Below are 72089 nucleotides of genomic sequence, written 5' to 3'. Positions count from 1 at the left end.
TAACCTTTATTTAGGGGGGAATGTTATTAAAAATAACTTTTTGGGGCTCTATCGGGTGTGTAATTGTGATTTTTGTGACATAAACTTTTTCCAATAGGAATGCATTGGACAGCGCTGATTGGCCAGAGTACGGAACTCGACCAATCAGCGCTGGCTCTGCTGGAGAAGGCAAAGTCTAAGATCGCTCCACACCAGTCTCCATTCAGGTCCGACCTTAGACTCCGCCTCCTCCGGCAGAGCCAGCGCTGATTGGCCGAAGGCTGGCCAATGCATTCCTATGCGAATGCAGAGACTTAGCAGTGCTGAGCCAGTTCTGCTCAACTACACATCTGATGCACACTCGGCTCTGCTACATCTGATGCACACTCGGCTCTGCAACATCTGATGCAGCAGAGCCGAGTGTGCACACTCGGCTCTACTGCATCAGATGTAGCAGAGCCGAGTGTGCACACTGCTACATCTGATGCACACATGATGCTACATCTGATGCACACTCGGCTCTGCTACATCTGATGTAGCAGAGCCGAGTGTGCATCAGATGTAGCAGAGCCGAGTGTGCACATTCGGCTCTGTACATCTGATGTAGCAGAGCCGAGGGTGCACTAGAACCCCTGTCCAAACTCAGCTCACGCTAATAGAATGCATTGGCCAGCGCTGATTGGCCAATGCATTCTATTAGCCCGATGAAGTAGAGCTGAATGTGTGTGCTAAGCACACACATTCAGCTCTACTTCATTGGGCTAATAGAATGCATTGGCCAGCGCTGATTGGCCAGAGTACGGAATTCGACCAATCAGCGCTGGCTCTGCTGGAGGAGGTGGAGTCTAAGATCGCTCCACACCAGTCTCCATTCAGGTCCGAGCTTAGACTCTGCCTCCTCCGGCAGAGCCAGCGCTGATTGGCCGAAGACTGGCCAATGCATTCCTATGCGAATGCAGAGACTTAGCAGTGCTGAGCCAGTTCTGCTCAACTACACATCTGATGCACACTCGGCTCTGCTACATCTGATGTAGCATCTGATGTAGCATCTGATGTAGCAGAGCCGAGGGTGCACTAGAACCCCTGTGCAAACTCAGCTCACGCTAATAGAATGCATTGGCCAGCACTGATTGGCCAATGCATTCTATTAGCCCGATGAAGTAGAGCTGAATGTGTGTGCTAAGCACACACATTCAGCTCTACTTCATCGGGCTAATAGAATGCATTGGCCAGCGCTGATTGGCCAGAGTATGGAATTCGACCAATCAGTGCTGGCCAATGCATTCTATTAGCGTGAGCTGAGTTTGCACAGGGGTTCTAGTGCACCCTCGGCTCTGCTACATCAGATGCTACATCAGATGCTACATCAGATGTAGCAGAGCCGAGTGTGCATCAGATGTGTAGTTGAGCAGAACTGGTTCAGCACTGCTAAGTCTCTGCATTCTCATAGGAATGCATTGGCCAGCCTTCGGCCAATCAGCGCTGGCTCTGCCAGAGGAGGCGGAGTCTAAGGTCGGACCTGAATGGAGACTGGTGTGGAGCGATCTTAGACTCCGCCTCCTCCAGCAGAGCCAGCGCTGATTGGTCGAATTCCGTACTCTGGCCAATCAGCGCTGGCCAATGCATTTCTATGGGGAAAAGTTAGCTTGCGAAAATCGCAAGCTGACAGGGATTTCCATGAAATAAAGTGACTTTTATGCCCCCAGACATGCTTCCCCTGCTGTCCCAGTGTCATTCCAGGGTGTTGGTATCATTTCCTGGGGTGTCATAGTGGACTTGGTGACACTCCAGACACGGATTTGGGTTTCCCCCTTAACGAGTATATGTTCCCCATAGACTATAATGGGGTTCGAAACCCGTTCGAACACTCGAACAGTGAGCGGCTGTTCGAATCGAATTTCGAACCTCGAACATTTTAGTGTTCGCTCATCTCTACATAGGACCGAAGTAAATTTCTGCGGCCAAACCATGAAAATGGTAGGGAGTTGTAGGAGTTAAGTTTCATGCGTATTACTCCCAGAAGAGAGTGAAAGTTTTCTACGTAAAGATTGTGGGGGTTGGCTGTAAGTTTGATGCCTAGGTATGTAATAGATGTAGAAGACCATTTGAAGGGGAGAGTCGTGGAAAGGTGGTCACGGACGTGAGAGGGTATAGTTACATTGAGGATTACTGACTTATCGTAGTTGATTTTATAGTCGGACATGTACCCATAGTTATTCAAAACATCCATAATTACTGGGAGGCCTTTGCTAGGGTTGGTGATGAGGAAGAGAACATCGTCTGCGAAAGCAGCCGAATGAAGGGTGTGAGTACCGATTTTAAGACCATGTACATCTGGGTGTAAGCGCACCGCCTGAAGAAGTGGTTCCAGCACGAGGACGAACAGTGACGGGGATAAGGGGCAACCCTGCCTGGTCCCATTGTGTATATGAAATCTCTCTGTGAGTGTGTCATTAATTTTTAAGCGTGCATGTGGCTTATCATATAACGAGAGAACTGCAGCGACAAATTGAGGGGGGAAACCAAATTTACGCAGGGTAGCTGTCATGAAGGACCAATTAATTCTATCATAAGCCTTCTCAGCGTCGAGGCTTAAGAGGGCGAGATGAGTGCGAGAGAGGCGAGCATGGGTAATGGCGTAAAGAAGTCTGTGGGAGTTATCTTTCCCCTCTCGTCCATTGACAAAACCTACTTGCTCAGGATGGAGAAGAGATGGGAGTGTTTGATTCGAAGAGCAAGAATTTTAGCCCATATTTTAAGGTCTAAATTTAAAAGAGAGAAGGGGCGGTAGCTACCACATAACGAAGGGTCTTTACCATCTTTGGGAAGCAGTGTAATGTGGGCCTCTTGAGCACCAAGGGGGAGAGGGGTACCTTGTAGGAGGGAATTGCAAGAGCGGGAGAGGTGGGGAAGAAGTTCAGATTGACAGGTTTTGTAATAATGAAGCGGGAGGCCATGTGGGCCCGGGCTTTTACCAGGGGGGAAGCTGAGAAGCACTTTCCTAATCTCGTCGTGCGATATCGGGTCAGTTAAGGTCGCAGCATCTTCTTCTGAAATGGTGGGAAGTGGGACCGAAGCCAGGAACTCTTTGGCCTTGGTTTCCTTGTCTAAGGTGTCAGAAGTGGAGTCGTCACGGTTTAGATGGTAAAGTTTAGAGTAGAAAGAAAGAAAAGCATCGGAGATTTTATCAGTGGAATGACATGATTTCCCTTCGGCATCTTTAATGTTATTAATAAAACATTTGACTTTCCTCTTGCGTATCATGGAGGTCATTAATTTGCCACATTTGTCGCCATGGGCATAGAGGTTATGTTGGTGGTGAAGATAATGTTTTGCTGTGCGCGCATTAATGACATCTCGACGCTTTTCTCTCAATGAGTTCAGTTCTGTTTGCATTGTTATTTGTTTGCTTCTTTTTCTGATACGTTCTATGGAGGCAATATCAGTCACAAGTCTATCTAGAGCGGTCTGAGACTTCTTTTTAAGATGTGATGCAAGGGAAATTAAGACCCCCCTGATGACCGATTTATGCGCTTCCCAAGTTACCGTGGGACAGATTTCGGGTATAGCGTTCAATTGAAAGTATGTATTAAGACTGTCCTTGACTGTCTGTACCACATCATCATGGTCTAACAGAGATTTGTTGAGTCTCCAGCACCAGTCTTTTTTCGGTATTTGACGAAAGGTCAGGGATGCCCAGACCGGGGCGTGATCGGAGACAGTAATGCTTTCAATTCTGGATTTAGAGACTGACTGCAGTAGATTGTTAGAAAGGAATAAATAATCTAATCTCTGATATGAGCGCCGGGGGTTTGAGTAAAAGGAAAAGTCTTTAGTTGTGGGGTGTTGGGCTCTCCAGATATCGACCAGATTCATATCGTGGAAGGCCTGACAGATTTTGCCCAGTGACTTTTGCGGGGTAGCTGCGGTGCCCGTTGATGTATCTAAGAGTGGGTTTAGGGGGACATTGAGATCGCCTCCTAAAATTATCGACCCTTCAGCGAAAAGTTCTAGGGTGTGTAAAGCCTGTATTATCCAGGCTGCTTGACCACGATTCGGAACATAGAAATTGGCGAATGTGTACTGGTGTGAGGCTATTGAACCTTTAACTAACAGTAACCTACCCTCTGAGTCAGAGTATGTTTTATTGCAGATGAACGGGACAGAGTGATGAAAGAGAATAGAAACCCCAAGAGTTGATTTCAGGGGGTTAGTGGAGTGAAAGGATAGGGGGTATGTGGAGGAGGGGAGTCTAGGGATTTTGCCTGTTTTAAAGTGGGTTTCTTGCAGGAGTACCACTTTTGAATTCAGTTTCTTAAGGATTGTATATATTTGGGATCTTTTAGTAGGGGAGTTTAGACCATGTGCATTGAGAGACACAAGAGTAATATCCGCCATGACGTAGAAGACACAAAAGGAAAGGTGGGGTTAGAATGACGAGGACAGAACAAGAGAGCAGAAATAGAGAGGTGGGGTGCAAGAGAGAGGCGGGGGAGGAGAGGGAGGGAGGGAGGGGGGGGAGTAAAGAAATGGGCGTGTTTTAGAAAGTGCAAGTTAGGAGGAAACAGGGGAAGGGAACAATAGAAAGCACAAGAAGGAGCAAGACGTAGCGAGTAAAGTGGGTATGTATGAACAATGTGTCTCCGCAAACCAACAACCAGTACCGGTAGTAGTGCAGTAACCAGCTGAGTAACGGATAGACAAGAGGCGACAGAGCCTGAATGTCGCCGTATGATAAGGATGACCTTATGGGTCAAAAGGAGAAGACGAAGGTATTCCTGATCGGGAATAACCAGAACAACAGCTTCAATATGGAGTACAAATATAATGAGCCACCAAGAACAAAAAAATAAAAAATGAAGACTTAAAATTATAAACAACCACGGGAGGGAGAGGTAAGAAGGGAATACCATGGGGAGGGGGAGAAGAGGCGGGGGGGTGGAGGTGGAGGGAGGGAAGAGGTGAGAGGGGAAGAGGCAGGAGAGGGTGGTAGGGAAAAGAAGAGGGGGAGGGGAAGAAAGGTGGTGGGGGGGATGTGGAGGGAGGGAAGAGGGAGGGAAGGTGGAAGGAGGAGGGGAAGGGAGGAAAGGAAATGGGGAAGGAAGGGGAGAGGTGAAGGGGAGAGGTGGGGGGAGGGAAGGTCTTGCGAGTCCAACGAAGAGTCGGTCCCCTCAACCCGCGGGATAATCCCAGGGACTGAGGGAAGTGCCTCCGTCTACAGTGTACATCATATAACATCAGGGCGGCAGAACAACAGAACGACCAGAGCAGAATTTAAAATGCGACATCAATAAAATAAATGAGTCATGCCATCTGCTTAACTATAACTAGACAAACTATGGATTGAGTAGGTAAATCCCATAGAACCTGCACGGCGGGGCAAATGACGTAACCATGCGCGTGGGTTAGGTAGGTTAAGCTAGTGATATCCATAAGTCAGATGAAGGGCACAAGTCGCGCATGTGCATTACCATAGAGACTGTGTACTAAAGCTTAATCAACAATAAGAGAGCAGTCTATTTCCATTGTGAACATTTCAGGAGAACATGAGAAAAAGAAAACCTAGCCAACATGGCCAACGGGGGTCACGGTCATAGTTAGAGTGGCCGGACAATGAGAGCTTCAGGTGGTGAATAAAGATAGAGCTCATGTGATAAATGTCCATAGAAGCCAGTCCTCATTTGCGTATGACAGTAAGATAAAAGCTTGGATCAATAGCGAACACACGTGAATGAATAGCATACATATCCATATGTTGTGACTGAGAACCAGGGTGTAGAATGTCCATAGACTTGAACAGTTCAATCTAAGATATTATAAATCCCGCGAAAAGGGAGTTTAAACGATTCATAGATAGGCCAGGGGAGGGGGGGGGGGGGAGAGTAGGAAGGGAGAGATAGACATGGAAGAAGCAAAAAGAAGGAGAGGAGCAGCACTGTAAAGCATGAATGGGGGGGGAAAGAGGCAAGAGAGAAATCATCCATGGAGAGTAAGAATATCACAATGACTCACGCGGGAAGCTAGAAGACATCAAAATAAAAAGTAGACCTTGTCAAGCGGAGTCATGCAGGAGTTGTTTCCCGGGTGTGCGCCTCCCATATGGAGATCTCGGTGGGCGCTGTTGTAACGGCTTTCCCCTACTGATGCCACGAGGAACGACCGGTAACTCCGTAATATCCTCCGGGAGGGGAAGCCAAGATGGTACAGCAATCGGTGAGATACCCAGGGTGGACCACGCGTGGTTTAGGTCTTCCGGTGTACGGATGGTAATGCTTCGGCCCTGATGCTGGACAGATAATCCGAAAGGATACAGCCACGCGTATGACAGGCCTTCTTCTTTCAGCGCATCTAAGAGAGGCCGCAGGATCCTTCGTTTGGCTAAGGTTGTAGGCAAGATGTCTTGATACAGTTAGGGCCAGAAATATTTGGACAGTGACACAAGTTTTGTTATTTTAGCTGTTTACTAAAACATGTTCAGAAATACAATTATATATATAATATGGGCTGAAAGTGCACACTCCCAGCTGCAATATGAGAGTTTCCACATCCAAATCGGAGATAGGGTTTAGGAATCATAGCTCTGTGATGCATAGCCTCCTCTTTTTCAAGGGACCAAAAGTAATTGGACAATGGACTCTAAGGGCTGCAATTAACTCTGAAGGCGTCTCCCTCATAAACCTGTAATCAATGAAGTAGTTAAAAGGTCTGGGGTTGATTCCAGGTGTGTGGTTTTGCATTTGGAAGCTGTTGCTGTGACCAGACAACATACGGTCAAAGGAACTCTCAATTGAGGTGAAGCAGAACATCCTGAGGCTGAAAAAAAAAGAAAAAATCCATCAGAGAGATAGCAGACATGCTTGGAGTAGCAAAATCAACAGTCGGGTACATTCTAAGAAAAAAGGAATTGACTGGTGAGCTTGGGAACTCAAAAAGGCCTGGGCGTCCACAGATGACAACAGTGGTGGATGATCGCCGCATACTTTCTTTGGTCAAGAAGAACCCGTTCACAACATCAACTGAAGTCCAGAACACTCTCAGTGAAGTAGGTGTATCTGTCTCTAAGTCAACAGTAAAGAGAAGACTCCATGAAAGTAAATACAAAGGGTTCACATCTAGATGCAAACCATTCATCAATTCCAAAAATAGACAGGCCAGAGTTAAATTTGCTGAAAAACACCTCAAGAAGCCAGCTCAGTTCTGGAAAAGTATTCTATGGACAGATGAGACAAAGATCAACCTGTACCAGAATGATGGGAAGAAAAAAGTTTGGAGAAGAAAGGGAACGGCACATGATCCAAGGCACACCACATCCTCTGTAAAACATGGTGGAGGCAACGTGATGGCATGGGCATGCATGGCTTTCAATGGCACTGGGTCACTTGTGTTTATTGATGACATAACAGCAGACAAGAGTAGCCGGATGAATTCTGAAGTGTACCGGGATATACTTTCAGCCCAGATTCAGCCAAATGCTGCCAAGTTGATCGGACGGCGCTTCATAGTACAGATGGACAATGACCCCAAGCATACAGCCAAAGCTACCCAGGAGTTCATGAGTGCAAAAAAGTGGAACATTCTGCAATGGCCAAGTCAATCACCAGATCTTAACCCAATTGAGCATGCATTTCACTTGCTCAAATTCAGACTTAAGGCGGAAAGACCCACAAACAAGCAAGACCTGAAGGCTGTGGCTGTAAAGGCCTGGCAAAGCATTAAGAAGGAGGAAACCCAGCGTTTGGTGATGTCCATGGGTTCCAGACTTAAGGCAGTGATTGCCTCCAAAGGATTCGCAACAAAATATTGAAAAAAAAAAATATTTTGTTTGGGTTATGTTTATTTGTCCAATTACTTTTGAGCTCCTAAAATGTGGAGTGTTTGTAAAGAAATGTGTACAGTTCCTACATTTTCTATCAGATATTTTTGTTCAACCCTTCAAATTAAACGTTACAATCTGCACTTGAATTCTGTTGTAGAGGTTTCATTTCAAAACCAATGTGGTGGCATGCAGAGCCCAACTCGTGAAAATTGTGTCACTGTCCAAATATTTCTGGCCCTAATTGTATAACTGGATCTCGTGGTGTTCAAAAAGTAAAGGACGGTTCTCCCCAGCAGCTGCGAGGATGGCGGTAGTATCCACGGAGGTAAGTAGGCCGCAGATTATGTCACGCAGAGGATCGTCGTGGCGAGGTTTAGCTCTCAGTGCCCGGTGTATTCTCCTAATTTGGATCGATGCTCCTCTTTCAGGGCCCAAGAGCATGGAGAAGATAGAGCAGGCCGTTTCCCGGAGAGAGTCGGGTTCGTAGGACTCAGGTAAGTTCTTGATGCGGATGTTCTGCCTCCTGTTTCTATTTTCCAAATCTTCAAGCATGTCGTAGGTGCGATTTAGGTGATTATGGTGTAGAGTAAGATGGTTAGCGGAGGCTGTCGTATAATCCGATACCGCTTCATATGAGGCCTCTAGGGTCTCGACTCTCCGGTCCATATTCTGGAGATCTGCTCTCATCTCAGCAATTTCGGCCAAGACCGGGGCAATAGTCTGGTCTAGTGCCTTCCTAAGAAACGATCTAGTGATTGAGGACGAAATTAATGCTGCTCTATCTGTCCTCTCAGTGCTGGCGGTGCTATCAGCATCTGAATCTTCCATCATCTCTGTGGGCGCCATCTTGCGCGCCATAGAGGGAGATTGAGTTATCTTCTTTTTGAAAAGTTTATGAGCCTCCGCAGCGACATTTTTGCCCGAAGGGGTGCCAGGGGGGTCCCCACTCCGCTCCCTGTTGTTTTTACCCATTTTTAGGCGGCGGGTAATAAGATGAAGCTGGATTCTGGTTAAGATGCGCCGGAGCTACAGGCTCAAGCTTCCATGCACCTTGACGGTCAGGCTCCGCCCCCGTCATTCTTACTTAATCATGACAGATTGATCTCCAGCCCTGTCCTCATCAACACCCACACCTGTGTTAATGGAGCAATCACTGAAACGATGTTAGCTGGTCCTTTTAAGGCAGGGCTGCAATGATGTTGAAATGTGTTTTGGGGGATAAAGTTCATTTTCTAGGCAAATATTGACTTTGCAAGTAATTGCTGTTAAGCTGATCACTCTTTATAACATTCTGGAGTATATGCAAATTGCCATTAGGAAAACTGAAGCAGTAGACTTTGTAAAAATTAATATTTGTATCATTCTCAAAACTTTTGGCCATGACTGTAGAGAGAGTTCTCTGGCAGCATTGGGGACGTCCCCAGTGCTGTTTGAGCACTGGGGCCCACCCCCGTGCTGCGAGAGAACTCATTTGCATACTGGTGAAAACCAGTATTTCTACAGAACAGCGGCTCGGAGAAGACATCTAAAGGTAGGAGACGAATATCCTTTATTAAGGCTATTCCGATGTGTTAGGGAGAAAAAATACCTTCTGAATGATAGGCTCCCTTTAAGCCTTGCCTTTGTTGGGTGTTAGGGGGCATTCACACTACCGTCGGTGTCCGACAGCTAGTGTCCGCTGCTAATGTCCGTGCAAAATCTTGTGCAGACATTAGCAGCACACACTAGCTGTGTCCGTGACATTTTGCATTGATTTAAATGGACATCAGGTGCGTTCTTTTACTATCCGTGGGTGTCCTTGGGTGTCCTGACAATAAAGCGCATAAGATCATATATGCAGAGCAATGATGCCCACGGTCTACATGATCTCCGTTACCTTAAATAAGGCAAAAAATAAAACATGATAATCACTCCCTGAAGATTAACAAAATAGAGGAATTGTTCAGTCTAATGTGGGTGCGATCAAACTGGCAAACCCATCCGTGACGTAAAAAACGTCATGTCATTGGGGGCATAATGGCACTGTCTCCTAACAACATCTCAAGCGTCTTTCATAACTGCCAGACCACACACCGTGGAATGCTATGTGAACAAAAACCTCCCGAACCCACAAGGTAAGTAGGATGTATAAACAAAAAGTCTTTTATGGAGACAGGCCAATCCCACACTCACATCTGTAGAACCACCAGAAGGCATAGGTATGACTAGTGTAGGCAAGTGGAGGGAAAGGTGGTGGAAGGAAGGTATATCCCATTGAGATGGCTCCTCTCCACTAGGTAATGATGAATCCAGTTCTGGGTGTTGGGTGTAATCATAGACTAGGGTTCAAAGCTCTGGCCCTGAGTTTGGTTCCAAGAGCAGTGGAGCCTTAACCATCTCCAGACAGTTGGGTGTGTCTGTCTTCCTTTGCTGCTGCTATGGAGAGCTGAGGACTCAAACATTCGGTTTGTGTGGAGAACTACAAGTGCCAGCCTGTGGAGCTTCTCAACTGTCTGATTTTAAAGACCTTACATAGTTCCTTCATGACCTTAGACATAAAAGGTGTACCTTGGTCTGTCAAGATTTCCTTGGGAATTCCCACCCTCGTGCACATATGAAACAGCTCCCTGGCTATGCACTTGGCTGTAGGTTTTCTCAAAGGGACCGCCTCTGGATACTTGGTAGCATAGTCCAGTATCACCAAAATGTATTGATGCCCTCTGCCTGACTTCACCAAGGGCTCTACAATATCCAAAGCAATCCGTTCAAACGGAACCTCAATGACAGGCAAGGGTATCAAGGGACTCCTGAAATGTGCGACAGGAGCATTTACCTGGCAGGTTGGGCAAGACTTACAATAGTTTTCTATTTCTTTATAGCACCCTGGCCAATAGAACCTTTGAAAAATTCGTTCCCTGGTCTTGTCTGCTGCTAAGTAACCCCCTAATACATGTGAATGGGCCATATCCAACACCATTTTCCTGTATGGTTTAGGAACCAGTAGCTGTTCTAGAATTTCATCATTAACCCTTGTCACACGGTATAACAAGTTATTTTGCACCTCAAAATAAGGATATCGCAGTTCAGCCCCTGGTTCCTGGGGTACGCCATTTAGGACTGTCACATTTTCAAAGACGGTTTTTAGGGTGGGATCTTGTAGTTGTGCAGTCCCAAAGTTAACCCTTGATACTTCAAGGTCTGGGAGTACTGACTCAGTATCTGTGGACTCATCCTCATCCCCTAATACCACCGCCAGAGGAAAATTATCTGTCACTTGAGCGTTTTCTTCATGCCCTGAAGACACCCTGTTATCTGCAACAGACTTTTTTACATCAAAAGGTGACAATTTATCCCATGATTCCCAAAATAAAGGAAAATCCTGCCCTAATATCATTTCATACAGCAGGTTTTTAACCACACCTACTTTATGGGTGACACTCCCACACAGTCTCAATATGTACTTGGGCTACCGGATAGTTCTTTGTGTCCCTATGTATGCACACAACTCCCATAACTTGTCCTGGGTCACACAAAACAGGGAACAGTTTATCTCTGACCAGAGTTACCAGACTCCCTGAGTCCAGTAGTGCCATGACTTTGGTGCCATTAATAGTAAGCTGACACTTTTGGGGTCTGTCCAGGTCAATGGTTATGGTGCTGCATACTGGGTGGGCAAACATAGAGCAGTGTTGTGCTAAGTTGCAGTCTATAGGTTCCTGCTCTGCAGGACAGTGTACAGCAATATGTCCAGTAGTGTGACACCTCCAGCATACTATGTGGCAAGTCTGTGCTTTGGAACTGGCTCCTCAGCCCACTGCTCCTTAGGCAGCTTTTTTCTGTATGCAGTGCGTTCAAATATAGTCAGATATGCCTTCACATTGTCCTCAGCAGACATTTTCTGTAGTGAGGCATGTATCTTTTCCCAGACATCATGGACAGGAGCGGCTACAGGTACACTTCTCTTTGCTTCCACCATTTTCAGGAGAGCTGCCATTTGCTCCATCAGCAAGTGATTCATCTTCTGCTGTTGCACAGTAGAGCGCACCAACTGCTGGACCAACTCCTCCATAACTCTGGTATTGTCCTTTGGCGCTGTGGCGGCCTCCACCCAAGACATACACAGCTGAAACTGCTAGCTTCAATGGCTTGTTGCGCCAAGCTGATCGACTGTACTGCCTTGTGGCTGAAGTAAGCCATTTGTTTTATGTTTCCTTTTGCTGGAGAAAGCTATTTATGTTGAAGTTTGTGAACTGCACCTAATAAACGGCACCAGTTGACCTTGAAGAGACCACTCTCCATGTGTGTTTACTTGCCTGACAACTAGCCCCAAGGTCCCGCAGCTACACTAGCAATAATTGATCATAGCAATAACAAAGCGCCTAAGATTGTATGTATGGAGCAAAGATGCCCCGTGCCTACATGATCTCCATTATCTTATTGGGATCAAAGACATGGTACCAAATAACCAAAGAGATAGCACTATATATAGAGCTGCACATATATATCCTTTGCGCAGACCCCCAAAGATTAACAAATAGAGGGTTTATTAAATCACATTATGTGATGTGATGATGCAGCGTGAACACCACATTAGAGGAAGGAGGCATAAGATATATAGATATATATTCATTCAATCCCCTCGGGTGGACTGTATCAAATAAAAATATCCACCGGGTCTCACGTTGGATCACTTTCTTATCAAAGTCTCCTCCTCTCGGGGATTTAAATACTTTTTCTTTTTTTTTTTTTTTTCTAGTCTTCGTCTTGTGTTTGTTTGTTTGTTTCTTGTCTATTCCTTTTCCCTTTTTCCCTTTCTCGTTGGGCTATATTTGATTTGTGCGGAGGGGGGTCTTTTTGGCCTCCCTGTCCGCGGACTGTTATGTTTTTTCATTATTGCTCGACTTCATGTTTGTTGTTCGTTCTGTATTATTTTGAAAAATCTTTAATAAAACCCGTTTAAGCATAAATACTTTTTCGATCCCTTGAAATACAAGATGTCCACTGTCACCATCATGTTTTTCGCTAATATGACGAGAGATAGGGGTAGGTTCCTCTCTTTGGATGTCAGTGATGTGCTCTCTAATCCTCCTGCGGAACTCCCGTGTCGTCTTACCGACATATTGGAGTCCGCAGGAGCAGGTCACCAGATACACCACTCCTGTGGTTTTGCAATTTCCGAAGCTATGAATTTTATAGCTCTGTTTCGTGTTTGTGGATGTTACATTCTTGCCTTTCTTGATGAAGGAACAGGCCCTACAGTTACCATACGAAAAAGTCCCCACTAAATCTCTACTAATGTTAGATAACCATGTCTCTGATCCACTCCTGGGGGCCAGATGACTTTGCACCAGTTTGTCTTTAAGATTAAGGCCTCGGCGGTAAGTAATACTAGGCTTAGTGTCAATAAACGAACTTATGATGGAATCAGTTTTTAAAATACTCCATGAATCATTTAAGATTTTTCTCACAGAGTCAGCAGCCCCATCAAAAGTCGCTATAATGCGAACCGTGTCCTCTTGTGTTGCACGCTTATATGGATTTAATAACTGCATGCAATCTTTACTAAAAGCATGTTAGTATGACTCTCTCAGAATTTTTTCGGGGTATCCTCTCCTAGAGAAACGCCCCTTAAGATCATTTGCCATCATTTTAAAATCTGAGAGATTGGAGCAGTTCCTTCTAACCCTCAAGTACTGGCCCTTGGGAATCCTAGCCTTCAAGGGTTTGGGGTGCCAGCTATCCCACTGGAGCAAGGAGTTAGTAGATGTACTCTTACGATGGACCACTGTACGAAGGCGCCCCGAGGGTTCTTTTGAAATGACCAGATCTAAGAAGACCATTTTCTCCTGTTGAATGTCAGATGTTAAAAACAGGCCAAGATCGTTCTGATTGAGTGTCTGCACAAAGATGTTATAATCACCCCTGGGTCCGTCCCACAGGATAAAAACATCGTCTATGAAACGGACCCAGAGTAATATATCGCTCTACCGTTCCATAGAATCGCAGAACACCTTGTCCCTCTCCCACCAGCCCAGGAAGAGATTAGCATACGATGGGGCACGTGGGCTCTCCATCGCAACTCCCCTGAGCTGGTGGAAGAGGCGGCCATCAAAAGTGAATGTATTGTGCTCCAATACAAATTTGAGTAATTCAAGGACAAACTGATTATGTGGGACACAGAATTCGTCCCTGGTGACCAAGAAGGCCCCGACAGCTCCACACCCCTTATCATGGGGTATGGAGCTGTACAGGGCCTCCACATCAAGACTGGCCAAGAGCACATCAGAGGACACTTGCACATCCTCCAGTCTACGTAGGATGTCAACTGTGTCCCTAAGATAGCACGGAAGACCGGTAACAAAGGGTCTAAGGATATCATCAATGTAGAGGCTAGCATTTTGTGTCAGGGATCCGATACCTGCTAGAATCGGTCGCCCTTTTAAAGGGCTAACCCCTTTATGCAGCTTAGGCAGGGCATAAAAAGTAGCGAGGACAGGATATTTGGCCACCGAAAATTCCTGCTCCTTCTTGCTAATTAAATTCAAATCTCGTGCTTTATTGACAATATTAATCAGTTCACTGTGGTACCCCGCTATTGTCTCTTTTTGTATTATCTCATAACAATTAGGGTCCAACAGTATGTCATTGCACATTTTGACATAGACTTCCCTGTCTAGAATCACTAGATTGCCCCCCTTGTCTGATGCCTTCAGCGTAATTGTCCTATCGTTTTCCAAATTTTGAAGTGCCCTAGTTTCGTCTGTTGACAAATTCTGCGGTCTAAAGTGCTGACCCACAGTATGACCCAATTCCAGTAACCTCTGTGTAGTGACTCTCAAGAAAATTTCAATTGCTCCCTCCTCCCCTATAGGTGGAAACATGGTGGAAGGCAAATGTCGATTTGTGAATGGCCCTTCCCCAACTGGTCTCTGCCCCTCCTCCAGAAGATCCCCCAGCACTTCCAGGACTGGTATATCATACTCTGTAATACCTAGTTCATTACATTTGCGAGTGTCTGAGAGTTTAAAATATTTCTTTCACTGTAATTTGCGACAAAACAGCTGAAGATCTTTCACCCAGGAGAAGGGGTCAAATCACGGTGTAGGAACAAACGATAGACCTCTTTTAAAGAGGACCTTTCATCAGATTGGGCACAGGCAGTTCTATATACTGCTGGAAAGCTGACAGTGCGCTGAATTCAGTGCACTGTCGGCTTTCCCGATCTGTGCCCGGTGTAAAGCGCTATCGGTCCCGGTACCGTAGCGCTTTATAGTCAGAAGGGCGTTTCTGACAGTTAGCCAGGGACGCCCTTCTGCCCAGCAGCGCCTATCGCACTGTACTGTGGAGCGGGGAGGAACGCCCCCTCCCTCTCCTGATAATACTTGTCTATGGACGAGCTGTGTGAGCAGAGGGAGAGGGCGTTCCTCCCCGCTCCACAGTACAGCGCGATAGGCGCTGCTGGGCAGAAGGGCGTCCCTGGCTAAGTGTCAGAAACGCCCTTCTGACTGTAAAGCGCTACGGTACCGGGACCGATAGCGCTTTACCCGGGGCACAGATCGGGAAAGCCGACAGTGCGCTGAATTCAGCTCTCCAGCAGTATATAGAACTGCCTGTGCCCAATCTGATGAAAGGTCCTGTTTAAGTAATTTTTGCTCATCTACTGTCAAGATACGGCGAGACAAGTTAACAATTTGTAGGTCATCATTTTGTGTGGCTACTTCTGATTTCTGAGGAAATAGTCCGCAATTGGGGGAAGGTTTTGAGATCAAAAACCTCTTTTATTGCGTGGGTTGTGCTCTCTTTTATTACGGTATCTGTTTTTTGGGGGGCTTTCACCCATATTATCTGATCGATATCCTAAATCCTCATTTCGCTCCCTTCTGGGTTGAGGGCCTCGCCGAGAATCTGTGTCAGAACCCTCGTATTCTGAAGATGATATATCTGTGTCTAGTTGTTTTCTATTATGTGCTCGATTGTTATCACTGTATTACTTACTGAGATGGTCAAAAACACGGCCTTCCTTAAAGAGGACCTTTCACCATATCTGGGCACATGCAGTGTTATATACTGCCAGAAAGCTGACAGTGCGCTGAATTCAGCGCACTGTCGGCTTTCCCGATCCGTGCCCGGTGTAAAGCGCTATCGGTCCCGGTACCGTAGCGCTTTACAGTCAGAAGGGCGTTTCTGACCATTAGCCAGAGACGTCCTTCTGCCTCGCGGCGCCAATCGCGCTGTGCTGTGGAGCCGGGAGGAACTCCCCCTCCCTCTCCTGCTAATGCTCGTCTACGGACAAGCTGTGTGAGCAGAGGGAGGGGGGAGTTCCTCCCTGCTCCACAGCACAGCGCGATAGGCGCCGCGAGGCAGAAGGACGTCTCTGGCTAATGGTCAGAAACGCCCTTCTGACCATAGAAGAGCTACGGTACCGGGCCGTAAGCTCTTCACACCGGGCACAGATCGGGAAAGCCGACAGTGCGCTGAATTCAGCGCACTGTCAGCTTTCTGGCAGTATATAACACTGCCTGTGTCCGGATATGGTGAAAGGTCCTCTTTAAAGTCTTGTAAATCCCGTTTGAATTGGAAGTGCTTTCTTTCTTTCGTATATGCAAAAACTTTTCTATGGTCTGCTGAAGTACCAATTCCTTACGTTCAAATTCTGGGTTTGAACTATATTTTTTAACCATCTCAATGTTCTCCTGAAGAGATTTGGAAGTAATAGTGAAGAGATTTTTTTTCCTCTTCCAATAAAATAGACATGAAGCGTAGGGATGACTCTATTGATTCCTGTTCCTATTTTTTAATAAGTTCTGGGGTCCTGACCCTAGGTGATGGAACTAGGGCCAATCAGCAGCCTCAGGAAAAGACCCATCATGTCACAGGGAGTTACATGGCAAGCCCTTCGCTAATTGGCCTCTGCGGTCACAAGACTGCTGAGGCCAATTAGCGTAATCTGGAAGAGACCTGTTCAGAAGGACAGGACTGCATCGGGAGGACACCGGAGTATCGGGGACAGGTGAATATGCATTTTTTTAAAAAATTTTCACTCCCCCCGGCTGATTTGAAAGTTAAACAAGTTGTCCAATTTTGCCTGGACAACCCCTTTAAAACCATGTCTCTGTATGCACGATTGTTTTAGCATTTGGCACACCTCTGTAGAACTATGTTAAACCCCCATCATTCACTTTGTAAAATTCCCCCTGAAAGTATGTCATCACTTCTAATTTAATAATTTTATTTGCTTTCATTTTATTATACCTTCCGCCAATTGATATTTTAGTAAAACACTCCTTAAAAATTCTCATTACAATCCTAGATGAATATTTAGAAGGGTACTACACTAGATGAAGTGTCTATCTCACACTAGTTGCAAAACTGTGAATCAGAAATCTTCCTTGCAGGCTTTGTCCTACTACAGCAAAGTTGGATCTACAGTGTGTGTTTCTAGCGCCGATGAGAGTCATGCCCGAGATGGGCGGGCAGGAGAGGCATGTTTCACCTGGAGGGAGTGTGGTTTTGCTGACGTGTGGCGTGGGACCACTCCTCCCAGAGTGATGTGATTATATGGGCGGGACCTTGGACTATTTAATTCAGGCCGCGCCGAGCGCTCGCTGCGGCCATACATCACGGCTGACCAGGCATGCAAATATGCTGCTCGTTATAGTACTCTAAATGCTCTAATCTTCTAAGACTATCTGTGTGTTTGTCTGCCTCTGATGAGCTGCGACACGCAGCAGAAACGCATCAGGCAGTTGTGTGGTATGATTGATGGTGCTAACAGAATCATTAGACTAGCCAATGCCCCTAATATCTGATAATACCCGAGATTAGTGTCAGTGGTAGTGTGCTAACTACCTTGTATGATTGAAAATTGGTGAGCGTGCGAGCGTTGACAATTGCTCAGCATTGGGGAAGGGTGGAAAAGGGAGGTCTTCAGTGCGGCTGTAATTCTGAAAATCGAAAGTCAGTCCTTTTAGTACAATTTGACCCCATTAGTTCTACCTTTTACCCCCTAGCGCTCTACCAATTTATAGTGGTTAATTCGCCAATCCTATTACAAACCGACACAAAAGGGTGTTTTAAAGGTGATAGGTTGGGTTGTTACTAATACTGGCAAAACTTTGGCTAGTTAACCCTTGAAAATATATACCTACCTATTAATATCTAGTGGTTGGGTATTTGGCTGCCTGATTTCTTAGACACCACATGCACAATTAATGAGTCAATATTCAGAGCAAATTCGTTTATTGCATCAATACTTTTAACATATCAATAAAAGTTAAATTTTAGTGTATCTTATTCATGTTCTTTCAATTTTGACTTATAGATACATATACTTCTTGAACCTTCCTGTTTTAGCTAAATTATTTACGGTGAGTAATCCCTATATTTTATAGGATGATACTTTTTTAACATTTCTAGCTTCAAAGCAGATTTTTGTTCCTTCTGGTTTTGGTGATTTTCTGAAGACACGTGAATGCTGGTGTAGGCCATAGTGATATGAACTCTGCACATGTTGAACTCTTATTTTAGGAGGTTTTTTGCATTTAATTTATTGATTGGTTTCCACTTTTAACAACTAATATATTTATTTGCATTTTTTCGTAAAACATTCACTTTAAATCAAAATTGCATGAAGGTGCCTGTTCGTATACAGTACCAAGTGGCATTGAGACAATGCTGCAGGTGTCTACTTTAAGAAAATATATATGTAGGGGGGTGGATGCTTTTTTAATGTTGCAATTTAGCTTTGATTTATCCATCTCAAAACTGTGAAAATTGCTCTGGCTACTGGAGGTGCAAAATTTTCTAGAGACCCTTGGCAGTGAAAGGGTTAAACTGCCAGTGTCAGAATATTTTCTGAATTTGGTAGCTAGGCCTGGGCTCTGGCTGTGTAATAAAACTGACACTCATAAGTCTGCGGCATGACTGGAACATTAGTTATATTCTCATCACTACAGTATGGCGCTGAGCAGCAAAGGGTTAAAGGGATAGTCCAGTTCATACTGTAGGGCACGTTCACACGGAAAAAACCTTTTCTGTCGCATGGATGCCGATGCAGTGTATCTGATTAGGCCCAGATGAATGTGCCTAAGCAGGAGGGTGTCTCCAGCTGTGGAATCCGCATGAAGATAGGGCATATCGCCATTTTTTTCCAGTAGCTGAAAAAAATCAATAGCAGAAAAAAACTGCAAGTGACTCATTGAAATGAATGGGAGGTATTTTTGCAGGCAGATTCCATGTCAAAAACCACCTGCAAAAAACTCCATGTTAACATACCCTAGTTATTTTATATTGCTGCTACTGGAGAAATGAACATAATAGATATTCGCTTTTCCTCATGCCTCCATTCCCAGTACTGGTAGCTCCATTCATCTGCATTCCAGTTCCCTGGCTCATGTCCCATTTGTGTGAGGAACCGCTGCAGCCAATCACAGGCCTCAGTGTTGACCTATTGACAAATGTCATGTGACAAGCAGAAGTGGCCGCTGTGATTGGCTGAAGCAATCACCTGCCATAAACAGCCAGGGGTCCTGTATATAGACCAACAAAACTGCCGCCATGGCAAACGCAGGGCCGCAGAGAGGTGAGAAGGCCTTGCGTATGTTTATTTACCATGTACAAACACCATTGAATAATACTATGAACTGGACAAGCCCTTTAAACACTACAATTTGTTTCACAAAAACAAGTCCTCATGTCCTTGACAGAAAAATAAAGTTATGGCCCTTGGTGAAAAAAAGCAAAAAAAAAAAAAAAAGTTTGTTTTTCAGGAGGTAAAACAGGCCAGTTATTGTCCCGTGTACATGTGAGGGCTCAGCAAAGGTGCAGAGTACAAGCATCAGTCAGTATGGTGACAAACTACAGGAAAGTTGTGAGGGAACGTGTAATGGCTGCCAGCTGCTGTCCCTCACCACACAGCTCCGCCTGACACACTACTCACGACTGCTATTAAGAAGCTATGAGTAACAAAATGACTTCTTTTTTTTTTTTACCCCAGCCATTTGTGTGACAGGAGTAAGAGGCTCCTCGGACAAGTGACACTACTTCTATTTAGGGCTGGGATGGCAGAGGGCTATATATAGAAAGTAACACATGCAGGGGACTTTATGGGGACAAGCTTCCCGCCTCCGTAGTCCATGTTGGGCAGGACACAGGACCCTCCTCCATTGCAGGGCCTCCTGTTACTCGCAGCATCCGGCGTCACCTCGCTGCCTCAATCTTTCCCGCCATTCCAATGAGCTGCCCCTCAGCTCTCAGCCCTCTCCTCATAACGTAGATCAGCAGACACCGCTACTCTCCCAGATTTCTCCTCCCCTTCCTCTCCCTTTCTCCTCCCCCAGATTCTCTCCCTCCCTCCTTGGGTGACGCAGAAACTTTCTAGAAATCCTTCCCATCGCCCTTTGCGTTTCCAACATGGAGGACCTGACGGTGGAAGTGCGCGGCTCTAACGGAGCTTTCTATAAGGTAACCCGAATATACAGGCCGATTAGCAGAATGGCGGGAGCAGGGGTCTGGCTCTGGTTCGGCACGCCTCGGTATAGGAAAGAACCGAGGGCTATGGGTGTGCTATGGGCTCTGTGCAGGGATGGCGCCCGGAGGAGGCCGCGCCGACTGCTCTGCAATGTAGTGGGGGCATTGTCGTGCAGAGGTCGGGGGGCATCTCTCCGAGGTGAGAGGGGAGTACCAGCCGGGCGCCAGGGTCGTGATACACGGGGATTGGGCCTATGATGATATGATGGGCTATCAGCTGAGCAGATAACTGGAAAAGCATCATGGGTACCACAGCCTGCAACACTACAGGCATATGGCTGTACATGGACCGGACACTAGGCACACCTCATGGCGTGATAACACACAGCTATAGCAGAGCCCAGGCTGCCGTGTACCTGTGCCATGTACATACGGGGATGCTCATTTACAATGGTCGTCTGCAGGCATTTGTAGAACAACATTGGAGTGTGTGTTGTGCCATATGACAAACTCAACTCTGTTCCTGTGTGATCTGCTCACCAAGTACATACAAATAATTTTCTATATGTGTCTGTTTTTCCTATTTTTATTGTTGGGTATGATTGCTGCCAATAGTAATGACAAACTTTGGTCATATATTGACCTGCCATGCTGAGTAGCTGTGTTGTAGTATTTATTCTGTTCATATGATGCATTTATTACACCCATACCATTAGTTACATACATGATTTACATACATTCGCCCTTTGTCTGCTGTTAGTTGCTGTGGCTTTGCTAGGAAACCATTTAATGTTTGTATACTATAACTTTTACCCTTCCTTGTGCTTTACATGTAACTACTCAAGTAGCATTCCTAAGGGTAGAGTGCTGGCCATTGTCTTCAGTTTCACAAGCACCATGGTCGGGGGTTATAGAGAGTGACTTGCATATGCAGAGTATTCCATAGAGTTCCTCTATAGAGATCACACGTTTCACTGTATGTTACATGTATGTTCTCTGTGATCAGTGGTCATGCTACCAACATACAGTGCCTCTGTATGCTAGATTTAAAGGGATTGTCCCACAAAGTAAAGTGAGAAGCTCCTTTCTTGGGTTCCACATTCAGTCTGACTTCAATGGGAGGACTGGAGATAGCTGAAGTAAAGCACGTGGCTATCTCTGATGCTTCCATGGAAGTTAATGGGAGCGTGACAGTCGCCAATCCCACCTACCTTGAGCCTGGTTGTGGTCAGACTGAATGTGGAGCGCTAGAAAGTTCCTTTTCACTTTACTTCAAGGAACAACCCCTTTAAACTTGCAGAAAAATTAATTCCTTTTTGTTTGCTTTTTTTTTATAATGGTTTTATATTATGTATTTCTGTATAATAATATTTTTCCAATCTGTTAAATATTTCTTTGTAATGTGAAACTTGCCTTCCATAGCAGATGTGATTCATTACCATTGATCTGTCATATTATGTATTTGCTTAATGTTGCCTATTTTTTGACACTATTCAAACTTTTTTTGAAACTATTTACAGTCTGCTTCCTCTATAGACTTCTAAAGTGTTTCTGCTGCCCCTATAGACATACATAGTGACATATCTCATATACAGTGTGCGGACAAGACCCCACTTTAAATAAGAAAATCCTTTCAACGCTCGCCTTCCATCAACAAAACGGCAGTGCGGGAAAGGGATGCTTCTGCTCTAGGGGATGGACAGTATTACTGGCTTCCTGTGTGAGACCCGTGCCTTAATGGATGTGTGCGACAGCATGGTCACAGGGACAATCTGTATACCTGGACTGTTATACTTACCATAGCACTCATATTTGTATAGCAATCTCTTTTTAGTTTTGTTTTCCATGCATGATCCTTTCAGTATGGCTTATTGGAAGGCCATCTATACATTAAAGGGCTTTTTCCCACAAACACCATATTCCCTATTTACAGGATTACAGAAATGTCTTGATAGCTGATGGTGTCAGTGACTACAACAATGGGGGTCCCTTGTCTCCTATTTAAGTGACTCACCCGTGACACATGTCCATTTTGTTGACCAGGCGTATACTTTATCTCCATAAGTCCCATACAGAATTGAGCAGGTGACATACCCAACCACCTCTCCCATTACACTAGACATAGGACCTCTGTTCTACTCATCAGACACCTATTCCTGACCACTTTGTAGATAAAGCACATACTTATTTAGTGGTAAGTCATGCTATTTGTGGTCATGGGATACATGTATGTTTACTGTAAGTTATTTTCTAATTGTTTTTGGCTTTTACTTTGACATAACCTCTTAATGCCACACAGATTTGAAACTGTAGAATAATGTGGAAGACGTCACTGCTTCTATGTAGCAGGACAGACACCTAAAGTATGTTGTCAGGGAGGTGAGAGTTTCAGTACAAAGTATTTCAGCTGTTCCTGCCACTCAGCCATCCTGAGGCACATTGTCAGCTATTTGAAGTGCGCTGGACTTTCTATTTATAAGCCGGCTTCCCTCAGTGTAGGGTTTTACATTATTAGATGCATTTCCACGTTTCTGTTAACTTGATAGTACACGTTACTAAAGAGGATGTCCACTTAGGGCAGCACCATTACATTTTTCCTACTGGATCATTCAGAGTTGGGTACTCCTTTTAAGGCCGGGTTCACACAGGGTTTTTTGGCCCGGATTTTGACGTGGAATCCGTGTCATAATCAGGCTCAAAAAAACTTCCTTCCATTGAATCCAATGGGTTCCTTTTCCCGCAAGCGGTTTGTTCCTGTGGGGGGGGGGGAAGCAACATGGCTGATTCTGCCACGGACGTCCGCGGCACGACACTTCCTCCCGACTGGCCCATTCATTTAGGCCTAATCTGGAGCAGAATGCTGTGACTGGATGCCAGTGCCAGCGGCATCCAGTTGCAGCTAGATTCTGAGGCGGCCTCTGCGTCAAAATCCAATCCACACACACACACACACACACACACACACACCCCACCCCACCCCATGTGGACCCGGCCTAATAGTCATTGAAGAGCTGCTACAGACAGCAGCCATGAAAATGTATCAAACAAATGTACACAGACTTCAGTGGCTTGTATGTACTTACATAAACACGACATGTTTGCACCATATGCCTGGTACTGTATTTTCTGGCGTATAAGTCGACTGAACCATCTTTTATGTAAAGGAGGGTTCACACTACCGCCACTGTCCGCCCTGGGATTTCTGTCCTAAACCCCCGGAGAAACTGGACAGGCGGCGGTGGCTTGCCAGCGGTCTGCTTTAGGGTGCCTTCACACGGAGTTTATGCTCCGTGTATTCTGTCGATTTTACACGTGTAAAAATACATGTGTAAAATGTAGTTAGCCATTGAGTTCAATGGCTTGTTCGTATAACGCGCGTGTTTTTGCGCACACCAGATTTACAGTAGATACAGTCCTATGAAAAAGTTTGGGCACCCCTATTAATCTTAATCATTTTTAGTTCTAAATATTTTGGTGTTTATAACAGCCATTTCAGTTTGATATATCTAATAACTGATGGACACAGTAATATTTCAGGATTGAAATGAGGTTTATTGTACTAACAGAAAATGTGCAATATGCATTAAACCAAAATTTGACCGGTGCAAAAGTATGGGCACCTCAACAGAAAAGTGACATTAATATTTAGTAGATCCTCCTTTTGCAAAGATAACAGCCTCTAGTCGCTTCCTGTAGCTTTTAATCAGTTCCTGGATCCTGGATAAAGGTATTTTGGACAAACAATTCAAGTTCAGTTAAGTTAGATGGTCGCCGAGCATGGACAGCCCGCTTCAAATCATCCCACAGATGTTCAATGATATTCAGGTCTGGGGACTGGGATGGCCATTCCAGAACATTGTAATTGTTCCTCTGCATGAATGCCTGAGGATTTGGAGCGGTGTTTTGGATCATTGTCTTGCTGAAATATCCATCCCCGGCGTAACTTCAACTTCGTCACTGATTCTTGAACATTATTCTCAAGAATCCGCTGATACTGAGTGGAATCCATGCGATTCTCAACTTTAACAAGATTCCCGATGCCGGCATTGGCCACACAGCCCCAAAGCATGATGGAACCTCCACCAAATTTTACAGTGGGTAGCATGTGTTTTTCTTGGAATGCTGTTTCTTTTTGGACGCCATGCATAACGCCTTTTTTTTATAACCAAACAACTCAATTTTTGTTTCCAAAATGAAGCTGCCTTGTCCAAATGTGCTTTTTCATACCTCAGGCAACTCTATTTGTGGCGTACGTGCAGAAACGGCTTCTTTCTCATCACTCTCCCATACAGCTTCTCCTTGTGCAAAGTGCGCTGTATAGTTGACCGATGCACAGTGACACCATCTGCAGCAAGATGATGCTGCAGCTCTTTGGAGGTGATCTGTGGATTGTCCTTGACTGTTCTCACCATTCTTCTTCTCTGCCTTTCTGATATTTTTCTTGGCCTGCCACTTCTGGGCTTAACAAGAACTGTCCCTGTGGTCTTCCATTTCCTTACTATGTTCCTCACAGTGGAAACTGACAGGTTAAATCTCTGAGACAACTTTTTGTATCCTTCCCCTGAACAACTATGTTGAACAATCTTTGTTTTCAGATCATTTGAGAGTTGTTTTGAGTAGCCCATGATGCCACTCTTCAGAGGAGATTCAAATAGGAGATCAACTTGCAATTGGCCACCTTAAATACCTTTTCTTATGATTGGATACATCTGGCTATGAAGTTCAAAGCTCACTGAGGTTACAAAACCAATTTTGTGCTTCAGTAAGTCAGTAAAAAGTAGTTGGGGGAATTCAAATCAATAAAATGATAAGGGTGCCCATACTTTTGCACCGGTCAAATTTTGGTTTAATGCATATTGCACATTTTCTGTTAGTACAATAAACCTCATTTCAATCCTGAAATATTACTGTGTCCATCAGTTATTAGATATATCAAACTGAAATGGCTGTTGCAAACACCAAAATATTTAGAACAAAAAATGATTAAGATTAATAGGGGTGCCCAAACTTTTTCATACGACTGTATACCATTTTGGGGAATGTCTATTTCTTAGATCACCTTTTATTTAAATCAGAGGCGAAACTGAAAGAAAAAGGGGGTTAAGCACTTTTGATTTTGATGTTCATCATACAGGAAAAATATTTTATAAGTAGTCCGGGCATTTTCGGACATAGGGGTAACTAATATGTATATGTATCACAGTAGTTTTCTGCTTTTATATGTATTCTAGGGAAAGGAGGTGATTTAGAACTTTTTATTTATTTAACTTTTTTTTTTTTCACTATTTTATTAGCCCCTACCTAGGGGGCTTGAACCTGCTATCATTTGATTGCAAGTCCCTATAGACGGCAATACAAGTGTATTGCCGTCTATGGGAGATTCTGTACATTACTATCGCGGCTGGTCATAGACTAGCCGCGATAGTAATATTGCTATGACAGGCCTGGGAGCATTCAGTAGGCTCCCGTCTATCTCTGTAACAGGTCGGCTCCTGCTTTTTTGAGAGCTGTGCATAGAGTTCCAAGACCTAGGATAGAGATTGCAAGCAGTAGCATCTTCAGAACGGATACAGGACACAGACTTGATAAGGAAAAGTCATGTCATCTTGTGCATTTTGAATGGATAGTGATATTTTGGCTTGGGTTTGTGCCCCTTTTACACTGTGACCATCCAATTCTAAATGTATTCCTTATTCATTTGAGGCTATGGCTACACAGTGATTTTGGGTGTGACTCCTTTCACGCGACCAAAGATCAGTCAGCCTGAAACTCCTTCATATGTTGGTAGCGGCATCCTTGGGGTTTCAATGAAACTCATTCACTAACATGAGTTAAAGCGTTGAAAGGTGACTGGGCGATCCTTGGCCAAAGTCATCATGTAGCCCTACAGCGCATGTAAACGATTACTCGCCTCTATGCGGGACATTTAGTTTCCACTGCCGGCAGCTCCATTCAAGCTGTTGGTGTCAGGGAACTGCTACAGCCAATCACAGGCCTTAGGCTGCCTTTTCACAAATTGTTTGGGATCTATATACAAACACGCTGAGATGCTGATAGCGGCAACTGAGTTCAGCACAGAGGTGAGAATTCGTATATGTTTATGTGACCTGTAGCATCCGTATTAAAGAAGAAATAGTCACTGGTCAACCCCCTCTTGATTTACATACTGGGTGCCAGAAACAAAATGTTCAGTGTTACTGCAGGGAAAAAGACTAGTTGCTGCTTATGAGAAACAAAAAAGCAGTTCGCCAGCATGCCAATAAAATATAACTTCTACTTTACATATTTAAAAACATGTACATGAAAGTGGATCCATCACATAATAAATAATATAATAAATAATAATAAAAACAGAAGAATTGCAAAAGCTTATGCATTTCGGGACAGAGGATACAATCCCCTGTTCTTAGCTTGAACTCCTGCTCTGTTCATTCCCTGTGGGACTACTCATACAAGAGACTCAAAGCACAGGGAGCATTGTGGGGTAGGGGAATTAGTTGCTGCTCATCCCCAATTTACCCATCAGGATATTTTTGATATGTCAGATAAAATCTGGGTATGCCAAGAAAGACCCCTGCAACACACTGGGGGAATATACAAATTCCTTGTAGATGTTGCCCTTGGTTTGAACCCAGCCCCAAGCTCTGCAAGGCAACAGTGCTAACCATTGAGCAACTGTGCTGCCCATATCAGTAGCTCAAGCTTTTTTTTAACCAAACCCAGAAGTGGCTAAAAGAAAAATGGGGAATAAAGGGTAGCACTCATATTTTTCTCTTCTGCTTTATCCACTCCTGGCTTTGGCTTAAAAAAATTCCCAAAGGCCCCGGGTATTTTTTTTTTTTTTTGCCAGAATCCCATCCACTTAGCAGCTAAGGCCAGAGACCCACAGAAAAAGTGCAGCATTCTATCAAATCCCATCCCCACTTTGCGTTAAAATATGCAATGCAGACACGTGGCGATCTATGAAACTGTTGTTGTTTTGGAAATTGCGGCATGTCAATAATGCCTACGGAAATACCGGTGGTTTCTCTATAGGTATAATTGAAGCAGAAAGTCCATGGAGAAAATCTCTGCAAGTTTTCTGTCAAAAGTGTTGTGGGAAGAACCGCAATGCATCTGTCCCATTGTTTTTTTCCACAACACTTTTTTGCTGGGGCCTCAACCATACAATGGTTTTTGCTTCAGTATTTGCTCCACAGTCAAAACGCAACTTTGCGCCATAGCCTAAAGAAAGAAACTCCCCAAGAGTTTCAGCTCCATGAAAGAAGTTAAGGTTCTCTTGGGCCCAGGTTAACCTCTGCATTCGGGCTTCAATTCAGGGAGCCAGCTTGGGGACCTCTTGAACGGAAACCTAACCGCATAAAAAGCGGTTGCCTAAGGAAGCATGCGGCCCTAATGGACTATTATGGAGTCTGTGTGGTTTCTGCACAAAAAATGTGGAGAGAAAAGCTCTGCTTAAGGCCGGGGGCCCTGCGGGATGTAAACGCCGTGGGAAAAATCGCGGCGTTGTACACTGCAAGCAAAGGGGATGGGATTCGTGCGAATCCCATGCCCACTTTGCAGAAAAAAGCACAGTGCGGACACGCTGCGATTTGCAAAGCTGTTGCAGCTTTGCAAATCGCAGCATGTCAATTATATCTACGGAAACGGCAGAGGCTTTCCCATAGATATAATGTTAAGAGAAAGTCCTCAGAGGAAAACTCTGTGAACTTTCTCTTAAAAGCGCTGTGGAAAGAACCGCAATGCGTTCACGCAGCGGTTAAAGCGCTGCGATTATGGCCCGTGGGTCCATAGCCTTAAGGACATTTCTCTCCACATATTTCATGCAGAGAGGGAAACTGAATGGCCTGAACGCAGATTTGAACCGGGCCTCACTGAGGTTGTGAATTTGGATGTAACAGATCTTGTAACTAAGCAGGAAGTCAGAATACAAGTGGTATAAATTTGGCATAGGAGAGTCTCTGCCTTGGATGAACAGTCACAGGTGCAAGCACATTTGACCAGATATTTAGCTACAGCTGGTAAAACAGGCGTTCCCTGGAATTTCTAGATTATTTATCTATCGGATAACACAGCTGATGTCTGCTTTGTGAAGACATTTTTAGTAGTCTGATCTGCTTTTTTTATTTCATAGTTTTATAGATGGTCCTTTAACCCTTTCCCGCTACGGGCATTTTTCAATTTCCGTTCTTTTTTTTTTTTTCTTTAACTTCCCCGAGGCTCCGGGTGCCTCAAATCGCCGGGAAAATGGCATCTTGGTTTGCTTTGACTGAGGCAGACAGCTCTTGGGCAGCCGCCGTGGTTAAACACCCGGCATCTGCCGGGTTAATGAGGTGCATCAGAAAACTGTACATTAGAGATTTCTACACATAGTTGTTAGGGAGTGTTCTCTCCTAGTCTCAAATTCAGCCCTTATGAGCAGTGAGCTCACACTTCAATTTTTCCTATTTGTGATGCGTACAATGAGTGTACACTGGGAAAGCTATTATGTATTCTATATATGTCCATATGGTTAAATAGGCCTGGAAGAGTCTGAAAGGATGTTATGTGCTGGCTTGTATACTTCAGTTGGCCAAAAAAGTTGTGGAAAAATGTAGAAAGTGTGTGTCCTTCCAACAGTTGGGATTAATGGATGCCCCTGTATGGCATCTGATGGAAGCATCTATTTGTATACATCCAACAATGACAATGTTCTGATGCTATAATTCATATGAAAAAATTCAGTATGCTAATCCATGCTATTGGAACTAGTGGGCAAAGCAATAACGTCGCAAGTCATGCTTTCTTTGCCTTTTCTCTCTAATGGATGTCCCTGTACCTGTTTTCTAGGGTAGATGGGGGTGACTAAAACAGTTGTCCATCAGAATGTAGGGGTAGGATTGTGGAGAGTTTGACTTCTGTTGTTGGCTTTCAGCCCTCTAGGGCACTTTACAATCTTTCTAAATATTCTTTGATGTTCAGCATTGGCGTTCCATTATCAAGAAAAAAAAAACTGTTCAAATCAAATGCAACTGGGATAATAATGGACCTATGTATTTGTAATTCAGTAACGCTGTTCTTTTCTTGTAAAAATTATCCTTTTATTTCTATGCGAATGAGCAGAAAAAGTACTTTAAGAGAGTGTCTTTCCATCACTGGGCTTCACTATCTGCTGCTGCTAACTGCTACTAGGCTATGCCCCGGCTAGTTGGCTGACTTCTCTCCTTGGCCTCAGCACACAGTACTTACTGTACAGTGTATGTCTGATGATGAGACTCTACACCCCGAAGTGAAGAAAGCCGGTTTCAGCTGCTAACATCTGATGTCAGCTTCCTTCACTTTTGGGAGTCTCCTCATCAGACATGCACAGTACAGTTAGTGTAAAATGCTGATTTTTTACAAGAATGGAGCAGCAGTCCTGAATAAGAAATACATAAACAATGCTGACAGTCCTACAAGGTACTGTGATTAGGTTCTTGCTTAATTTTGTGCTGACAGACTCCTGTTAATGTTCGTTTCATTATTGTACTTTTGGGAACTGGACTTGGTTTTTACCTGTTTCCCAAAATGCTAGCCAGGCACTAAAGAGAAAAAGAAACAAAAGCTTTCTTTAAAAAAAAGAAAAGAAAATCTATATATTCTATTTGCATAATTTATTGAAGAAGTATTGACCTGCAGTAAACCATGTCTTAAGATATATTATGTATGTACTGTAAGTCCTAGTGCAGATCCAGTATTATCACTTTTATAAAAGGGTCACTTAATGCAGAAATAAAACCTAATATATGGTAATCCTTGCTATTGTCAGTCTGAAGAATGTTCTTCACCATCGTGATCCGGTCTTCTAGAAATCCTGCAATCACCAAAGGTGTTATGGTGGTGGGTTCACAATGCCATTAGATGTCCGTTCTGATAGTTAACAGACATTAAAGGAGCTCTATCACTAGGAAAAGTCATTTTTAACTAATCACATCCTTGCATAGCCTTTAGAAAGTCTGTTCCACTCTTACCTTTAGTATGTAGATTGCCTCAGTGGTTTCTGAATAACGCTAGGTTCACACCTGCGTTCAGGGTCTCTGTTCTATGGTTTCCATCTTCTGCATGCCGGAAGACGGAAACCGTAGACCGGGTCCGGCTGTGAGCGGCAATGAGCGTTTTAGGCTCTCCGCCGCGAAACCATTTTTTTTTAAATCCGGACACAGAGTGCTGCATGTCCGACTCTGTGTCCGGATTATAAAACACGGTTTCGCGGCGGAGAGCCTAAAACGCTCACCGCCGCTCATGGCCGGACAGCTTTCTCACCCATTCAAATGAATGGGTGAGAGACTCCTGCAGGTTTCCGTCTCCTGCCTCTGTTTTGTGCAGGAAACGGAAACCTGAAGTACAGAGTGCCGGCGCAGATGTGAACGAGCCCTAAGTCCATTTTTATTCATATGCTAATTAGACTTGCAGGATACATCGTGCACTCCTGTCCTGTTGTTTCCTATGGGAGGCTGCTGCTGATGACTCAGCTTCCTGTTTGCCTCACACACATAGGAAATAATAGAGAGGAGGCTGCTGGGAACTTCCTGTGCTGGCTGGAAGCTCATCAGCATATGAATAAAAACAGACTTATTCAGAAACCACTGAGGCAATCTACATACTAAAGGTAAGTGTGGAATAGACTTTCTAAAGGCTATGCAAGGATGTGATTAGTTAAAAATGACTTTTCCCAGTGATAGAGCCCCTTTAAGGGACAGTAACTCATGTTAACGTGTCTGTGTTTTTTTTAACTGGTCCATTTAATGGACAGCATAACAAATGCCCATCCATTACTGTTCCTTACCCATAGACTTTAATGTTTTAAAAAAAAAAAAAAAAAAAACGGATACTTGATACACGTCATGAAACCATTATTTTTTACAGACACAAAAGTCCTGCATGCAAGAATTTTTGTCCACAAAAACTAACTTGTGACTGTTTTGGTGTAAACGGCAACTGAAGGACAACAGATAAAAACTCATTGAACTCAATGGAACTTTTATCGGATTTGTGACCGTTCTACTAGTTGTCTGTTGCTAAAAATCTTGTAAAGGACAATAGCAACAGACATTACTAACAGTCACCAGCGCGATAATGTGAGCAACCCCTTAATCTGCTGCTGGACTTCTCCATCTTGAGCCACAAACTGTAATAGGGGTGGGGCTTAATTAGCTTTTTGTCCTACTGCAGACAGGGTACGGCAGGGGGGGTTCTTGTAGCAACCACTTGCATTACCATCACATGAATGCGAGGAGCAGAAGGGGGGGGGGAATTGGGCTAATATTTCTGAGACACAAAGCTAATATTAATGGAGAACAGTTTTAATGTGCTAAGAAATGCACTTATCCGGAATTTTAATGTTCCTTTATGAAGTGATATGTAAGCTTTTCAGCCAGGACTCATGATTATTAATTAACTTGGTAATGTTTTTAATAATAACATTTAAGGCTAAGACAGAAAAGTTGTCAAAGTTTTTTGTTTTTCTTTTTGTTTTGGTTTTTTGCAAGTGTTACTGCGGGTTTTTAAGCCAAAGCCAGGTATGGATTGAGCAGAATGGAGAATTAGAAGTGGTCCCCTTTTGTATTTACTCCTGGGTTTGGCTAAAAATTACCGCAGCAAAATCTGCAACAAAAAAGCAGCTTTTCCATAGTGTGGGCCTCAGCCTAAAAATGTATTTAAATAATTTAACAAATACAATTTTTGGCTATAGTGTGGTAGTCCAATTGTGACCAGTCTGTGGTGATGCCCAAAGCATTTCCAGTTGACTGATTAGAATAACCTTAAGGCTAAGGCCCCACGTTGTGCAAATGCAGATTTTTAAAAAAAAAATTTCTTTTTTTTTTTTTTTTTTTTTTTTTTTTGAGCCAAAGCCAGATTTGGATTGAGCAGAAGTTAGAAGTTTTATGAGCTTCGTATATATTTGCCATTTGCTATTGTAGCCATTCTTGGGTTTGGTGCAAAAAAATGCAGAGAAGTCTGCGACAAAAAAAAAAAAGCTGTGTTTCTGCAACGTGGTGCCTCAGCCTAAAGGAATATTGTAGTATGTGAAGCTTAAAGAGGACCTTTCATCAGATTGGGCACATGCAGTTCCATATACTGCTGGAAAGCTGACAGTGCCACTGAATTCAGCGCACTATCAGCTTTCCCGATCTGTGCCCGGTGTAAAGCGCTATCGGTCCCGGTACCGTAGTGCTTTACAGTCAGAAGGGCGTTTCTGACACTTAGCCAGGGACGCCCTTCTGCCCAGCAGCGCCTATCGCGCTGTGCTCTAAGACTGGGAAGGAACACCCCCTCCCCTCCTGATAATACTCGTCCATGGACGAGCAGAGGGAGGGGGGAGTTCCTCCCTGCTCCACAGTACAGCGCGATAGGCGCTGCTGGGTAGAAGGGCGTCCCTGGCTAAGTGTCAGAAACGCCCTTCTGACTGTAAAGCGCTACGGTACCAGGACCAATAGCGCTTTACATCGGGCACAGATCGGGAAAGCCGATAGTGCACTGAATTCAGCGCCCTGTCAGCTTTCCAGCAGTATATAGAACTGCCTGTGCCCAATCTGATGAAAGGTCCTCTTTAATGTGGGTTCACACCGAGTTATTTGGTCAGGAAACTGACTCAAATTTCTCCTCCTAAAAACGCCTCACCAAGGACTGTATGGCTGACCTCAGCCTTACTCCTGTTTTAAAGTATATCATACAGAGTAAAAATCTTCAATATGTAAGTAATAGAGATGAGTGAATACTATTCTAAACGGCAGTTTCGAATAGCACGCTCCCATATGAATGAATGGACCCAGCTGGCACGCAGCCCCCTCATATCTAGTAAGTAATGCTCAACGACTACCACTACATCATAGAGCATATTACAATGATACAGCATACCTACCCCTGTCCCATGGGTCCAATGCCTTGGGGTAACACTGGACCCCGACCTATCCTTCAAGTCACATATTCAAACCCTCAACACTTCCTGCCGCCTCCGACACAAGAACATTCACCGAATCCGCTCCTTCCTCACCCCTAAAACGACGAAGATGCTCGTCCAGGCCCTCATAATCTCCCGCCTAGATTACTGCAACACCCTTCTCCATGGCCTCCCAGCAAACACCCTCGCCCCCCTCCAGTCCACCTTTAAACTGCGCTGCTCGTTTAATTCACCTCCCCTCCCCCCCAATCTTCATCAGCTGCTCCCCTCTGCTAGTCCCTCCACTGGCTACCCATAGCCCAGCGAATTGAGTTCAAGCTATTTAACATATAAAGGTCATCCACAACCTGCTCCCTCCATATATCTCCAACCTAATCTCCCGCTACCTGCCCACATGTAACCTCAGATCCTCCAATGTCCTCTGCTCTCATCCGCTCCTCACACAACAGTCTCCAGGATTTCTCCCGTACATCATCCATACTCTGGAACTCCTTAACAACACACATAAGACTGACCCCCACAATCACAGGCTTCAAGAAGGCCCTGAAGACTCACCTATTCAGGAAGGCCTACAACCTCCAATAACACTATCACCGCACCGCCATCTGAACTGTCTCCCTCTCCTTCTGTCTCTATCCCCCTTTCCCTCATAGATTGTAAGCCCTCGCGGGCAGGGCTCTCTAACCCACTGTGCCAGTCGGTCACTGTTAGTTTTATATCTGCCTGTATATCTTGTGTACTGTATGTAACCCCCAAATGTAAATCACCATGGAATTAATGGTGCTATATAAATAAATAATACCTTTTGTTTGGTTTCACGTTTGTATATTTAGAGAAAACACATTTCAATTATATAAATGAGGTCATTGGTGCACTGGGAACAGACCTTCAGCCCTCAGAGCACTGTTCTTGCTGCTCAAGTAGGATGGGTGCTGTCATAACAGTAGGGTGATCAACTCTTGACTCCGGGGGGGGGGGGGGGAGCATAAGCAGGATGCAGAAGGGGTCTGAGTGGCAAAAGCTGTGCTCCAAGGAGGTGACGATCCGACCCCAGTGCACCAACTGTTTCATTTGTATAAGACTTTTTCTCCAAAGCTACTGTAACTTATTAATAATATGTTGTTGTTTTTTTCCGATGCCTATGTTGTCCTAGTTCCTGTCCCACCTCACCTGCATAGTTATTGGTGTTAAAGGGATTCTACCACTAAAACACATTTTTTTCTAGTTAACACGTCGGAATAGCCTTTAGAAAGGCTATTTGTCTCTTACCTTTGGATGGGCTCTCCGCCGCGCCGTTCGTTCAAAATACCGGTTTGTATCGGTATGCTAATGAGTTCTCTCGCAGCGATGTGGGCGTCCCCATCGCAGGAGCAGCGATGGGGGCGTCCCCATTGCAGCTCGAAAACCGACCGCAGCGCCGCCTCTATGGTCTTCTGTATCCTCCCCTTGCTTTTTCAGCGTCCTGTCGGACGCCTGTGCAGTACGCTCTGTTCGGCGAAGATTGCCGAACGTACTGCGCATGCGCGAAATTGCAGTGCCCGCACTATGGCTGGGACTGCAATTTCGCGCATGCGCAGTATGTTCGGCAATCTTCGCCGAACAGGGCGTACTGCGCAGGCGTCCGACAGACGCTCAAGAAGCAAGGGGAGGATACAGAAGACCATAGAGGCGGCGCTGCGGTCGGTTTTCGAGCTGCAATGGGGACTCCCCCATCGCTGCTCCTGCGATGGGGACGCCCCCATCGCTGCGAGAGAACTCATTAGCATACCGGTACAAACCGGTATTTTGAACGAACGGCGCGGCGGAGAGCCCATCCAAAGGTAAGAGACGAATAGCCTCTCTAAAGGCTATTCCGACGTGTTAACTAGAAGAAAATGTGTTTTAGTGGTAGAATCCCTTTAAAAAAAAAAAAAAAAAAGCGCCAGGGAAGGTGGGAGGGGAATTGAACTTTTACTGTATTTACTGTGTGGTATTCGACAGAGTACGAGTATTTCGAATACCGTAGTATTCGATCGAATACTACTCGCTCATCTCTACTGGCTGTAATTGCACGGTCACTATAAAATAGATTCTGTGCGATGTAAATAGTGTGAACATTAATTGTTCAAAAGTACCAAATACAAAGTATTACCTTTCAGTACTAAATTTTTTTTGTTTCATTGCGAGCTAAATCCCCATTTAGACGACCATATTTTACTGGTCTGTAACCGTCCGTGGTTGTGGAACCGTACAGTATTAAGGTTAAATTATCGTGCTGGCACTCTGATAAATTAGTGGGTTTTGAATTGCAGTTTGGGCACTCAGTCTCCGTAAGGTTTGCCATCCCTGAACTAGTGGAACATTGTGGGAAAACAGCCTGGCATAAATGTTGGCAGTGTATCATAAACTGTAGTCTTCTACTCGCTCGAGCTGTGTGTGAAACGAACGCTGGGTTCACACCAGCGTTCGATCTCCGTTCTGAGGCTTCCGTTTCTGCATGCAGAAGACGGAAACATGTCAGACTGGGTCCTGCCATGAGTGTTGGTGAGCGTTTTATGCTCTCCGTGGCGAAACTTTTTTTTTTTTTTTTTTTAAACCAGACACAAAGTCCTGCATGTCCAACTCTGTGTCCGGTCAAAAACGGTTTGCCACGGAGAGTATAAAACGCTCATGGCTGGACACTTTTCAAACCCACTCAAATGAATGGGTTTGAAAAATGCCTGCAGGTTTCCATCTCTTGCCCAGTTTCGGGCAGGAAACGGAAACCTGCAGAACGGAGTACGGGCGCAGCTGTGAACGAGCCCTAACCTGAGATGATCTTGCTGCATCGTGCAGGAACATGTATATGAGCTATAAGGTGACATAAAAAGTTAATTATAAATATTTAGGATGTGGTATTGGTTTTGTTGCTATGGTTCAGAATGTTCAAGCCGCCTTTAATTTTTCTCGTACAGAAGTCAGAATATCTCTCAGAAATTTGATTTAGCTTTTAGTTAAGATTTTCCCCAAGGAGTAGAACATTGTATTGACTCTAAATAAATTGTGGTAAGTGTATAGGATATGTGGGGTATTGTTCTTTGTCTCCAGTCGTAGTGGTTTTTGTTTTCCTGCGAAAGAGAAACTTGCATGAAATCTTCAATGTTTTTCTTTACTTGATGAATATGTATTTTTCCATCTCAAAAACTCAGCAATAAGTTAGTTTTTGTATGTATTTTGAATCTTTTGATTTCTGCTTTCAGGGATTCATCAAAGATGTCCATGAAGATTCGCTCACAGTTGTTTTTGAAAACAAGTAATTATGCTTTTTTTTTATTTTATTTTTTTATTCTCTCCCCCCTCCCCGCAATTTAGTATTTCACATATAGCAGTATGGTGTGCACACATGCTCTGTTCTAATGTACTGTCGTTTCTAATGTCTAGCTGGCAGCCAGAACGTCAGGTTCCATTCCATGAAGTTCGGATGCCACCCCTTCCTGACATCAAAAAGGAAATCACTGAAGGGGATGAAGTTGAAGTAAGTTTGGAAATGCATCTCGCTTTTTTGGCCTCTTCCTATAAATATTCTGGTTACAAATGTAATTTGCAAGATACTAATATATGTTTGTGTATATAATGCTAGGGCTTCCATAATGTAAAGCCTTAGCCTAAGGCTATGTGTGGTAAATTTGCTTTTGCCTAAAATGAGTGTGACTGTAGTATAAAATAAACTATTTGGCTGTGGCTACACTGGCAGTAAGCTAACCTGTAATCTACACCAGAGGATCTGTGGGCAATTAAAGGGGCTCAATCAGCAAAATTATGCTGTATGAGCCCCACATATGCGTGAATAGCCTTTTTAAAGGCTATTCAGGCACCGCTAACCTTATTTTAACCCCGTTTTAAAATAAAACTATAAAAACCTATATGTAAATCATACCTTAGCGTGCACGCTGGGCGGTCGTACACAATCCGATGTCATCATCTGGCACTCCTTCCTCCTCTTTCGGCGACGTCTCAGTCTTCTTGTGGCGGATCAAATCTGGTAAGTGTGCAGTAGAGCTCCCTCTGGAGCTGCTGAGCACGCACCGGCGCCATTTTTCTCAATGGCAGTGCGCACGTGCCGGATTTGATCCAATCGGATTTGAACCGCCGGAAGAAGACGACGATGAAGCCGGGGAAGAGCCAGGACAGGAGGGTGTCGCCGAAAGAAGAGGAAGGCGTGCCAGAAGATGACGTCGGATCGTGCACGGATTGTTACATATATATATATATATATATATATATATATATATATATATATTATATAATGTATGTTTTTATAATTTTATTTTAAAACGGGAGGGGGGTTTAAAATAAGATTAGCGGTGCCTGAGTAGCCTTTTTAAAGGCTATTCATGCATATGTGGGGCTCATACAGCATAATTTTGCATCGCAGAGTGATTGTTGCTATGGGTTTTAACCCCTTAGCATGTAAATTATTGCTAAAAATATTGTCATTATAAGGCTTTGTAGGTGTGCTTCAGCTGCTGTAAATGGATAAATCAGAATTATTTTTTTTTATGACTGTTCTCTGCATTGATTTTCAATGAAAAACAGAACGCAAATGAATTCTGTTTACTGCTGAGTTTTCAACCAGTGTTATCTGTAAATTATATAGGTAGCAATGTAACTTCATAACTTCATATCATATAAAATAAGAGAATTTCCTCTTTATAATGTCAGAGATATAACTGTTTGAAGTGACCCTTCCTCTACCCACATTCTACATCTTACACAGGCCTCTACTCCTAGCCTGTACTCCAAATACAGTAACATTCAGTGAGAGGCAGAAACAGGTCTCAATACAGAAGCAAGGGGAAGAGTTGGAAAATGCAGGATTTCACAGAAAGGATCCAAAATGTTAACCCCTTCCCGACGATGGCATTTTTTTTTATTTTCGTTGTTGACTCCCCTCCTTCTAAACCCCATAACTTTTTTTTATTTCTCTGCTCCCAGAGCCATATGAGGTCTTAATCTTTGAGGGACAAATATTTCTTCATGATGCTACTATTAATTATTCTGTATAATGTACTGGGAAGCTGGAAAAAAAAAAACTCAGAATGGGGGTGGATTTGAAGAAAAAATGCATTTCTGCGACTTTCTTGCGGACTTCGGTTTTACGGCGTTCACTGTGCAGCCAAAATGACATGTCCCCTGTATTGTGTTTTGGTACGAATCCGGGGATACCAAATTTATATGGTTTTATTTACATTTTAAACCCTTAAAAAAAATCCAAACTGTGTTAAAAAAATTTGGAAAATTGGAAGAAGCATGGAGGGTAATTATATTATATGGGTCAGGGGTTGGACAGAGTAGGTAGGGAAGGGTGGGATAGATATACAGGAAAGGGGTGTATGGGGGGGCGAAGGAGGAAGGAGTGGGGAGTAAGGTGAGAGATAGCTAGTGGGGAAGTTACACAGCAGAAAGCTGAGCATGTAAACAAAAGCTGGAGTTACCAACAGCTCCCAGAAATCACTCAAAACACTTTAAAAGATATATCTGCATTTATTAACCCATTAGTAGCACTAACAGAAAAAAACAAACTTTTTGCCCGAAAAACCCCTTTAAAGGGGTATTCCCTCGTCGCATACTGACCAGTCTTCGCTGCTGTAAAATCTTCTAGCTTCCTGCTTTGTTGCGTCATTGGTGGGCGAGGTTACATATGCAAAGCCAGCGGCGAGAAGTCGTCACTTCTATGCCTCTGGCCCTGCATGTGAGCTCCTGATGCAACTAGGCATCGGACGTACAGCCTTCACATTGCAATGCACAATATTCTGGAGGGTGGGTAGCGGAATAGTAGCATCGCTCCTGCCGCTGCTGGCTTCATGCAGGGCAGGAGCGTAGCGATGTCGCAGGAACCTGTGTCGGCGTCTAACACTCCCCGACATCCGCCTCTCTATTACAGCGGATGACGGGTCTGTATTGGCGGCCCCTTCCCCCAAAGTATAAACTACCCCTCCCCCCCTCCTCCAGGCTCGCTCCCGTGCACTTAGCCCCTCCTCCCTCCCCCCTGAGAGCAGCAGATACATCACTTGACTTTTGACCAGATAAGTCAAGGGATGTGTCAACAATGAACTGAATAAAGTAAGATAGTGGACAAACAAAGCAGTTTTGCTGAAGCAATGTATTTAGGAAAAGTCTTACATCCACATTAACAAGCAGTATAGATAGGATCCTTGTGATGGGACAACCCCTTTAATGACACCACATCTTCTGGCGACATTTTTCGTTTTTTTGTTTGTGACTCCCCGCTTCCCAAACCCTATAACGTATGTACATTATCTATCTATCTATCTATTCATAGAGCCCTGTGAGGGCTTGATGTTTGCAATACTAATTGTTCTTCATGTTGCTATCCTTTATTATTCTGTACATTGTGCGTTCACTCTGCAATGACATGTCAACTGTATTGTTTTGGTACAATTTCAGGGATACCAAACTTAGATTTGGTGGTTTTTTTGGATTTTTTTTTTTTTTTTTTTAAAGAAAAACTTGAAAAACTTTTTTAATTTCTTAACAAAACTCTAAAACTTTGCAAGAAAATGTTTGTTTGTTTTTTTCTAAAAGTCACCATATTCTGATACCCATTAATGCAAGGGTGTTTTTTTTGTTTGTTTTTTTTTTTTCCCATTACCCCCCCCCCAACTACAACTGTATTGCAGTCAATGGGACTTTCTGTATGCTGCAATTGTGGCTCATCATAAACCAACCCCAATAGTAATATCCCTATTGCAGGTGTGGAAGCCTTCAAAAGGCTCCAGACTACAAAGGGAACAGGTCAGCTCCTGCAATCTTGCCGCACAGGAGCCGGCCTGCAACAGAAAAAGTACTGGGCTGGTGGGGACTGATCACGGGCAGAGGGGCCGCCATCTTTGAAGACCTGACGTGCTGTACTATTACGGCAGATGTTGGGAAGGGCTTAATTAGATATTATTCACCAAGTGGGCAGTAACCTTTTACATAAAAGCAAACCATGTTTACATTAAAATCAATGGCCCAGATTTACAACTGTTATGAATAGACAGTGGTGTAAACATGATGCATCTTGGCGCATCTAGTTTGGGCTAGAATTTTTCAACATGGTGTACGCGAGTATGGAGTTTCAGAAAAAGGAGGCGTGAAATAATGATCATCCAAAATGTTGAAAAATTCTGGCTCAAAATAAGTCAAATAAAAGGTGATCTAAATGTAGACAAATGTCAAATTCATCAGCAAACATCAGTCAGTGATAAATCTTTTTTTTTTTTTTCTTTGTCTTACTTGAATAGCACCAACATTTTTCACTGCTTTACAGACATTATCAGTCAGTCCCATATAGGACTCAAAACCTAAGTTCCCTATTAGTATGTCTTTCAGATGCGTATTTATACACTTTTTTTTTTTTTTTCGAGGGAATTATCACTGTAATATAGGTCATTTAGAATAGGCCAGATAAGATAAGGAAGAGTTACTCACTGTCTATTAGTATTTTGCATGATGAGAGAATATTTTCTATTTTCACATGTACCTTTTATCTATTTGTCTATGCACCAATCTATAGGTTTACTCCAGAGCTAATGACCAAGAGCCTTGCGGATGGTGGCTTGCTAAAGTCCGAATGATGAAAGGAGAGGTGAGCTTCTATCTGCTTTATATGGTTTTGCACCCCACCCCCCCTTGTTTTATAAAGCATTCCCTTCAATAAGCCTAGTATCTCGCCCGAACCCAGTGTATCGCTGTTTTGTCAATATGCAAATGAACCATTTGGAGCAATGCGGGTGGTGGTAAGTGGCTACACCCCTTTTGCCTTCAAGGATTTCACTTGGCTATTGACAGCCAGTATCTCTGCGTTGGAAGCACTGCTTCATAAGAGGAAAACACTATTTGATTTGGATGAGCCTAACCTGTCTGCAGGGTTGGGGTCTGGTGACAAACTCCCCTTTAATATTGATCCACTAACTGAATCTATATTCAGCTGCTTCAGTAAAGCTGTTAAGCGCCAAATATGCATTAGATAAACATCAGCCAATGGCAATTTTGACATGTCCGACCATCCGTGTAACAGAGTGTCTCCTGACTCCACCCTCAAATCATTTTATTGTGGGAGAAACTGTGGAATCTAGCCAAATGCAATGAAAACCTGCATGTACAAGTGCATTTTTTTTTTTTTGTCCCTGCAGTGGTTTTTGGCTGTGTTTCTACATTTAGCCTTAACTAGTTTCTCATTCAATAGATTCAGAAACGTCTTACAATCTGAGCATTAGATACAAAGTTAAAGAGGATCTGTCACAAAGTACAACATTCCAAATGCCATAAATCATTTCATTCTTGCTTTGCACGGTCACTGATCAGTTTGCTGTTTTTATTTGTAAAATCCATACACCTGTTCAAGAAATATGGCTTCTGGCAGATTCTATGTAAATTAGCTCTTACCAAGTTTGTGGGAACTTTCTGCTTTTCTCTTAAAATAAAGCAAAGATTTCAAATATTTTGTTCTAGTTTTACGTTATTGAATATGCTGCTTGTGACGCTACCTACAATGAAATAGTGACTTTTGAGAGGCTTCGACCTGTCAATCAGAACAAGCCTGTGACGAAGAATTCTTTCTTTAAATGTATGGTGGATGTTCCCGAAGACCTGAGAGAAGCGTAAGTGGCCATTTATTATAATCCCAAAACTTTCCAGTTTATTTTCCTTTCTGTTTATTTTATAATTTATAGTTAAAGCTCAAATTTAAAATATTTTCTCTCCTGGGTCAATAGTGTTAGCAGCGACATTTTACCAGTCGTATTATAGAAATTTCCTTAGTCGAACTGAATTCAGATCATGTTTAGCTTCAACATCCTGAATAGTGGCAGGTATTCATTTAAATTGAGCTGGATTTTGCAGCCCGGCAGCCATCTTCTTTCTAAGTCTGTGGAGGAAGAAGTGCTGTTCCTGTGCGTCTTTTTGCCATTCAGGTTAAGGCCCCACGTAGCAAAAAAGGTATGAGGTAAAAATTACGGCGGCAATGCATTGCAGGTTTTTCCCACAGCACTTTCTGATTCCATTATATCTATAGGCAAACTTTCAGTGTAATAGACTTGCTGAGATTTCCAAAACTGCAACAGTTTTGGAAAATGCGAAAAAGTGTAGCAGACATGCTGCAGTGTGTGGATGGGAGTTACTAAAATCCCAACTACTGTGCAGGGACTGTAAAACACTGCGCCATTTATGTCTCGTGGGGTCCCGGCCTCAGATTGTTTCTCTAGTGTTGTATTATCAGGATTTCTGGACTATTCGGTACTGAAACATTTGAATGTTACTATATTTCTGTAGCTATGAACAGTTCATTAGCTGCTTGTGATTAAGAATTGTCAGTGTTAGTCTTGTAAACCTCTTGATGACCACACGGTTGTATTTGCAGAAAATCGTGAAGTGGTATCTATAGTAATGCACCTGTTCTGTTTTTGCAGATGTGCCAGTGAAAGTGTGCATAAAGAATTCAAGAAAGCCGTAGGAGCATGTAGAGTGTATTTTAACTCAGAAAGTAATCAATTAATTATACTGGTAAGTATGTGCTTATGGCAGTTAAGACATGACACAAGTTATGTTTCCTTTTCTCAACCGAAATCACAAATTTAAAGAAGACCTTTCATGGCCCGGGGCACAGGCAGTTCTATATACTGCTGGAAAGCCGACAGTGCGCTTAATTCACCGCACTGTCGGCTTTCCTGATCTGTGCCCCGAGTAAAGAGCTATCGGTGCCGGTAACGTAGCTCTTTTCAGTCAGAAGGGTGTTCCTGACCGTCTGTCAGAAATGTCCTTCTGTACAAGCAGCGCCAATAGCGCTGTGCTCTGAGACCGGGGAGGAACGCCCCCTCCCGATAATACTAGTCTATGGGTGTGTTCCTCCCCGCTCACACTGTACAGCGCAATAGGCACTGCTGTGAAGGACGTACCTGACTGACTGTCAGGATTGCCCTCTGGCAGTAAAGAGGTACGGTACCGGCACCGATAGCTCTTTACCCGGGGCACAGATCGGGAAAGCCGACTGTCGGCTTTCCAGCAGTATATAGAACTGCATGTGCCCCGGACCATGAAAAGTCTTCTTTTAAAAGGAGTCTCATTCCATATGTCAGTTTTCAACTGACACCACGTTGGAATAGCCTTTATAGAGGCTATTCATCTCCTACCTTTACTTTTTATGTACTTTGCTGCCATTTTCAAGTTATCCCCGTTTTTCCATTTATGTAAATGAAGCTCAGAGAGCACAGTCAACAGCTTTGTGTGCTTAAAATTGGTCACATATTAGAATTGGCCGTTTTCTGGCTGTTCTTGGTTGCTCTGCGATGTTATCGTGAGTGACAACACCAGAATTTAAAACTCCAGCTTGATAATTGATCTCTGCATGCATGAACTGTAGCCAATCTGAGCTTTCATTAATAGGGTGCAGATCTATCTGATCAGCACAAATGTCTTTTTAACCCCATAGAGACACAGCCCAAAAGTGACTTAAGGACCAGGCCTCTTTTTTCAAAACTGACATGTGTCACTTTAAATGTCAATAACTTTGAGACGCTTTAACTTATACAAGTGATTCTGAGATTGTTTTTTCGTAACACATTGTACTTCATGTCAGTAGTAAATTTTCGACAATATGTTTTGTCTTTAATTATGAAAAAATAGGAAATTTGGTGAAAATTTTGAAAAAAATGCAGTTTTCAAACTTTGAAATTGCAAGCCTTTCAAATAGAAAGTCATACTACCCAAATTTTTTCATAAATATAATTAACCATGTCTCATATTTATGTGGCAATCAAATTTTAAGCACCCTTTAATTTTTTTCAGAAATTATAAGGCTTACAAGTCAAGCAGTAATTTTCCAAATTTTCAAGAAAATTTCCAAAACACATTTTTCAAGGGACTAGTTCAGTTCTGAAGGGAAATTGAAAGGCCTCTCTAATAAAACCCCCCAAAAGTCACCCCATTCTAAAAACTGCACTCCTGAAAGAATCCAAAACAGCAGTTAGAAAGTTTCTTAACCCTTTCAGCATTTCACAGCAATTACAACAAAATGGAGGTCAAATTTACATTTTTCAATTTCTGTCACTAATATATTCATTTAGCCCTAGAATTTACACATTTACTAAGGGTTAAAGGAGAAACTGCACCCCACATTTTGTTACACAATTTCTCCCGAACACGACAATACCCCATATGTGCTGGTACCCTAATGTACGGGCACACAATCGCTCTCAGAACGGATGGAGCGCTAATTGGATTTTGTAGGCCAGATTTTGCTAGAATACTTTTCAGGCACCATGTCCCATTTGCAGAGCCCCCAAGGTGCCAAAACAGGGGAAACCCCCAAAATGTCACCCCATTTTGGAAACTAGACCCCTCAAGGAATTTACCCAGGGGTATAGTGAGCACTTGGACCCTACAGGAGTGTAACAGAATTGGCCCAACAAAAGGAAAAGTGACATTTTTTGCTATAAAATGTTGCTTTAACCTCAAATTTTGCATTTCCACAAGGGGTTAAAAGAGAAAATGCACCCCACAAATTGTCAAGCATTTTCTCCCAACTACAGAAATGCCCCTTATGTGGATGTAAAGTGATGTATGGGCACACTGTAGGGTCCAGAGCTGAAGGATCTCTATTGGGATTTTGGAGGGCAAATTTAGCTGAAATCTGTTTCGGGCACCATGTTGCATTTGGAGAGCCCCTGAAGTGCTAGAACAGTGGAAACCCCCCCAAAATGACCCCATTTTGAAAACTAGACCCCTCAAGGAATTTATAAAGGGGTTTAGTGAGCACTTGGACCCTACAGGTGTTTCACAGATTTTTTTTACCATTGAGATGTGAAAATGAAAAATTACTTTTTTTCCAATAAATCGTCCATTTAGCGCCATATTTTTAATTTTTGCAAGTAGTTAGAGAATTAAAAGCCCCCCCCCAGTTTTACACAATTTCTCCTGAACATGGCAATACCCCATATGTGGCCATAATCTGCTGTATGGGTAAATGGTGGGGCTCAGAATGGAAAGATGGCTATTTGGCTTTTGAGGGCAGTTTTCAGGTGCCATGTCGCATTTGCAGAGCCCCTAAAGTACCAATACAATGGAAACCCCTCAAAAGTTGCCCCATTTTAGAAACTACACCTGTCAAGGAATGAATCAAGGGGTATTATCATTTTGAGCCTAAAAAATGCTTCCCAAAAATTAATGTACAAAATGAAAATTTTAATTTTTAAAGAAATATGTCATTTTGGTGCCCAATACGTTGCACCCACTTTGTATTGTCAGAGACCTGCACTCCTAAAACTATTAAGTGGGGGATCCCGAGGGGCAAAAAATTATATATCTGGGTGTAAACTGCTGCTTGGGCATACAGCAGGGCTCAGAAGGGAAGGAGCACTGAGCTTTTTAGCTTTTGGGGTACAGATTTAGAGGGACTTTCTGGGTGCCATGTTGTTTTTGCAGAGCCAGTGAACTGGAATTCCCCAAGAAGTGACCCCATTTTGTAAGGGCAATTTTAGGGTCTCTGCAAAAGTGTCATGGCATCCAAAAAAAAAAACCCAAACCGTCTAAGTCTGTGCTACAAAAACCAAATAACCCTTCTTCCCTTCTGTGTCTGGCTGTGCCCTAATATCAGTTTATTCCCACATATGACATTACGTGCATTATCCTGGGTACACCAGTGTCATACATGTGTCATACATGTGGCATAAACTGCAGTTTGGGCACACAGCAGGGCGCAGAAGGGAAGGAGCGCGATGAGGCTTTTGGAGTACAGATTCAGATGTTTGGTATCTGGACGCAATGTCATGTTTGTAGAGTCTGTAAGGTACCGGAAAAGTGGATTCCACAAAGGAGTGACCCCAGTTTGAAAACTGCACCCCTCAAAGAATTTCTCAGGGGGTGTAGTGAGTATTAGTATCCCAGACGTGACTGCACAGCGGATGGCGAAGAGGGAATATATAAGCAGTGCGGAGAACATTGCAAACACCAAATTGCCTACTATGTCCCAGTAGCTCCTATGATTGGGGGAGTCACTCTGGGGGGTCACTTTGGGGTCACTTCTGGTGTCTTTTCGTTCATAAGCTGTAAATCTGGGGTGTCCCCTGATATACGCTCGCACAGCTTATATATTCTCTACCTGATGCAGCCAGTCGTGTTCTAATAATTTGGCGGTTTTTGCGGGCTTTTGTTCTTGCATTACTAGATGCTGTATTTTCTTTATTTTTCTGGTGACGTGGCCATATAAGGGCTTGTTGTTTGCGGGATGCGATGCATTTTGTAATGACACCATTTTTGAGTGCCTACAACTTACCGAATACAATTTATTAACTCTTTTTTTGCTGGATTTAAAAAAATCAATTCCGGTATTGCGTTTTACCTTTTAAATTTTTCGCCATGCAGCGTACAGTATAACTAACATATTATCTTTATTCTGCGGGTCGGTACGGTTACGGCGATACCTCATTTATATTATTTTTTTATGCAATACTAATTCTGCAGAATAAAAACACATTTGGAGACATAAATCAATGTTTTTTGCATCGCCATATTTTGAGAGGCGTAACATTTTTATTTTTTCTTTGACAGTGTTGGTTGAGGGCTTATTTTTTGCGGGACAATGTGTGCTTTTTATTGGTACTGTTGTGAGGTGCATTTGACTCTTTGATCACTTTTTATAGCACATTCTGTAAGGTGAGATGGCGAAAAATCACTACTTCCGGCGGGTTTTTTCCGTTTTTTTTTTTTCTGTGGTTCACCGTGTACATTAAATATTGTTTCAGTTTTATTGTACAGATTGTTACGGACGCGGTGATACCAAATATGTATTGTTTTTATTAATTTTTAGGGTTTTTTTCTATATAATTCATTTTCTATAGAGAAAAAGGGTTTTTGGGCTTTATAACTTTATTAATTGTTTCAAAACACTTTTTTTTTTTTTTCCACTTTTTTTTTTAAACTTTTTCATGTGTCCCTATGGGACACTTAGAGCAGTGATGATTGCATCACTGATTCTCTAGTTTAGAGTGAGACACAGGCTGCAGTGACAGCCTGCGTGTTATCACTCTAGAAACAGGAAGTGAGTCGTACGGACGGCACAGACTCCCTTCCAGAAGACGCCGGCCAGGATACAAAGGTGAGTGGGACTCAGGGCTGGCTGGGGTCACTAAACAGACCCCTGGCCACTTAGTAGGGATACCAGCACCCCCCAATCTCGCAGCGGGGGGTGCTGGGGACCCCTACACGATTGTGCAACCCGTTGTTTGCCGTGATCATGTTTGATCACGGCAATCAACGGGTTAAAACCCAAAATCGGCACTCATGTCCGATGGAGGGTGATGGAGCAGGGTGTTAGGTGTCAGATACAACTAACACCCGCTCCTAGAATGCCCGCACTGCGCTGCGGGGATTGTTTACATCCATGTGGTACTATTACCACATCGGTCGTGAAGCACTAGACATCCATGTGGTAATAGTACCACATGGGTCGGGAAGGGGTTAATAGCACATAATGATACAAAACTGCAGACAACCATGGACTGGCATCTTTTTAACTTTTTTTTTTTTTTTTTTTTTTTCTTTTCCCCCCCATAGACTTTGTAAAATTTTTAACTCCTTTTTGTGAAGTTTCTGCACTGAAATATACTGTCTCTTATTCTTGCCCTGTATCTCTTTTGGCAATGAAAATACTCTTCCTAGTTCATATCACTGGAGTATGAATGGGTGGGCAGGCTCCTGTATAATACAGAGAAGGTGATTGGGATCGTTTTATCTCGGGCATTATGTACTCTAGAACAGTGGTCTAGGTCTTGTTAATGTCTGCACCACTGGAGGATGTGCCTCATTTATGGCTGCTAGTAACCTTAATCATAAATCGGGCACATCCTTCAGAGGGACATTGCACACACTGAAATCTATACTAGTTTATAGTGACTTTATGTGCAAAACCCTGACTTGCACAAAAGTTGCTCCAAAGTTGGTCTACAAGGCATGATTAATATCCTCCACAGTCTTTATACCTGCCATATTGTAGGAGGGAAGAATGACTTGTCACACATAGTTTTGTTGCACAGCTTTAGAGTTCGTGTATGTCTTTATTGTAATGAAGTTGTAAGTTAATAATTGCCTTTTTTTCCGTTTTAAAGTCTGCCAGTGAAGCAACAGTAAAGCGGGTAAATATACTGAGTGACATGCACTTACGAAGTATTCGCACAAAGCTGATGCTCATGTCAAGGAATGAAGAAGCCACCAAACATTTAGAAGTAAGTCCTAAACCCAGCCTTTCTATGTTGTTTAAATTGCTTACACTTGATGGTGATGGTGTTTAATCTTCCCAATTGATTGCTATATTTTATTTTTTAAAAAAATCCTAAAAATTTGCAATTCTGATATTTACTACTAAGCCTAAAACACTTTGTGACTTTGTTTCCTTTACAAGGAACATGGGCCATTACAGACAATGGTCTGGAGCAGAACCTATTCACTTGTATGGGAGAATTTTCTAGGCAGACGTCCTTGTGGATAAGGTGTAAAATCACCGACTGTGATTGGTGGTTTCTGTGTCTTGACTACATATACATAATAGCTGTGACCGTCACTATGCTGATAAGCGAGTTGGCTACTGTAAAGAGGTCTTCTTCAGAAGTCTCAGCATATTATATGACCTAGTGGACAGTGTCAGGACTGTAGGAGTTTTAAAGGAATTGTTTTATAGAGAACGTGGAGAATTTTTCAAAACCTCATCAAAAAACTCTTTAGAAATATTGTTTAACATAAAACTGAAAAATATTTTTTTTTTCTGGTGCCACATTACCTTTAAGTGGTGGTCATGAAATCTTCATTTTACCTCTTCTGTTGTGGGATTTGTGTGAAAGGAACTGCACAGTACCAAATGGTGAACCTAAAATGTTTTATTGAAAATCTATTTACTAATGGAAACCAGGGCTGTTGAGTCAGTAAAGAGGTACCGGCTCTAACTTCATAATAAAATGATTAATTTTATTATATTCTATTGTTATTAATATTGTATGCTTTGATGCATAGGTCGTTGCATATTTACTATTATGGGGATTTGTGAAGGAATTGTGCTGTGAAGAAATAGGAGTCGGTGGTTTGAAACATCCACATGCTGGATGGAAACTATTAAAATCTAGAATTTGTTGTATGAATTAGGTCACCCATGCCCAACAGTGTTTGCCAGTCTGTGAATATAGCTTAAATTAGAATTTTTAGGAGAGCTGAAAGATCCTTATGAAACAATAAAACCCATTTCATTCCTTTTTTTCCCCCCACCAGTGTACAAAGCAGCTTGCTGCAGCATTTCATGAAGAATTTGTCGTTAGAGAAGATTTAATGGGGCTGGCAATAGGTACACATGGAAATAACATCCAGCAAGCCAGGAAAGTTCCAGGAATTACAGCTATCGAACTAGAAGAAGACAGTGGAACATTTCGAATCTATGGAGAGGTTAGTGTTGGGGATTAAGCTCGTATACTTGACCGTTTTCAATAAAGGGAATACTGTTTTAACAAAAAGCACAAAAAAAACTCCATTAAAAATGACACTTTCTATTTTAACATAACATGTCTGCAAGATTGTATGCATGTACTGAATACATCCAGTCATCCCAATGAAATAAACAGTGGCTGAGTTTCATAGAAGACATTGCCCACATTTATTATTTTGACTCTTCAGTACATTGCTGGTGTATTATTCAGAATTGGTGCATGTCTGGCATAAAATGTCACATTTAGGTCTAGACCAGTATTTCTGACTGGCTCAATAGGGAGCGTTATTTATCTGGAAACAAATGTGGTTTAATATGTGACAGTGTACCTGAATTGTTCCAAAAAATAAGTTACTGTATATACTCGAGTATAAGCCAACTTTTTCAGCACATTTTTATGCTGAAAAAGCTCTCCTCGGCTAATACACGAGTTGGGGTCCACGGAGCACAGAAAACTGGAAGGGGGAGGTCCTTTAGTGCTACTGCTCTGTGATTGGCTTGTCATGAGGTAACGTGACTGTGATGTCATCAAAGGTCCTGTAGCCACTGGTATGTAACATCTGCAGATAAGGTTGGGTCTAAATCCTAGTAACACCGCCCGCACCAGAGTCCGATCACATGGTCATGACGTCATCAGAGGTCCTTTAGCACACTAGGATTTAGTATCTATCCTGCAGATGAGTGGCCAGGATTCATTGTGTCTTATGCAAGATATCTATTGTATGCAGGAGAGGAAGCTACAGTAAAAGTGACACACACAGGTACTTTCCTTTAGTTACTCTGCCTAGTAATGTCAGGCATTTGGGGTTATTAATTTAGTTTCAGTAACTCCATGTGCCTCACATTAATAAGTTAACCCCATTATGTCCCTCATATTAACCCCTGTGTGCCCCATATAAGGGTTACTAATATGTGAGACACATGAGTACTAATGAAGGACCTTAATTATGAAGATATCTAATTATTACCTCCATATGTCCCACATATCAGTAACTCTTATGTGAGGCACACAGGGGGTTAATGTGAGGGACATGATGGGGTTAACTGCTGTTACTATGATGCCCATGGAGTTACTAAGCTGCAATGCACATGACCAGACTTCTTATTGCAATGGTGGATTACCCCCCCTCAGCTTATACTCGAGTCAATAAGTTTTCCAAGTTCTTTTTGTGGTAAAATTAGGGGTCTTGGCTTATATTCGGGTCAGCTTATACTCGAGTATATACAGTAATTTCAAATGTTTAGATGAGGTTATAACAGACCTATTGAAGCCATAAGTCATCCTAGAGAGGAAAGGGGAAAAAAAATCTAGATCTCCATAACTGCATAATCTAGTACTCCTAAAAAGAAAAAATTACAAAATACATGCTGTTTCATAGATTCTGGCACACCTGGAATGTTTTTAGAGCCCTACCTGTTCCTGAGCAATAAGTACAGTTGGCTTTGGTGCCTGACATAATTAGACTACTGACAAGGATGCTGTCTCAGGCATGGGGTTTGATTCTGAATTTTGACAAGGTCTGCCTCTTGACTGGACAGTATCAGAAGGCTTAAAATCACACCCCTTGTCTGCTCCTTCCCAAGACCACCTACTTGACAATTGAGAAAATGATCCTGTCAGGCACAAAAACTAACTGCACTGATAACTCAGACAGTGGGGGCTAAAGAAAACTTTCCAACTGTTCAGAGATCAGTGCAGTGGATGGAAAGAGCTGGCGGTGGTGAAAGGTCCTCTTTAAAAACTTACTTTTAGAAAACCTCTGACATGTCATAGTGACATGTCAAAAGTTTTGATAAGTGGAGTGCTGAGACCCACGCAGAACAAAGGAAAGGGGCACTCCATCAAAAGCTATGCCTTTTAGGTTCTAATCGGCTTGCTTGAGGGGCAGAAAATGGGCTGTTTGACTTTTAGAAGCCAGTCTGCTGTGTTAAACCTATATGTGTAATATTGTATTCTAATTTTTAGAGTGCCGAAGCAGTCAAGAAAGCACGAAGTTACTTGGAATTTGTGGAAGATTTCATTCAGGTGCCCAGAAATCTTGTTGGTAAGACTTCAGTTGCTTACTGTATGATTTTTACTGTGCTTTTAATATGTTGGAAGAAATTTGTCAATGCCAATAACTGTTGATTTTTAAAGAGCGTTTTTTGACATTCTTCTGTGCAGGGAAAGTGATTGGCAAAAATGGAAAAGTCATTCAGGAGATTGTGGATAAATCTGGAGTTGTAAGAGTAAGAATTGAAGGAGATAATGAAACAAAGTTACCCCGTGAAGATGTGAGTTACCAGTCATAAACCTAACTCTTAAAATGTACCTTTTGCCTTTTCTACTTTTTTAACGTAAAGGTTTTTATGCATCCACTTTATTGTTTTTTTGGGGGGTTTTTTTGTGCAGGGCATGGTTCCATTCGTTTTTGTTGGAACAAAGGAAAGCATTGGAAATGTCCAAGTTCTTCTAGAATATCATATTGCATACCTGAAAGTAAGTTTTGGCTTTTTGCACAAACTTTTACAAAATCTTTTGTTCGCCTCTTGGACAGCATGTGTTACAATCTTACAATTTTTAGGAGGTCGAGCAGTTAAGACTTGAAAGACTTCAAATCGATGAACAGCTTCGTCAGATTGGTATGGGTTTTCGACCATCTTCAAGCCGAGGCACAGAGAAGGAAAAGGGTTATGCAACTGATGAAAGTACTGCCTCTTCTGTACGTGGAAGCAGGTCCTACAGTGGAAGGGGCCGAGGTCGTAGAGGGCCCAGTTACACATCTGGTTATGGTATGTTTAGTCTAACTTTGTATTTTTCTTAGTTTCACACACACACTGATACTGGAAAAGAGCAGGTAATAAACGTATATAAAGTGTGCTGTAAACAACTGTAAAACTTTATTGTTGAAATGCCTATCCCCTTTAATGCTAAGCTAAATTCCAAACTTACCTGTGCGCATGCTTTTTTGAGTTTTGGTGGAAATCTGAGTACCTCAGGGGTAACTCATGAAACCTTGGGAGAACATACAAACTCCATGTACATGTTCTCCTTGTTTGCTGTCAAATCCAGGACTCCAGAATGGCAAGCTAACAGTGCTAACTGCGACAATTAAAACTGAGAAATATGACCTGTCTTGCATACCAAAGGTTCATCTGTCCCCTTCCTACATATTGCAGTCCATTGAGTGGCTGTAGAAGGAGCCTTTCCCTCTGCACTTTCTGCAGAAGGATATAGAGATGAGCGAACACTGTTCGGAATAGCAGTTCCGAACAGCCTACTCCCATAGAAATGAATGGAAGCGGGGGGTTAAGCGACCGGCCGCCGGCAAAGCGTACGTGCCAGGTGCTTCCATTCATTTCTATGGGAGCGTGCCGGCTGATCCGAACAGTGTTCGCTCATCTCTAGTAGGATACAAAGATTATCTGTCCTTTCATCGAAAATGGAAAGGATCAGCAGGAAATAAAGAATTTTATTTTCTGCAGGATTGCTACAAGACTGTTTCTGGAACATGCAGACATTTCTGCAGATTAATTCTATGGACAAATGTATCTGTTATTTCAGGAATAGTTTTCTGCTGTCTGTTACTGAACTGTAATGTTATTGTTAATATTTATTTTTAATAAAGGTACAAACTCTGAATTGTCTAATCCCTCTGAAACGGAGTCAGAAAGAAAAGATGAATTGAGTGACTGGTCCCTAGCTGGTGAAGATGATAGAGAAAATCGCCAACAGAGAGACAGCCGAAGGCGCCCTGGTGGGAGAGGTCGTAGTGGATCTGCAGGACGAGGACGTGGAGGATCTAGGGGTGGCAAATCCTCAATCAGCTCTGGTAGGTTTATTTTTACTGAATATTTAATGATTCACTTTGTGACAATTTTAGTACATGTGCATAAATGCTAAGGCCTCGCAGCACATTCACTAATGTAAGTGATTTGAAATTGCATTGCCACCACCGGGTATACTGCAACTGCTACTCCATTAAATCTGTATACTGTGTGTTCCATATTTGTAATGTTGGACATGGGAACTGAGCCTTCATATTTGTTTTTTGGTTTCTTTTTTTTTTATAAAGTATTGAAGGATCCAGACAGTAACCCCTACAGCTTACTTGATAACACTGAGTCAGACCAGACAGTTGATACAGATGCAAGTGAATCTCACCACAGCACTAACCGCCGAAGGCGATCACGGAGGAGGAGGACTGATGAAGACGCTTCTCTAATGGATGGAATGACAGAATCTGACAATGCATCTGTCAATGAAAATGGCTTGGGTAAGTTTTATAGCCATAATATAAATGAATCTTTTATTACAGACTCTTTGTGTAACTGTTCGATTCGAAGGGACCTTTCCAAAAGAAAAAAAACTTAACTGTTTTCACAATTTGCCTGAAAACCTCACCGGTGTATACATCATATGCATGAAAATTATCACATATCATCAGAGGCCATTGACTTGACTACTTGTCAATTCTGGAAGGTCATAAAATGTATTGTACCTGAAATCAGCATTTTAACTGTATTCCAGAAGATATAAAGCACTTCATCAATTATTTTGTATCTTGACTTCCTCAAATTACTCACACTTTTTTTATTCTTTCAGTACTGTTTTTCTTATTTTGTATCTATTAGAGAAATGTTTTGGAGTAGTCTGTACTTGATTACAAATAGTTAATGGCATACGTGTGTACTACTTTGAGACTTGCCTTCATCTTGCAGAGTAGTTAAGATTGTGATGCGCTTTACTGTTACAGATGATAGTGAACAAAAACCCCAGCGACGCAATCGTAGCCGCAGGCGTCGCTTCAGGGGTCAGGCAGAAGATAGACAGCCAGGTAACTTATGTGGGTGGAGTTATTGATAACTAATCTGCATGAGATATGCACTGCTTTTATATTCAGGTATATGTGCTATGTTGTGCCAGTGAAAAGGCTTCTAACGTATAGATTATAATGACATCTTGCTAGCTTACCTCCAACTACTAAATCTAGACCTGCAGGAAGGTTTAAGTGTCTGTCTTAGTACAGTATACTGTTTTATCCTGCTTTGTCATGTTTCTGATGTAATACTAATCTGTTAATGGTGCACAAATAAAACCGGTGTATGCAGTGTGCTTTATTGAATGCATTTATTTTGAGTGACCTAGTATACTGATCAAAGTACTTGTAATGCTAACCATATAGAGATGTTACTAGTGTTGAGCGAATAGTATTCGAAACTATTCGCCGAATACCTCGCTCCCATAGGAATGCGTGGAAGTGGCCGAACGACACCAAGGGGTTAAGCGCAGTGAATATTTGATGGCCGCTAACACGCATTCCTATGGTAGCGAGGTATTCGACAAATACTATTCGCTCAACACTAGATGTTACCTTAAAGTGTGCCTAAACTCCATCACCTCCCCTTCACCCCATGAATTTATAGTGCGAGTGCAGACAACTCTTCTTAATATACTTTAAACAAGAAAAGTGCCTGTTTCTTCATTGATCGCCTTCTTTCACAGATCAAGTTTGTACAGTAGACCTTGGGGAGGGGGAGCAAAAGAGCGCTCCTCAAACAGACATCAGCAATATATAGCATATAGATTACACAGTACATCTTAGTTATCAGTAATTACTATCCAACCTTCACACAGAAATGACCCTTTTAATGCTGCGGACCGCCTCATGTCTCTATCATTCTGTCTTTTTCCTCCTTCCTTCTCCAGAGAGCAAATTGTAAACTGAGACTGTTTGAATAGGGACAGAATTAATCCGACAAGTAAAGACAACATGAGTAATATTCAAAGACACAGACACTTTTCTTTAGTGAAATTATAGCAAAGTCTTTCCTTTACCAGCACTATTGATTAGATTTATTTACACTTGTGTTATAACTTTACATGGCCGAGTGCTGAAGTGATCTTTACGCATAAGGTGTTTTATTCCTTTTACATTTCTAATATATGGTATATAATTTCCAGTGACAGTGGCAGACTATATCTCAAGGGCAGAGTCTCAGAGCCGACAGAGAAGCCTCCCTAAAGAAGCAATTGCTAAAGGCAAAAAGGAAAAGGTGAGCTGTGAGATTGAAAAAACAGTAATGTCCTTTTATTAATGTAAGCCTTTTTTTTTTTTTTTTTAAGCCATCTTGCAAAGGAATAAACATATTGGGTGCACATTTAGTGTTTTATTATACTTTCGCATTATGATTGCATTAATTGCATATAAGCTGTAGATTTTCCATGTGCAATGTAATAGGGTACCAGATAAATAGATGACAAGAAGAAAGGGGGGGGGGGGGGAAGCATCTACATATTGTGGACTAGCTTTTACCCGCGACTTCGTCTGCGGTGATTTGAGAATTGGGCGGACACAGACGTGTGAAACTGTAAAAGTGCTTTAAAAAGTTTGGTGGGATAGCAAATGTGATGTGTTATATTGTGTATGTAGTGATACAGACAATGTGATGTGTTATATTGTGTATGTAGTGATACACACAATGTGATGTGTTATATTGTGTATGTAGTGATACAGACAATGTGATGTGTTATATTGTGATGTGAGTGAGTAGAGTGAGGGCTACTCCTGAGGTGACAGTAAGGAGTGTGCAGGCAGGTTGAGGCAGGAAATGCCAGGCAGCGTGTGTGAGTCTATAGCTGATGTTATATTGTGTATGTAGTGATACAGACAATGTGATCTGTTATATTGTGTATGTAGTAATACAACGTGATGTGTTATATTGTGTATGTAGTGATACAGACAATGTGATCTGTTATATAGTGGAAATCTATATGTAAATGTGAGTGAGTAGAGTGAGGGCTACTCCTGAGGTGACAGTAAGGAGTGTGCAGGCAGGTTGAGGTAGGAAATGCCAGGCAGTGTGTGTGAGTCTATAGCTGGGGCTAGGAGTCCTGCTTTTGTGAGTCTCCTGCTAGGAAGCCATGTTGTTTAGTGGCACCAAAAGTAGCCTGTGACTCAATCCTAAGGGAAAACTATGTTTGTGGAAAATTGCACGCAAATCCGTCCAGGCGGTTTAGCATGATTGAGGAACAAACATGCAAACTCACAAACATCCACACACACAAACTTTCACACTTATAATATTATAGTAGGATGACATTCATATGTATGCGACCTCAAGTTCATACAACTTTTCAGTGGATTTTCATTGTGGATTTCACTTTTTGCAATTTATAGGGGAAGATCCATTGCAAAAACATCATAAAAATCTTTATATACACAGATTCTTGTGGTATCGCCATAAAATTCACACTATAAGGGTCCATTCATACGGAGTAAACACACACTCATTTTGGCAAAATACACGTGTAAAGAGGACTCCCATTGACTTCAGTGACATTTTACACGTGTATTTTGACGTTTAATTTTACACATGTAAAAAAAAGTCATTGAAGTCAATGGGAGTCTTATTTTTACATGTGTATTTTGCCAAAATGAGTGCGCGTTTACTCCGTGTGAATGGACCCCAACCCTCGTGGAAAATACACATCCTGGTCATTCCTGTGTACATATCGCAGCTGTGAAGTTTTATGTTTACCTGTGTACTTCTGGTTTTTATTGTACCACTTGCTTCACCATTGTAGGCCTCACCATCTTCATACTCAGCGCAAATAAACAGTCTAGACGGCATAGGCTAGATTCAGACAACTGAGGTGCCAAATGTCCATTTTTCACAGCCACCTTGCACTCAATGGGCAGCCATTTTCACGGTCCGTTACAGCAGACAGTCCAAATAAGTCATGCGGATAAGCCCCCTGGCATTCACTGACATTAATTTTAATTCTGCCGTGACAGCCATTAAAAAAATGGATGTCACACAGCCATTAATTACTGTTGTTTGACTGTAGCCAACTATATACATTATCATCAAGCTTGTTTGTGGTGCGCTATACTCTGACTTAGAACAAGATTGATTTTTGGAACATCTCAAAATTTGAGTCTTGGGAGTCTAATACTGCATTTAGGGTAAATTCATATGACCGTACATGGATGACATCCATGTGCCGCTAACTATCCATTCACTTCATCTTTTGACCCCGGGCTGCATACTTGATAGGTATAGGACCTGTCCCGAGTTTTCTCTGGGCTTATGATAATACATGGCCGTTGTATGAGGTTAATGGGTCATTGTGTTAGCCATGTTTTTTTTTTTGGTTTTTTTTTTACAGAGCCTTATTCTAACTACAATGGAAATCAAAGGGATATACAGTATGAGATGAGTTGCCAGATGATAGAGAGTAAAGTCTTCAGTTATTCATACGAGACTCTTACTTATGCGCCAAGCAGGCAGCGTGCATTGGCCTAGAAATAACCTATTCATCAGCATCTATTTGGACCCTCCTTACCAGTGTCTCCTGTTTTGATATAGATATACAGAGAAACTTCAACCTAAATTTGCACATAAAATGATCTTTTATATAGGGGTGGTATTCTCAAAGAAAAGTACACAGAATGCAGGTTAAAGAGTATAATGTCCCGCCCTTTAATTTGTGGTCCTTTGCATGGTTCCACTCTTATTCGTAGTCCCCAGCTCACAATATCTCTTTGAATCTTGGTACTTGGTATGGTCCGACCCCGGCTTAGCTAACTCTTTAATTCCTGGCTCCTAGCATGACTTCCCTCTCATTCCTAGACTCCACTGTAGCCTCCCTTTGTATATGCCCCCTTCACGGCTAACCTTAACAATACATGCTGACATTTCATAGGCCAAATTGCAACGTGAGTCCAACTAGTGACACACTAATAATGCCCATTTTGTTGTGGGATATACATAAAACCCATCCCTTTTGTGACTCAGTTCCTGAGATTTTCCTGGCAAAATTGAGACAGTTTCCATGCATGTTAGACACCTCAGAGCTGCATCCATACTTGTATCGCAGTGTATGCAAGTCCAATGTGTAGATTCCGACTGAAAACTTTAAGTGGTCTTTGGTTAGGTAAGGGGGTAGTTGTTTTATAGAGGGGTATCTTCCATGGAGTATAATGGGAAGAAAACTAGTCACTGGGGGAAAAAAAAATGTATCTTTTTCAGAGGGGTGGTGGGGGGAGGTCTGCTCAAAGGAGTGGTCTTCTGGAGAGGTTTCACTGTTTTAGTTAAGTGACTTTTTATGGCAACTATTCTCACCTCATCTAAACTTCCTATCATACAGGTAAAAGACGTAATCGAAGAACATGGGTCTTCTGAAAAGGTCTCAAATGGCCCACGAGGGTCCACTGGTGACAGTTCTTCAAAGCCGCTGACGGCCCCTGAAAGGAACGCTGCAAGCTGTCAAGATGGGAGCAAACAAGAAGCCATACTGAATGGGGTGTCCTAAATGGAGTGTCCTAGTTTACAGTTCCTTTACATTACATTTTACAATAGTGCTTGTACAAGCTTGCCAAAGATAGATTAAGGATCGCCAGTCTTTACACCACACTTTCAGTTCCTCCATTTGGAATAAAGAAAGGGGAGGGATCCTGATAAACATGTTAAACATAAGTTGATACCTACTGTGTTCTAAATACATCATCAGATGTGCCTTGAGATAGTATACGAAACATTAAAGAAAAAAAAAAAAGAAAGTGCTGGCTATAGGAAATGTTTTGTTTTCAAATATGGCATTGAATGGGGGGGGGATCCTGCATAATATTTGTTCTGAAAGCATTAGCTGCTTTTGTTACATTTTTAATAATATGCAACCACTTCTTCACCTGAGGAAAACTAGAAAATGCAGTCTAAAAGTATTTTGCACTGAACTGTAACTTCTCCATTGGTTAGGTCTGGAAACTGGTCGTTTTTAATACGTTTCTTTTTTTGTTTGGTTTTTTTTCCTTTTTTTTTTATTAAAAACAAGCTGTATGGAGGAAAACTGCAGACCACTGGAACACAAATATTCATCTGCAGCTATTGGCAGTGACTGTTCTTCATTGGAGCTTTGTTTGGTTTATTTATTAAATTGTACAGTATTTAAAATCAAACATTGCTATAAACACTAAACCGAACGTAGTCATGTCCACAACGACATAATCCTAACTACTGAAAAGATCAATTTCCAGAATGTTTCTCCTGTATAAAAACTGCATATGTTAGTCCTTAGTATGGTATTTTTATTTTTTGTTTTGGTTGTTTGATGTGCAATATGTTTTTTGTATGCAGGTAGTAAAAACAAAACAAAAAAAAAAACACAAAAAATAAACTTTGATCTTCCATTTTTGATTATCAGCCTAGTTTCCTATGGGGAAATGCAATGACTTTTTAACCCCTTCACTGCTTGCATGTCCAGCAGCGGAGAGGTTAATGTGTATCGACATAACATTAAATTCCACATGGTAAATACAATTGACCAGTTTAAAATGCTCGACTACAGTCTGAACGTAAGCATTGACAAGCGGTGTGATTCCTTTTTGTACTGGACATTTATCCTTGATTTACATCAAGTGTCGCAATTTAAAGCCTGATGTTGGCCACAGACATTGGAGGCCGCCCTCTTCAACTGGACAGAAATCCACGAAATAAACATCTTTCCAGCACATACTTTTCAAGCATATCTTGTCTTCTTCTTTTCATCTTTCTCATTCCTCAGTTCCCTGTTACTTACGCCTCTCACCTAAGTTCTTGCTACCACATCCAGCCTTTAGATATCCAGTCTATGTTAGAACCTTTTCCAATCTAGAAGTGCTCTGTGGTTATTTCTTAACCCGAGGTATAAATGTAATCTATGAATGTAGTCGTAGATGTATAAAGCAATAAAGGGAATAAAGTGTGTATATACAGTCTTTTGTAATCTGAAAGTATTTTATGGTTCCCAAAGATTAGTGTTCTTACTACGGTGGGTCAGGAGGTGGTCACTGTGTTTCCTTCTAGAGACTGCCTTTGCAGGCCACCTTTTCTGGTGTGCAGAGCCTTACAGGCCAAACATGCTCTGCCTTGAATTCTGGGAATTAAGATTTTGCTAGTTTATTTATAGGTAGTGCTGTATTCTTAGTACGTTGTCTGAATAGTGGAGGAAACGACTTCGTTTGTATCTAGGCATGGGTTTCATTATGATATGTTGAAAGCAAATTTTGACAAGATTTCAGTGCTAAATATTAGGTATATTTCATATACATGGGTGTATTTAAGATCTGTATCACGTGGGTTCCAAACAAATAGGTTTTTACATGAACATAACCAAATTTAAATTGGGAAGCAATTAAGTTACATTTTTGCAAATATATAAATTTTAAACTTTTGCAAAGTTTATTTAAAAAAATAATTTTCTTTAACCATGTAAGTGGTTACAAGTGACTCTGAAACCCAGCTATGATTTGCTTTTTGTGGATAGGTTATCAGATCTAGGGGCACTACATGTACAAGAAGCTAATCTTATCACTAGAGATGAGCGCGTAGTATTCGATCGAATGCCTCCCCTGCGTAGTTATTGGTTTTGCCAGGGAAAGTGGGAGGGGAATCAAATTTTTACTGCATTTCCCGTGTGTTATTTGACAGAGTACACCAATAACTATGCAGGGGAGGTATTCGATTGAATACTTCTCGCTCATCTCTACTAGCCACAAGAAATCATGACTGGGCTTCAAAGTATAGAAAGTTCTTGCGTATATGGTCCTAAATGTCGGCACTTGGTCAAGACGACGAACTGCTACACCTAAGATAATGAGAGATGTCTAAATCTCTGTATTTTTAATTATTTAGAGTTGCAAAAAAAGTTTACCTTTTTAATGTCCACAATTTTAATTATGGTTGTGTTTAAGAAAAAAAAACTTTTTAAGGCTTGGTTCATATTTGTGCCTGGTCTCCATATGGGTGTTCTCTTCCCCTCTCTGCCTGATAAATGCAGGGAGAAGAGTCCTTTTCAGGCTGAAACCGAATGGAAACCGTGTGGACCCCATTATAGTATGTGAAGTCTGGGGGTTTCCTAAGGTAATAGCTTTTTTTATGCTGATTTAGGTTTCTGATTAGGAAGCCTGAAGGCAAAACCTGAGCACAGATGTGAACGTAGGCTAAGGCCCCACATAGTTGGCTGCAGCAAAAACGAGAAAAACTGCAGCCGCAACGCATCAGCTTTTCCTACAGTGCTTTTCACAGAAAGTCTGCAGAGGTTTCCTCTGCTTCCATTATATCTATGCTAGTGGTTTCCCTATTATTGGAGGTATAATTGACATGCTGCAATTTACACAACCGCAGTGTCTCCGCTACACATTTTTCCGCCATGTGTGGATGAGCTTCATTAGAATCACATCCTCTTTACAGGGACTGTAAATCACTGTGGCAATCTGGGTGATTAAGGGATAATTGTGTGATTTGCTGGGGTCTGACCACTGGGGCCAATCAGTGATCAGGAGAAGTTCCCCTGAATTCTCCATTGTTAATTGAGCAGAGGTGTGCATTTGTGGTCAGTGCACTTACATTAGCTGTCCATGACAGCGATTTCTAGCTTCGAAGTAGTAAAGTAGTGGAATATCCTGTGGCTAGAGGATAGTTGTCACTAGTCACATCCTATCGTAGGCCATTTTACACAGGCTAGTGATCAGCTGATGAACATTTTACTGCTTCCTTTGAAAATTCCCAGCATTCAAACAACAAATGACAGATTGATCACAGTTGCATGTAATCATAAAATCCCTTGTTGAATGTGCTGCTGACAACTGCAAGCTGTAGAGATGAATGATCATATTAACAATTGTTTGTCGCCACACAGTGATGGCTGCACATAAGTGGAAGTTCAGTAAGAGCTGATCGACTTGCTATCTATCATTGATCAGTACTGCTTATGGTCATACAGTTTAATCTGCAGCACAATGCTAAAAGGCTCTTAAGGGCTCGTTCACATCAGCGTTGTGAACTCTGTAGTTCAGGTTTCCGTTTCCTGCCTAAAACAGAGGCAGGAGACGGAAACCTGCAGGATTCTCTCTCTCCCATTCATTTGAATGGGTGAGAGAGATGTCCGGCGGTGAGCGTTTTAGGCTCTCCGCCGCGAAACCGGGTTTTATAATCTGGACACAGAGTCGGACATGCAGTACTCTGTGTCCGGATAAAAAAAAAATCCGGTTTCGCAGGCGGAGAGCATAAAACGCTCACCGCCGCTCACGGCCGGACCCGGTCTGAGCTTTCCGACTTCTGGCATGCAGAAGACGGAAAGCTCAGAACGGACAGATGAATGCAGGTGTGAACCTAGCGTAACTGATGCATGCAATGTTATAAAGGTATTCTCCCCTTAAGTAGGTCATTCAAAGTGAAAATAAGATACTGGTCCAAGAAGAATCAAAATATGCAGGAAAAGTAGCCCTTGGCATGTCCCAAAGCATCTTTGTCTCTATTTAGCATCATCATTATGTAGGCGAAACCAGGATTGGAATTGGGGTCCGTTCACACGGAGTAAACATGCGCTCATTTTGGCACGATACACGTGTAAAGAATACATATGTAAAAAAAAAAAAAAGTGCTAGAAAACACCGTGTTTTTTTTTACACGAGTAACAAATGTCATTGAAGTCAACGGGAGTCTTATTTTTACACGTGTATTCTTTCCACGTGTATTGTGCCTAAATTAGCGCGTGTTTACTCTGTGTGAATGGACCCTTAAGTAGAAGAGGTACAAATCCTTCGATTTCACCTTTTCTATGCTCATCCTCAATTTTTGGATATGGGTTACAAACACGGAGCCAAACTACTGCTGTGTAAAAGTAGCCTAAGGGGGCATTCACACTACGGCTCAGCATGAGCAGAGCTTGCCGTACACGCCGGCACTTCCCATTCACTTCAATGGGACTGCTCATAGTGAAAAAAAGCAGCCCATTCATTTCTATGGGGAGTGCTCGTATGCCGGCTCCCATAGAAATGAATGGAGCTGCTTTATACGCCGCTTATTCTGAACGTGTTTTATGTTCAGAATAAGCTTCAGTATACGTAGTGTGAATGCACCCTAAGGGTGTCAAACTTTTTTTTTAAATTTAACAAAATACCCAATTTTGTCAAGGACTGTGTAGAATGAAAATGCGCTGTGATGGGAAATAGCAATGATTCCTTACGGTGTAACTCAGAAGCCTCACTGCAGGTAAAGGTTACAGTATGCCTGGGTAAATTTGGGCTAATGATCAGATGTAGAACACACATTTGCATCCATCTCTTACAAATAGATAAAAGAGGGGAAATGTGTGGAGAGTAAATGTTTCAACTCACCATTTTGGAGTATACTTCCATGTCACTCATGGCTAGCCTTAAATTAAATGTGACCTTTAAGCATTAAAACATATATAAATAGCCTATGTGTTTGCAACGTATTAATTCTTAACCATGAGTAAGGACCATGATGCATATAGTGGTTAGAAATGTGTATGCTATTTTAGTGTACTCCCCTCCCATTGATCCTTCATTGCCTTTGTTCCTCACCCATAAAGTTTCATTGACCATTTACCTTTTGTAAACAGTGACGACACCCTAAGGGACTATTTGCGCCATTTTGTGTAGTCCACATTTCCTAGACCACAGCTGTGTGAAAGCAAAATATGCATGCATGAAAGTGATCTTTGCTCCTTTCTGTCCTGTTACTTCCTACATTAACCATCGTGGAACCATCTCTGAAAAGATGCTCTTTCATTTAAGATAAAATCCTGTGTTTGTAGTTATGATGTTCTATCTTTCTCCATACAGAAATGGAAACACTGTTACAAATATGTGTATAGACTGTCTAACTGCCTTTCTTTGAGTTCCCGGGTCCGCCGGCTGGGGATTCCGCCGCGCATGCGCACTAGCGCGAGGTCGCGCGGCGGTTTCCCCTCCCCTAGAGACGAGCAGAAGCACCCTTTGTGGGTTGGAGCGGAGATTGCCTTCTCCCCTAGGAAGCCTAGTCGGCCTCCAGCGCTGGGGGGGGGGGAACCCTCCTTCCCTAGTTTTTGTCTTGCTCGTCTCGGGGGCGGTCCCTGCAATCAAGCCCCTCCCTCTAGGCCTTTAGAAACCTCACCTACCTATCATTCATTGCTTGTCGCTCCGGTTGCAAGCATCACGAAGTAACTCCTTGCAGTGATTCGTGCCTGTGAGAAAGAAACTTTCCTTTCTGCATTACTGAGGTTTGGTGGAGGTGGCCGGGGGAGTGGGCAAGGAGTTTTTATTGAGGGAAAGATTTTGTTTAGTGCAGTTTTTTTCTTCATTCTGTTCTTAGAATGTCTTCTTTGTCATCCTCGGTTAATCCACCTCGGAGAAAAGCGGCATCCAAGAGGAAGCATCTTGCGTGCGCCACCTGTAGGATTTCGCTTCCAGATGACTCCCAATACAGATTTTGTCGGGGATGCAGAGCACCCTCCTCTGAGGCCACTCCCATGCGGGAAATGGTTTCCTGGGTCAAGGGGTTCGTTCAAGATTCTATGAACAGGATAGAGACGTCAGTCTCCCACCTTGCCAAGAGACCGTGCTTGGAATCCTGTGAGATGTCTCTCCCACCCCTGGAAAACCTGCGCCTCAGAAATGTGGAGTCTTCTGAGGTTGATTCTGATGACGAGAAGGAGATTTTTCCTATGGAAAAAATGTCGAGGATGTTCAAGACACTCAGGATCCGGGACGGCGGGGAGTCCTCTAGCCGTAAGAACCACACCTTCAGACCCTCATCAGAGATGCTTCGTCTGATGGAAGCAGAATGGAGATGCCCGGAGAAGCCCTTCGCTCCTTCCAGACGATTCAAGACCCTATTTCCTATCTCTGAGGGGCAATTGAAATCTTGGGGTCCCCCGCCGAAGGTTGACGTGGCTGTGGCGAAGTTGTCTAGGCGTATGGTCCTCCCTACTGAAGACGGCTCAATCCTGAAGGATCCTATGGATCGTAGAGTGGAGAGTTCTTTGAGGCGAGTGTACTCGGCCTCCTCTGCCAAAGCCTCTCTTGGCATCGTGGCCAATGAGGTAGTCTCTGGTCTGTGGGCAGAACTTTCTTTTCTCTCCAAGGACATCAACGCTGGAGTGGACTGGCACAACCTTCTGGCGGCGATGAAGGACATCACCTTGTTGGTGGACCATTTAACGGAGGCCACTCACTTCCAGACCCGGCTAGCCGCCAAGTCGATGGCCCTGTCCACAGCCGCTCGTCGCCCTTTGTGGCTGAAGCCCTGGAGGGCCGATCTAACCTCCAAAAACAGCCTGTGCAGCCTCCCCTTTGAGCCCGGCCGCTTGTTTGGGAAGGAGCTCGACCGCATCATGGAGGGATTGGCCGACTCCAAAGGGAAAAATCTGCCTCAGCCCTTGGAGGGTCAGAGCTCCTCCTTTCGTGGATGTGGAGCCCCCAGAAGAGGAGCCAGAGGCGGTCTGGTAGAGGAAGAGGTAGGGGCGCGTCCCGTGGGCGTAAGCGTGCCTCTTTCTAATCCCTCCACCTCCCCCCCCTCCCCCCCTCCTGTGGTGGGCGGTCGTCTTTCCCACTATGTGGATGCCTAGCGCCAGAGTGTTCGGGACCCCTGGGTCATACAGACGATCCAGGAGGGTTATAAAGTCAATTTTATTTCCCAGTCGCCAGAGAAGATGGTAAGAACCCGCCCTCTTCAGGGCTCCAAACAACTTCATCTGGAGAAGTCGATTCAAGAGTACGTGGACAAGGCCGCGCTGGAGGTGGTACCCCGCGCAGATCAAGGCTCAGGCATCTATTCTCCAGTCTTTTTAGTCCCCAAATCATCAGGCGAGTGGCACATGATCATCGATCTCAGATACCTGAATCACTTCATCCGCAAGGTGCGCTTCCACATGGAAACTATCAGGTCAGTGCTGCCTTTTTTACAGCCGGGAGATCACTTCGTCACTCTGGACCTGAAGGACACCTACCTCCACGTACCCATCTTCCCGGCACACCGAAAGTTCCTAAGGATTGCCGTATACATAGAAGGGAAAGAGACGCACTTCCAGTTCGCAGCCCTCCCGTTCGACATATCCTCCGCCCCCCACACCTTCACAAAGGTCATAGCTCTGGTTGCTGCTGCCCTGCGCCTTCAAGGCATATTCATAGTCCCGTACCTGGACGACTGGCTTCTCAAGGCTCATTCAAAGGAGGTTCTTACCACGCAGGTGCAGACCGTTGTACCTCTACTAGACAAGTTGGGGGTGGCTGGTAAACTGGCAGAAGTCAGTAGTGGTGCCATCAACTCAAGTTCAGTTCCTGGGACTTATTCTAGACCCTCCTCTCGCAAAAGGAAGATTGCTTGGGCGGTACATCACTTATTCACTACACGGAGGGTCACCATCAGGACGGCCATGAAGGTCCTAGAATTGATGTCCGCCACCATAGAAGCAGTTCCTTGGGCCCTATGGCATATGCGCCCACTACAGAATGAGATCTTGAGAGTCTGGAACCACAGTCCTACAGGATTATAGAAGCCTATCCAGTTAACCATCAGCACCCGGCAAACTCTGCCCTGGTGGACCTATCTGCGCGATGGGAAGTCCTCGGTCCAGCCCGCCTGGACCCTGTTGACTACAGATGCCTCCCTCACAGGCTGGGGAGCTCATCTGGGGGAGACCCCGGTACAAGGTACGTGGAATCAGCGGGAGAGGACGTGCTCATCCAACTGGCGCAAGCTTACCGCAGTTCATCGAGCCCTTCTGTCGTTTGCACCGGTCCTGCAGAGAATAGCGGTCAAGGTAAGGTCGGACAATCTGATGGCAGTCCATTATATCAACAAGCAGGGAGGAACCAGGTCCCCCTCGCTCCTGCAAGTCACCAACCGGATCTTCTCTTGGGCAGAACGGAACCTCTCCCAGCTGGCCACGGTGCACATGCAGGGCCGCCTGAACATCCTAGCGGATCAACTCAGCAGAGGCCGCCCGACCGCAGGCGAATGGTCCTTGGATCAGGACATCTTCCACTATCTGACCAGGAGGTGGGGTCTCCCCGAGGTGGATCTGATGGCCACCCAACACAACGCCGAAGTAGAAAGGTTTTGCTCCCTGTACCGGGAAGACAACCCTTTGGCTGTGGATGCCCTTTCAATACCATGGAGGTTCAAGTTGGTGTATGTTTTCCCTCCCATTCCGATGATTCCGAAGGTATTGGCGAAACTTAAGCAGGACCAGACCTCGGCAATAGTGATCATGCCGTTCTGGCCAAAAAGGGCATGGTTCACCGACCTCATCCTTATGAGTCGGGGGAACTACTGGAGGCTTCCACCAGTCATGAACCTGGTGTCACTGAACAGTCGGCCTTGCCTGGGCTTAGACAAATTCAACCTCACTGCCTGGAGGTTAACCAAGCCATTTTTACGAGCCCGTGCCACCCGGGCAGTGGCGACATCTTGGGCAGAGACACGATTCCTCTCCTTAGAGCAAATATGTGCAGCAGCCTCTTGGAGCTCACAACTGACTTTGCCAAACATTACAGACTGGACTGGTGTACGGCCAATGCTACAGCATTTGTGCACTCCGTCTTGGCATCAGCCTGCCAGGATGACCCGCCCTAGGGGAAACAATACTTGCTAAATCCCCAGTTGTGCTGCTGTTGGGCATAGGGGGAATGAAGGATTATGAATGATAATCTGTTTTCCCTTAGCCCAAACAGCAGCACAAGGCTCCCTCCCTAGGAGGTACTGTTGTACAGATTCTTTATTTGTGTGTACCACTTTGTAATTGCTCTTTATATATACTATACTTGATACTAACACAAGGGAGGAGCAGGTCTTCCGGCCTCTTATAGGGGTCAAAGCTGTTAGGTAATTAAAAATTCCACCTGTCCTAACAGCTCACAGGGGCAGGAATACCCCAGTTGTGCTGCTGTTTGGGCTAAGGGAAAACAGATTATCATTCATAATCCTTCTTTCTTTTACTCAATGCAAAATTTAGTTCTTCCTCGTCTTTAAGTAGTATCTAAGAGATGTACCCTCCTCGACATTGAAACTGCACCACCAAGAAAGTAAAGAGTTGTGGAAATCACAAAATCAGAAGACATGCTAATGATATCTAAATGATAATAATTTGAAAGAAAATATTAAAACCTCTCATTATTAGCTATTGCATATGAGCCCACACAGAAATACATTCCTTAGTCTGCTATCCCAGAGGTTATTAATGGCTGCCTGTTCGGGTCTCTGCACCGCCCTCTGCTCGCGTGCTGCGCCGCAGGAGGCGTGTGCAGTTTGGTTCATGCCTTAGGGTTTTTGGTCACACTGTGTGAACACGGCTCTACTGCTGTGATTGTGATTGCACCACACTCGTCTTCTGCTCTTGTTGCCTCTGTCCATTAAGTGGTTAATTTTGTCTGCCGGGTATTGACAGCCTGCCTTCCAGTCAACTCCAGGGGCGGGTTCTTCCTCCCTATTTAGCCTTGGTTCCCATTCACACCAATGCTTGCTATTGCCGTGTGCATACCTGCTCTTACTGTCCCTGTTTTGCTTATACTATTATCCTTGACCTTTGGCTTTCCTCATTGACTATTCTCTTGACTCCGATTTGGCACTTCATCGCTTGACTGTTACTGACTCCTGGCTAGCTGACCTTCCGTTGTTGTTGTTCGTCTTGTCTGCGTTTTGTGTTTCACGTATTTAGGGAGGGACTGTCTTCATGGTTGTCGCCTATTACCTAGAATAGGGTCTAGCAATAGGAAGGGAAAGTTGGGGGCTTCAGCTTAGGGCTCACTGTCTCTTGTGCCCCGTCCCAGGGTTTTAACAGTTACTGGAGAATTGCTGTCCTAGCAATTCCCTTACAAGAATCCAATTGTTTTTCATTCTACATAATACAGGCAGGTATAAAAAATAGAGAAAGACTTGTTTATTGTGAGAGCTGTTTTCCATGTCTTGTGCTTCTTCACACCTTCTACATACTGACATCAGCACGTTTTTCTGATACACTGCTCAATGTGATCACCTAGGTAACCAACATCAATGGTATATTAACTAAAGCAGCCACATTCAGTGGCATAATTACCCCACTTTCTAATAACACACACAATCAAAAAGATGCAAAGAGTCAAATAAAGCAACATGGCCCAAATACGATATATGTAGGAATGGAGCATTATGGAGACTATACAAAAATACGCCGAGGTCATTCCAGTTCTCTCATACTACTGGTGCATAATAGCCATCTCACTTCCTTTCTTAATAGAGCCCTGTGATGAACCGACCCTCAGTTTTGTGGTTTTTTTAGTCATGTATGTGTCTTATGTGTTTTACCACGTGCACATATTAATCCACCCTTCTTGATCACAGGATCTGGGGGTGCGTGTTGGATGGTCAAACCTAATTAATTACTAGAAGTAGACAGCTTTGATCATGGGCTTTTGTTATGTCTTGGCCAACTTCATTACCCTACCTGTGCTAACCTCATTATCTCCACAGGGGTTTCCTGTGATACAGGAAACCTAGGGCCGACAGCTCAGACTATGCAGAGCCAGTCCCACTTCAAAGAGATATGGTTTTGTTGATGAAATTGTCCCAGGAGAATATGTTACAGTTATGCCAATGAATTCAGAAGGTGTGCAGTCCGAAGGTGCACATTCCAAGTCCAAATATTGTGCAGTTGGGGGGCCAGGGAAAGGTCCAGACACTGAACTCATTACCCAAAGGGGATTGGGGTGTCATCCTTGGTGTCTACCTGATGGAGACCTCGCTATGAACCCCATCAAGTCCCTGGCTTGACAGTATGATCATCTGATGAGGAATTATGACTGTTCAACTGTTGAACTTTTATGGACTAAAAACTCTCTCTATTGTTGTTGCTGTGTGTTCTGCTACCCTGGATACTACAGACACACCTGGACTGTAATCTCTGGCCCTGTGGACACCATGGGCTAAGACTGAAGGAGATGTGCTCTGGGATGTTCTGCTGATGGGGAAGGCCATCCAAAAAGCCTGAGGATTACTTAAGGACTCTAAGCAATGTGCCCTGGATTTTATGAGAAGAAACTCCAGCAACCCAACTGGGTATTATATCTTTTTTTCCTAACCTTTTATTCTCCTTTTCTTTTATTGTACTGTACCATGCTATATGTCTCTATACATGTTCGTGGCTAGTACCGACTCACTTGGGGTTACTAAATATATAAAATTAATAAATCTTGTTTCGTATTAATCTATGAAACCCGGTCACTCTCAGGGTGAGTGTGGACAGGCGGGGCGAACCTTCACAAGCCCTATGTCTGTATCTTTAAAGGGGATACATGATCCAAATCACCAAATTTCAGAAACATTAATATTAACCATCTTGTGTACCAATAAAACAAAAAATTGTTGTATTACTCTCTCAAACACACAAGGAACTGTTTTTCCATTATAGAAATTGCCATATGGGCATATAAAATAAGATAATTCTTTAATAGTCCCACCATGGGGAAATTCAGTGTGTTACAGCAGCATGGATAATACAGTAATATATTACAAGAAAAGAACACATACAAGCTCATAGCAGTTAGAAAAGATACTAGGAGTCATAGCAAATAAAAAGAAAACAAAAGACTTCAGTATCATTTAGTTTTTAGGGCGGATTGATCTCCATTTAATCTGATGTTGATTATACAGCCCGACCGCAGTTGGGAGGATCTCCGATAACATTCCTTCTCACACTTGAGGTGAAGCCATTGGTCATTGACAGTACTGCCCAGTTCTGTCATGGTTTCATACATGGGATGGAAGTTGTTCTCCAGCATGGAGCTCACCACGGACAGTATCCTTCTGTCACTCACCACCTGTAATGGGTCCAGGGGGCCCCCAAGGCAGAGCTGGCCCATCTAATCAGTCTGTCAAGTCTATTTCTATTCCTGGTTGGTATGCTACTTCCTCAGCAGGCCACTCTAAAGAAGATGGCTGATCCTACCACAAAGTTGAAAAAGGCCCTAAGAAGTGCCTTTGGACTCCAAAGGTCCTCAGCCTCCTGAGCAGGTAGAGCCTCCTGTGCCCCTTTCAAGTGCAGTGCATCCAGGTGATCAGCCCAGACCAGCTTATTATTGAGGAGCACACCCAGGTAGTTATAGGTCTTAACTATCTCAATACTCGTTCCCTGGATGTCCACTGGTTTTGGAGCATATATCCGCTTACTAAAGTCCACCACCATCTCTGTTCTTCCCAGCATTAATCCTGAGGTGGTTCAGCTGGCACAGTCTACAAAACCCCAGTTTACGTCTCTGTACTCCCTGTCGTCTCCGTCAGTGATGAGCCTACTATTGCAGAGTCATCGGAGTACTTCTGCAAGTAACAGCTAGATGGGTTGCACCTAAGTCAGCTGTGTACAATGTGAAGAGAAAGGGGGCAAGAACTGTACCTTGTGGTGCCCCTGTACTACAGATCACAGTGTCTGACATACAGCCCCAATCTCTCACATACTGAGGTCGGTCTGTGAGGTAGTCTAGGATCCATTTGACCAGGTGATGGTCCACTCAAACAAGGTCCAGCTTGTCTCAGTAGCCCTGGCTAAATGGTATTAAAAGCACTGGAGAAATCAAAGAACATTATTCTCACAGTGTTCCCTGGTTTCACCAATATAAATTTCCTTACCCTATGTTGGATACCTATATAAACTCAAACAACTGCAT

The 72089-nt window shown here is 43.2% G+C and overlaps 1 protein-coding gene across 2 annotated transcripts; it reads left to right on the top strand.

Moving 5' to 3' along the window:
• Positions 1 to 20013: 20013 nt before the first annotated feature.
• On the top strand, positions 20014 to 60142 carry FXR1 (FMR1 autosomal homolog 1). Of its 2 annotated transcripts, XM_075268588.1 has the most exons (17): positions 20015 to 20236; positions 36380 to 36432; positions 36561 to 36654; positions 40699 to 40770; positions 41637 to 41785; positions 42593 to 42686; positions 48284 to 48400; positions 49434 to 49604; positions 51611 to 51689; positions 51809 to 51918; positions 52037 to 52123; positions 52209 to 52416; positions 53253 to 53456; positions 53700 to 53900; positions 54381 to 54461; positions 55589 to 55680; positions 58778 to 60142. In XM_075268588.1, exons 1-17 carry the CDS (start codon positions 20186 to 20188, stop codon positions 58940 to 58942), a joined length of 2028 nt encoding a protein of 675 aa, XP_075124689.1. In that variant the 5' UTR covers positions 20015 to 20185; the 3' UTR covers positions 58943 to 60142. The 2 variants fall into 2 exon arrangements, with proteins under 2 accessions (XP_075124690.1, XP_075124689.1); XM_075268589.1 differs by lacking the exon at positions 54381 to 54461 and having other exon boundaries at positions 20014 to 20236.
• Positions 60143 to 72089: the final 11947 nt, after the last annotated feature.

The sequence above is a fragment of the Leptodactylus fuscus genome, chromosome 3 (genome assembly GCF_031893055.1).
Source record: "Leptodactylus fuscus isolate aLepFus1 chromosome 3, aLepFus1.hap2, whole genome shotgun sequence".
Lineage (NCBI taxonomy): Eukaryota > Metazoa > Chordata > Amphibia > Anura > Leptodactylidae > Leptodactylus > Leptodactylus fuscus.
Note: the sequence above shows the minus strand (reverse complement) of the source record. Positions and strands in the feature narration are given on the sequence as shown.

Coding starts and splice junctions, on each gene's coding strand:
- FXR1 (XM_075268588.1), top strand. CDS start 20,186: ATGGAGGACCTGACGGTGGAAGTGCGCGGCTCTAACGGAGCTTTCTAT. Junction 36,655..40,698: donor CTGAAGGGGATGAAGTTGAA/GTAAGTTTGGAA, acceptor ACCAATCTATAG/GTTTACTCCAGAGCTAATGA. Junction 53,901..54,380: donor TGTCAATGAAAATGGCTTGG/GTAAGTTTTATA, acceptor TTACTGTTACAG/ATGATAGTGAACAAAAACCC.